The following is a 72,089-nucleotide window of genomic DNA, read 5'->3' as shown; positions in this document are numbered from 1 at the left end:
TATGTCCATGGCTCACGCTCATGTATTGCATGAAAGTTGAAAAAGTTTGAGAACATCAAAAGTATGAAACAATTGCTTGGCTTGGCATCGAGGTTGTGCATGATTTGAATATTTTGTGTGATGAAGATGGAGCATAGCCAAACAATATGATTTTGTATGGATAAGCTTTCTTTGGCCATGTTATTTTGAGAAGACATAATTGCCTTGTTACTATGCTTGAAGTATTATTATTTTTATGTCAATATTAATATTTTGTTTTGAATCTTATGGATCTGAACATTCATGCCACAATAAAGAAGTATTACATGGATAAATATGTTAGGTAGCATTCCACATCAAAAATTCTGTTTTTATAATTTACCTACTCGAGGACGAGCAGGAATTAAGCTTAGGGATGCTTGATACGTCTCCAACATATCTATAATTTTTGATTGTTCCATGCTATTATATTATCTATTTTGGATGTTTTATATGCATTTATATGCTATTTTATATTATTTTTGGACTAACCTATTAACCTAGAGCCCAGTGTTAGTTCATGTTTTTCCTTGTTTTTGAGTTTCGCCGAAAAGGAACACCAAACGGAGTCCAAACAGAATAAAACCTTCACGATGATTTTTCTTGGACCAAAAGACAACCAGGAGACTTGGAGGTGAAGTCGGAGGAGCCACAAGGCGGCCATGTAACATCCCAATTTTTATTAAATTTGGATGTTAATAGAATCATTCAATGCATTTCATATTTCTTTGCATTTTGGAGTTTTTAAAATATTCAAATAATATTTTCCACTCGAGAAAAACAAATGAGAGGGGATAATATGACTTCCTAAAAATATAAAAGAGTGGGAAATTTTATTTTGAATATTATTTGAAGTTTTGGACTTTATTGTTATTTATTTTATTTGCAAAAAGTGCATTAATTGCATTAGGAAATTATTTTCAAAATATTCTGTGCTTTAGTTAATGTTCATTAGGCTCTAAATATTGTATAGTTATTTTAGAAATTATTGTGGTGTTTTTACTAATTCATTTGAATTATTTACGGCCAATTTAGTCTCCTGTTAAAAAAAACACACACACGCACGTAGCATGGACCAAAACTGGGTTCGGCCCAGGAGCGCCTGACCTGCCCAGCTGGCCATTTCGGCCCAAGGCCCCCCGCGCGCCCGAAGCCCCCCGCACCGGTCGACCGCTCCGCGCCCGCCCTCGCTCGCCTCCTCTCGCTGCCGCTGCCAGGCAGGCCCCACCCGTCAGGCCATCCCCAACCTCCCGCATCGCACGGGATAAACACCCGTGCCTCGCCGCCCACAACCGCCGGCCTCCTCGCGCCTGGATAATGATTATCCATCGACCCCGAGTCCTCTGACTGCGCCTATAAATGCCCCCGAACCCCCTCTTCCGTCCTCACCATCCCGCTTCTCCCCACGCCGCCTATAGCCGTCGCCGTTGTCGTTCGCATCTCGCCGGCCGAACAGACCTCGCCGTAGCTTTCCGTCGCCAGTAAGCCACCACGGCATCCATCTTCTTTGTCAAATGACTTCCCGCGGCCAGGCGCATCCGTTTGACATGGTTTTTGCCCCTAGGTCCCGTCGGTGCCGCCGCACCATCGACGCCGGAGCCGCCGGAGCACCGAAGGCCGCCGTCTTTGCCCCGCCCCGTCCGGACACCGCCGATGCAAGCCAACACCACCTTCGCGACGCCCTCGACGCGCCGCACCTCCCCGTCTTCTTCCCCGACGCCGAGGACCGCCATAGCCGCTGCCCCGCCACCTACCGACGCCATGCCGCCGTCTTCATCCTCGTCGGCCACCACCACCACCCGCTGTAAGCCGCCGCCCCACTCCCTCCCGTTAGATCGATCATCGACGGCCCAGATTAGATTAGGTTGTTTTTTTAGTTGAACCGGTACGCGGTTAACCGCGATTTTTATTTTAAAAAACTACCGGTCGGTTTTCGTTAGTTAACCACAGTTTTTTTCTAAACCGAGCGTCGGTTTTTCTTTAATTAGCCGTCCCCGCCGTTTTGGTTAAATTGTGGCCATGCGCTGTTTAATCTACGTGGCGAACACCTTTCGGCTAGTAGGAATCTGCCACGCACTAGGGACCTGTTTGTGATAACTTTTCTACACTGTTTGGTCCCTGTATTTAGTAGATTAGTCCCTGAACTTAGATTAGCCATAACTTTTAAACCGTAGAACCCAACTCGATGAAACCAGCGGCAAATTCTTGGTATTGTTTAGATCTATCCAGTGGTATACTTTTTGCAAACTTTTGTCAGATTCAAATTTGAATTTATTCAGATTCGAATTCAAACCTCAAATGGCCGTATCTCCCAAACCGTAGCTCCAATTAATTAGATTCCTTTTGCATGCTGTCACCGTAGCAAAACCCTATCACCTGGACCTTTGTCACAATAATTTTCACGCAGTAGAATCTGCCCTTTAATATATTTTACTAGTATGCATAGTATGCAGCATATTTCACATCACTCTTTGAACCATAGGCCTATGTGGTTTTGCACTTAGAATATTTCTGTAGTAGCTTAGTGTGTTGTATGTTCATTTGGTTTTTCCAAGAATTTTTTCTATGCATGTTCTTTTGGTTCTCTGGAATGTTTGCTTATGTTTGTTTACCTTCTTTGCGATAGATTACCCGGAGTGCGAAGCAGAATATTATCAGTCTTTAGAATTCAACTAGCAGTACCAAGGCAAGTTGCATCTTGATCATGTTTCATTGCATATGTTTTTATTATGCACTTAGTTCTTTGTGGTAGGACTGCATGGTAGGAAACTGATGCCACATGACTATGCTTTTCACCCAGTAGTTCATTGAGGTAGGTCTGAACCATATAACATTGTCACCATCGTTTTACATTATGTTGCTACGCTAAGTAGACGTGGATTGGGGAGTGATCATTGTAAAGTTTGAGTGACAATGTAGTAAATAGGACCTAAGTTAATTAATGAACTACCTAGGCGGAAACTTGTGGGAATGGTGGCGAAGTACAGTGGGGCACACATGGGAAATCCATGGTGGTGCACCACTAGTGGACCGTCCGCTCAGGCTCAAAGAGATCAATTGTATTCCCATGTCTAGAAGCTTACGTGTGCAGCCACAAGTCAATATGGGCTCTGGCTTAGTTGAGTAGTTAGTGTGACCACTTCCGGGATGGGCTAGCAGATGTAGAATGATGTAGGTGTACCGGCCTATCCGTGGGTTAAGGGGGAACATTTTCGAAAGGCTATGTATCGATCTTCCGATCATGGAGGTGGTCGAGTCTTGTGGGGAAAAGTGCGCAACCTCTGCAGAGTGTTAAAACCTAATCGATTAGCTGTGTCCCCGGTTAGGGACAACTTGAGCATCTAGTAGTGGAAATGCCGGGAGATCTCCTCACCTTTAATTAAATAGTTGGGTTTTAAATGAAACTTGGGAACATATGGAGTTGGGTTTGCCAACTCATCCCATGCAAATGTGTAGTAGTAGAATAACATCTTTTCTAATAGGGAAAAACTAGCTTTATGCAAAAACTAAACTTAGAGCTTACCACCAGCCAAATTGCATGTATAAGTAGGTTCATTACACTTATGATGTGACTTGCCAGTACATTCAATGTACTGACCCATATGGCTGCAACTTATCATGTTGCAGATAAATCCAACGAGGATTAAGGTGCGATAGGTTGACGTTCTACACTCAACCTTGCTCGTGGAGTTGGACTCATTTACTACCTTGCTTCCGCAGTATTTTGCTTATTGGCTCTATGCCCTATTTTGTAATAAATGTATTGCTCCTGGACTGTCGATGTAATAAAGAGATGTGTGTTATTTCTGTTATTTCATCAAGTACTGTGTGTGCTAGCAAGTCGATCCAGGGACTAGCACGGTAAGCACAGAGAATTCAACTCTTACCGAGTCGGGTCGCTACAAGATGGTATCAGAGCACACGTTGACTGTAGGACGCGACCCCTAGAAGATGGAAAAGCCATAGGATAAAAAAACTATATTTTTCATTTTCCCTATATATTCTTTGGTCTCGTACCTTCTCTGCTTCAATACTAATTTCTTCGCTTTTTAAAATGTAGATGTCGTCCGCATTTGTTGAGTTCGAGCAGCCCGATGAGACCATGCCCTTTGGACGGCAACTGGTGAAGATCACGAAGCACCTGAAGATTGGGCTTCCCACATTCACTGGGACCTTCACAGCCACCCTGCCCGAGGAGATACATTGGAGGATCGATGCTCATATCCCTGGACGCATCCTCGGAAACCGCACCAAGCCCATTGTCTTCCATGTGGATACCGCAACATGGGGCTTGGGCAGGGGTATCGCTGCTCACATTGCTCTCGGACGCATTCGAGAAGTGTATGACGAAGACCTCAAGAGGACCTCCTTCGTGATGTACGGACGCCGCGACGCAAATGGAGATGTGGTGCGTACCCTGGAGGACGAGACGATATCATCCCATATCCAGGACATGGAGGAGCACATTCGTATGATGGAGCTGGAGTTGTCCAACAACATGGTCGTCATCAAGAACCTCATGACCCGCAAGGCCGAGCTAGAGGAGGAGCTCCAGGATGCTCGCATCGAGCACGAGGGAGAGCTGGACGCACTGCAGGAGAACATCGACGACCTGAAGCTTGAGCTTGAGGAGGCCGAGGAGAAGCTGGATGAGGGAGAAAACATCCAGGAGGATCACTCGTATGGTGCCTATGTCAGCCAGGAGAGGGACCAAAATGACGAGCTCGGAGATGACGACACGGAGAGCGATGCAAGGACACCCGATGTCGACATGGTTGACTGGTCCTCATCTGATGAGAGTTAGATTTTATACCACCATGAGAGTTTAGAAATTCGATTTTGTTATCCGATTAGTTTTTTTTCATTTGTAAGACCTTGTCAAATCTCGTGACATGGCTTACCTTAGGTTTGATTATTCATGTGAACCTCTTTGTTTGAAATTGAATTGGAGTGGTTTGAAGTTTTATTGCTATCATGTGCATATGGGTAGTGTGATTTTACTCATTAGGCCTTGTTCTATTCTAACTCCTCATCCACTCTGAAACCCATCAGATGCCCCCAAGACGTGACCCCGGATTCAACTTTCTGTCGGAGCTTACGCAATTGATCCAGCAATAGAATGCTCTTATGCAGATGCTCATTCAGAACCAGAACCAGAACCAGAACAACAACAACAACAACCCACCGCCGCCACCCCCGGTTGACAGTCTTACCCGTTTTCTGAGGCTGAACCCACCTGTGTTCTCCAGCAGCATGGAGCCGATCGTCACAGATGACTGGCTCCGCAAGATAGGAAGGGATCTGGCCACGGCAGGATGCAATGATGCGGAGAAGGTGAAGTTTGCTGCCCACGAGCTGGATGGACCGATAGCTTCTTGGTGGGAGAACTACACTACCACATACCCCATGGAGAATATGACTTGGGCTCAGTTCCAGCGGGCGTTCCGCACTGCTCATGTCTCAGCTGGAGCCATGAGTCTGAAGAAGAAGGAGTTCCGCAGCTTGCGCCAGGGAGGACGCACGGTATCTCAGTATGTTGATGAGTTCAGTAAGTTGGCCTGTTACGCCCCAGAAGACGTGGCCACTGATGCAGCCAAGCAGGAGAAGTTTCTGGAGGGACTGAACGATGAGGTGGGAGTTCAGTTGACTGTGGCAACATTTGCGGACTATCAGGTGCTAGTTGATAAGGCTACCATTCTTGAAGGCAAGCACCAGCAGATGGAAAATCGTAAGAGGAAGTACGGTCATGGGAAGTATAACTCTGGAGTTCAACAGAAACCCCGCTACATCCCGTACTCAGGAAGTTCTGGATCAGGCACTAGCAAGTTTGGAGGGAATCACCATAACCATGGAGGCCACATTCATCATGGAGGGAATGGAAACAACCACCATGGTCACAAGTAGGTCAATGGCAATGGAAGAAATGGCAATCAGCAGCATTTCAATTCTTCCACACCGATGAAGAAGGACCCGAGTCACATCACCTGCTTCAAGTGCAAGAAGACAGGTCACTACTCCAATGAGTGTCCTGAGGCGCATAATGGAAATGGAAATGGCAATGAGAATTCTGGAGGCAAGAAGCCCAATCCTTTCACTAAGGGGCATGTGAATCATGTCAATGTGGAAGAGGTTTATGAGCAGCCTGACGCGGTGATTGGCATGTTCTTGGTTAATTCATTTCCAGAACTCATTCTTTTTGACACTGGTGCATCACATTCATTCATATCAAGGGGGTTTGTGGATAAACATAAGTTTCCTACCATAGCTCTTAAGTCACCCATTCTAGTGAGTTCCCCAGGAGCCGAGTCTATGGCTAGTCAGGGATGTTTCCAATTGCCTTTGAACATAGGGGGACATGTTTTTCCCATAGATGTGATTATACTAGAGTCACAAGGGTTGGATGTAATCGTAGGGATGGATTGGATGTCCAAGTATGAGTGAAACATTGATTGTGCTAGTAGATAAATTTTTCTCACCACCCCAGAGAAGAAGAGGATCAAGTATGTATCTAGGCTTAAGCCTAAGAGGACTCGGGTGAACTCTCTTACGGGAGTTGTCCAGGAAGAAGTACCAGTGGTGAAGGATTATCCCGATGTATTTCCAAATGAGTTACCGAGTATGCCGCCAGATCGGGAGATTGAGTTGCTGCCAGGCACAAGACCTATCTCCAAGAGGCCGTATCGAATGCCTGCTAATGATTTGGAGGAAGTCAAGAAACAGATTATGGATTTGCTAGAGAAAGGGTATATTCGCCCGAGTTCATCACCTTGGGGAGCCCCAGTACTCTTAGTGGAGAAGAAGGATGGAACCTTGAGAATGTGTGTGGATTACCACTCTTTGAATGAGGTGACCATCAAGAACAAGTATCCCCTACCGATGATCAATGACTTGTTTGACCAGCTAGAAGGAGCTAGTGTTTTCTCCAAGATCGATCTTCGATCGGGTTATCACTAATTGAAATTCGTGAGAAGGATATACCCACGACAGCTTTTACCACAAGGTATGGGCTTTATGAGTATACAGTCATGTCCTTTGGTTTGACTAATGCCCCTGCCTATTTTATGAACATGATGAACAAAGTATTCATGGAGTTCTTGGATAAGTTTGTTGTGGTGTTCATTGATGACATATTGGTTTACTCCAAGAATGAGGAGGAACACACTGAACATCTGCGCTTAGTTTTGGAGAAGCTCAGAGAACATCAACTTTATGCCAAGTTCAGCAAGTGTGAGTTTTGGCTCAAGGAAGTCGGATTTCTTGGACATGTAGTGTTAGGTGAAGGGATTGCAGTGGACCCTACCAAGGTAGAGTTAGTCACAGAATGGAATGCACCCACCACAGTTGGCAAGATTTGTAGTTTCCTTGGACTTGCAGGATATTACCGAAGATTTATTGAAAATTTCTCCAAGATTGCAAGGCCCATGACAATGTTGTTGAAAAAGGACACCAAGTTTGTTTGGACTAAAGAGTGTGAAGCCAGCTTTCAAGAGTTGAAGAAGCGTTTGGTTACAGCCCCGGTGTTAATCCTGCCTGACGTACACAAAGACTTTCAGGTGTATTGTGATGCTTCACGTCAGGGACTTGGAGGTGTTCTTATGCAAGAAGGAAAGGTTGTAGCTTATGGTTCACGACAGCTTCGACCTCATGAGTTGAACTATGCCACACATGATTTGGAGTTGGCAGCCGTAGTGCATGCACTCAAGACATGGAGACACTATCTTATTGGGAATCATTGTGATGTCTACACGGATCACAAGAGTTTGAAGTATATCTTCACACAGAAGGAGTTGAATCTCAGGCAAAGGAGATGGTTGGAACTTATAAAGGATTATGACATGAGTCTGCATTATCATCCAGGATATGCCAATGTTGTGGCAGATGCTTTGAGCCGTAAGAGTTATGTTAATACCCTTACAACAGGAGGTTTACCTCAGGAGTTATGTGATCATCTTAGAGACCTTCAATTGGAAATAATTCCAAGAGGTTATGTTGCCGCACTCGAGGTGCAGTTCACCTTGTTGGGAAGAATCAGAGAAGCCCAGAAGTTGGACCAATGTATTAATGAGATCAAAGAAATGATGAGCAAAGGGAAAGCAGAAGGATTCCATGAGGATGAACATGGAACCATATGGTTTGAGCAACGGATTTGTGTACCCAATGACCCAGAGATCAGGAAGTTGATTCTTCGGGAGGCTCACGACTCACCATATTCGATACACCCAGGCAATACCAATATGTATTTGGACTTGAAGGAAAGTTTTTGGTGGGCCGGTATGAAGAGAGAAATTGTCGAGTATGTGGCAATATGTGATGTATGTCAGAGAGTAAAGGCAGAGCATCAGAAACCAGCAGTATTACTTCAGCCGTTGCCAATACCTGATTGGAAATGGGATAAACTTGGTATGGACTTTATCACGGGGTTACCCAAGACCCGTTCAGGTTATGATTCCATTTGGGTGATAGTTGATCGTTTGACCAAGGTTGCTCACTTCATTCCAGTGAAGACCACCTATACAAGTGCTAAGCTGGCAAAGATATATATGACCAGGATCGTATGTATGCATGGAGTTCCAAGGAGCATCATATCAGATAGAGGGACGCAGTTTACCTCAAAGTTTTGGAAACAGTTACACGAAACTTTGGGTACCAGGCTGGAGTTCAGTACAGCCTTCCATCCACAGACTGATGGGCAGACAGAGAGAGTCAATCAAATTCTAGAGGACATGTTGAGAGCTTGTGCGCTAGAGTATGGGTCTAGTTGGGATGATAACTTACCCTACGCAAATTTCTCATACAACAACAGCTACCAAACCAGTTTGCAGATGGCCCCTTTAGAGGCATTGTATGGAAGGAAATGCAGGACACCTTTGATGTGGAATGGAGTTGGAGATCGCAAATTGTATGGACCTGATTTGATCAAGGATTCTGAGGAGAAGGTCAAGTTGATCCGTGACAGACTTAGGATAGCCCAGTCAAGGCAGAAAAGTTATGCCGATGCTAAACGCAAGGAAGTGATCTATGAAGTGGGAGATAGACCATATCTTCGAGTGTCTCCACTTTGAGGTATTAAGAGATTTGGAGTAAAAGGAAAGTTAGCGCCACGATTTGTGGGACCATACAAAGTTCTGGAACATAGAGGAGAGGTTGCATACCAGTTGGAATTACCAGGGGCTTTGTCGGGAGTTCATGATGTGTTTCATGTTTCCCAGCTGAAGAAGTGTCATGCAGAGATGGCGGACATTCCTTTGAGAGATACAGTGCCACTATAGGCAATTCAGTTGGAGAATGATCTGACTTATGAGGAGAAGCCTATTAGGATTCTTGAGACTGCAGAGAGGATCACTCGCACCAAGATCATCAAATTCTGCAAGGTTCAGTGGATTCACCACACCGAGGAGGAAGCCACTTGGGAAAGAGAGGAAGATCTTAGACATGACCATCCGCACCTTTTTGCTGGCCAACCCAAATATTGAGGACAAGATTCATCCTAAGGGAGGTAGGTTTGTAACATCCCAACTTTTATTAAATTTGGATGTTAATAGAATCATTCAATGCATATCATATTTCTTTGCATTTTGGAGTTTTTAAAATATTCAAATAATATTTTTCCACTGGGCATATTAAGTTGATTCCTTTTGCATGCTATCACCGTAGCAAAACCCTATCACCTGGACCTTTGTCACAATAATTTTCACACACTAGAATCTGCCCTTTAATATTTTTTTACTAGTATGCATAGTATGCACTATATTTCACATCACTCTTTGAGCCATAGGCCTATGTTGTTTTGCACTTAGAATATTTCTGTAGTAGCTTAGTGTGTTGTATGTTCATTTGGTTTTTCTGAGACTTTTTGCTATGCATGTTCTTTTGGTTCTCTGGAATGTTTGCTTATGTTTGTTTACCTTCTTTGCGATAGATTGCCCGGAGTGCGAAGCAGAATATTATCAGTCTTTAGAATTCAACTAGCAGTACCAAGGCAAGTTGCATCTTGATCATGTTTCATTGCCTATGTTTTTATTATGCACTTAGTTCTTTGCGGTAGGAGTACATGGTAGGAAACTGATGCCGCATGACTATGCTTTTCACCCAGTAGTTCATTGAGGTAGGTCTGAACCATGTAACATTGTCGCCATAATTTTACACTATGTTGCTACGCTAAGTAGATGTGGATTGGGGAGTGATCAATGTAAAGTTTGAGTGACAATGTAGTAAATAGGACCTAAGTTAATTAATGAACTACCTGGGCAGAAACTTGTGGGAATGGTGGCGAAGTACAGTGGGGCACGCATGGGAAATCCATGGTGGTGGACCACTAGTGGACGGTCCGCTCAGGATCAAAGAGATCAATCGTATTCCCATGTCTAGAAGCTTACGTGTGCAGCCACAAGCCAATATGGGCTCTGGCTTAGTTGAGTAGTTAGTGTGACCCCTTCCGGGATGGGCTAGCAGATGTAGAATGATGTACGTGTACCGGCCTATCCGTGGGTTATGGGGGAACATTTTTGAAAGGCTATGTCTCGATCTTCCGATCATGGAGGTGGTTGAGTCTTGTGGGGAAAAGTGCACAACCTCTGCAGAGTGTTAAAACCTAATCGATTAGCCTAGTCCCCGGTTAGGGACAACTTGAGCATCTAGTAGTGGAAATGTCGGGAGATCTCCTCACCTTTAATTAAACAGTTGGGTTTTAAATGAAACTTGGGAACGGATGGAGTTGGGTTTGCCAACTCATCCTATGCAAATGTGTAGTAGTAGAATAACATCTTTTCTAATAGGGAAAAACTAGCTTTATGCAAAAACTAAACTTAGAGCTTACCACCAGCCAAATTGCATGTATAAGTAGGTTCATTACACTTATGATGTGACTTGCCAGTACATTCAATGCACTGACCCATATGGCTGCAACTTATCATGTTGCAGATGTATCCGACAAGGATTAAGGTGCAATAGGTCGACGTTCTACACTCAACCTTGCTCGTGGAGTTGGACTCATTTACTACCTTGCTTCTGCAATATTTTGCTTATTGGCTCTATGCCCTATTTTGTAATAAATGTATTACTCCTGGACTGTCGATGTAATAAAGAGATGTGTGTTATTTTTGTTATTTCATCGAGTATTGTGTGTGCTAGCAAGTCGATCCAGGGACTAGCACGGTAAGCACAGAGACTTCAACTCTTACCGAGTCGGGTTGCTACAGGCCACAAGGACGGAGGGCACACCTAGGGGGGTAGGGCGCGCCCCCACCCTTGTGGGCCCCTCGTGCGCCTCCTGACCTAATTCTTTCGCCTATACATACCCATATATCCCCAAACCAACCGGGGCATCCACGAAAACACTTTTCCACCGCCGCAACCTTATGTACCGGTGAGATCCCATCTAGGGGCCTTTTCTGGCGTCTTGCCGGAGGGGGATTCGATCACGGAGGGCTTCTACATCAACTCTATTGCCCTTCCGATGAAGCATGAGTAGTTTATCTCAGAGCTAGTATCTAGATGGCTTATTCTCTCTCTTTGATTCTCAATACCATGTTCTTCTCGGTGTTCTTGGAGATATATTCGATGTAATACTCTTTTGCGGTGTGTTTGCTGAGATCTGATGAATTGCAGATTTATGATCAGCTTATCTATGAATATTATTTGAATCTTCTCTGAATTATTTTATGCATGATTTGATATCTTTCTAATTCTCTCTGAATTATCGGTTTGGTTTGGCCAACTAGATTGTTTTTTCTTGCAATGGGAGAAGTGTTGAGCTTTGGGTTCAATCTTGCAGTGTCCTTTCCCAGTGACAGTAGGGGTAGCAAGGCACGTATTGTATTGTTGCCATCGAGGATAAAAAGATGGGATTTTCATCATACTGCTTGAGTTAATTCCTCTACATCATGTCATCTTACTTAATGCATTACTCCATTCTCTATGAACTTGATACTCTAGATGCATGCTGGATAGCGGTCGATGTGTGGAGTAATAGTAGTAGATGCAAAATCGTTTCGGTCTACTTGACACAGATGCGATGCCTATATTAATGATCATTGCCTTAGATATCATCATAACTTTTCGCTTTTCTATCAATTGCTTAGCAGTAATTTGTTCACCCACCGTATTATTTGCTATCTTGAGAGAAGCCTCTAGTGAAACTTATGGCCCCGGGTCTATTTTCCATCATATAAGTTTCTGATCTACAATATTAGTTTCCCATTTACTAGTTTGCAATCTTTTACTTTCCGATCTATGAACCAAAAATACCAAAATATGTTTACTTTACCATTTATCTATCTCTATCAGATCTCGCTTTTGCAGGTAACCGTGAAGGGATTGACAACCCCTTTATCGCATTGGGTGCAAGTTGTTTGTTTGTTTGTGCAGGTGTTCGGTGACTTGTGTGTTTTCTCCTACTGAATTGATGCCTTGATTCTCAAACTAAGGGAAATACTTATCTCTACTTTGCTGCATCACCCTTTCCTCTTCAAGGAAAAAACCAACGCAAGCTCAAGAAGTAGCACCTATTGCCTCAGGAGGATTTGGAAATGCTTGCCGTGCCTGTCGCGCAGCTCAACCCCCTTGTCCTTCAGCTTCTGATCCACCTTGTTGGCGGATTGGCGCTCCTCCTTGAGCTCCTGCCACTTCCGGCTAGGCCGCTCCCGCATCTCTTGAAGGCCTGTCGCCAGAGACTCCATCTAGGACAGGTCCATGGCGACATCGATAGAGTCTTCCACCTCTTCGACTCCTTGGTACAGTGACACCAGGATGTGCTGGAGCTCTTCATCAAGCTCTGTGGTCGTCTCCATTGACGGATCGGGGCTCCAAGCTCGGGTTGTGCAAGCACCAGCGCTAGATGACTCGAAGGCGGTGGCGGGGCCTCTCCTGAGGTGATGAAAGGGGGGAGGGGGCCATGGTTTGGAGAGTAATCTTCTCCTCGACCACGACCCCAGATACAGGCTCGCTGCCGGGGATTCCCTCGGGCTCCTTTAAGGGACCCATGGTGCCCCGGCAGCATGCCCCTGCTCCTTCACGGCAGCGATCTTGGCGGCTTCGTCTGCAGTAGCTTTCCCTTTGTTGGCCACCTCTTCTAGCAGTTCTGGCTCTTCAGCCTGAAGGACTGCGGACGAGAGGACAAGCAAATGACAAAAAGACAGAAGTTTTAGATTTTCGGGATATAAGGAAAGGTGATACATAAGAAAAATAAGGAGAAGAGTGGAAATTAAGTACCTGGAGAAGTCTGCCTGACAGGAGCTTCAGTTTCCTCGGCAGCATCAGTTACCGGGCCATGAACTCCACCCCCTGCCGCGGCAGCCATGGTGACACTCTATGCAGGCTCATCCATGGAGGACCTCACCAGGGATTCTTCAGCTGGGACAACAGGAGGAACATACCCTTCCAGGAGGGCTCATCTTGTGCCATCTCGCCGCCTCCTTGAGCTGGGTGGATGGGAAGCCCATCTCCGTCACCTGTGGCAGGAAGAACCAGCCCTCCACTTTCAGGCCGGGGGCTGGGCTGGGGGCTCGGAGTGGGGTCTTCCATACTGCTCCCCACCAATCGCAAGTTCTCCATAGTCTTCGGTGACCCAGCGCACCGGAGCCTCTTCGACCGGTGGATGAGGGTCTCTGTATCCTCCTTCTCCCTACCAGCGACAGCAAAACAAAAGGTCAGTCAGCAAAGATAATCAAGTAGACTGAAGTTTTTATGAGAAAGGAAATCTTCCTTACTCCTCATCAATGAGCATGGAGCTCAATTCAAACTCCATGGGCGGTAGGGATGCCCTGCCTCTCTTCTGGGATGGTGGGGCAGAGCTCTCCGGCAGCCCTAAGCCCTGCCGAGGCGCTGGGGGCTTGAGGCAGAGTGAGGGATGGAATCGACTTCCACGTCTGTCGATTGCTTGGTGGGGGAAGCTTTGATCCCGGCAAGGCGAGGAGACTGGCGGCACACCACGTCTGGCTTGGTGTTTTTTGTGGCAATCTTCTTCACCCTCTTAACGGCAGGCGCTGGGTTCGGGCCACCATTCCCCGATTAGCAGCTCGCCTGCGGGGACGTTGATCCAAAATCGGCTCGGGTGCTTGAGGTCCAGCCGCAAGCAAGTCCACCTCGGGATCCGCTACCTCACCAACCTCCTCCTCCTCTTGGAGCTCTGCTGCCACGATGGCTAGAGCCTCGAGCCCGAGAGTCTCATCCCTGGCAAGATCTTCCATGGCCTATGCCTAGCTGCCACCATGGGAGGAACCCTCATCCTCAGCTTTCCCTTTGCCCTTCTCGGCCTTTGCGGCCCTTGCCATCGCATTAATGCGGGCAGCTTTGGCCTCCTCGATCCTCCTCTTGATAAACGCTGCCTCCACGAAGGAGGTGCATTTGTACACATTGGTCTCCACCCTGGCGACTCTCTCCGTCAGGGTGCTGGACCATTCAACCTCTTCATCAAGATTAGGCAACCGCCAATCACTTGCTACCCCATGAGCATTGCAATCCGGCACCCACTTCAAGATCCGGTCCCTGGCAGAATTGACATTCAGGCGGATAACATTTGCCGATAGCTTGAATAGCTCGAAGCGGCCAAACAGCTGATCACACAACCAGGCGTGGCCATAAACAGACAGGTTATTGGTTAAAACTGGGAGCAATCTCATCCTGTCCCCAGTGTCACCATACAGCCAGGCGGGTCTGTCCCTCTTCTGTAGTGGTGATACGTCTCCAACGTATCTATAATTTTTGAGTGTTCCATGCTATTATATTATCTGTTTTGGATGTTTTATATGCATTAATATGCTATTTTATATTATTTTTGGACTAACCTATTAACCTAGAGCCTTGTGCCAGTTTCTATTTTTTCCTTGTTTTAGAGTTTCGCGGAAAAGGAATACCAAACGGAGTCCAAACGGATAAAACTTTTGCGATGATATTTCTTGGACCAAAAGACATCCAGATGACTTGGAGTGCAAGTCAGAGAATCCACGAGGCGGCCACAAAGACGGAGGGCGCGCCCCCACCCTTGTGGGCCCCTCGTGACTCCACCGGCCTATTTCTTCCGCCTATATATAATCCCATATATCCCAAAAACAACCAGGGGAGCCACAAAAACACTTTTCCATAGCCACAACCTTCTGTACCCATGAGATACCATCTAGGCGCCTTTTTCGGCATCCTGTCGGAGGGGGATTCAATCACAAAGGGCTTCAAGATCAACACCATTGCCCTTTCGATGAAGCGTGAGTAGTTTCCCACGGACCTACGGGTTCATAGCTAGTATCTTGATGGCTTCTTCTCTCTCTTTGATTCTCAATACCATGTTCTCCTCGATGTTCTTGGAGATCTATTCGATGTAATACTTTTTTGCGGTGTGTTTGCCGAGAACCGATGAATTGTGGATTTATGATCAGCTTATCTATGAATATTATTTGAATCTCATCTGAATTCTTATATGCATGATTTGATATCTTTGGAAGTCTCTTCGAACTATTGATTTGGTTTGGCCAACTAGATTGGTTTTTCTTGCAATGGGAGAAGTGCTTAGCTTTGGGGTTCAATCCTGCGGTGTCCTTTCCCAATGACAGTAGAGGCAGCAAGGCACGTATTGTATTATTGCCATCGAGTATAAAAAGATGGGGTTTACATCACATTGCTTGAGTTTATTCCTCTACATCATGTCGTCTTACTTAATGCATTACTCTGTTCGACATGAACTTAATACTCTAGATGCATGCAGGAGTCGGTCGATGTGTGGAGTAATAGTAGTCGATGCAGGCAGGAGTCGGCCTACTTTACACGGACGTGATGCCTATATTCATGATCATTGCCTTAGATATCATCATAACTTTGCGCTTTTCTATCAATTGCTCGGCAGTAATTTGTTCACCCACCGTAGTATTTCCTATCTTGAGAGAAGCCTCTAGTGAAACTATGGCCCCCGGGTCTATTTTCCATCATATAATCTTCTACTTTCCATCATATTAGTTTCCAATTTACTTCCTTTGCAAGCTTTTACTTTCCGATCTATAAAGCAAAAATATTTACTTTACCGATTATGTATCTCTATCAGATCTCACTTTTGAAAGTAACCGTGAAGGGATTGACAACTCCTTTATCGCATTGGGTGCAAGTTGTTGATTGTTTGTGCATGTATTCAGTGACTTGTTTGTTGTCTTCTACTGAATTGATACCCTGGTTCTCAAAAATGAGGGAAATACTTACTCTACTTTGCTGCATCACCCTTTCCTCTTCAAGGACAAAAACCAACGCAAGCTCAAGAAGTAGCAGGAAGAATTTCTGGCGCCGTTGTCGGGGAGATCTATGCAAAGTCAAGACATACCAAGTACGCATCATAAACTCTCATCTCTTTCATTACATTATTCGCCATTCGCCTCTCGTTTTCCTCTCCCCCACTTCTAAAATAATTTTCGGAAAGATTTGCCTTTTCGTCGCCCCTCTTCGTTCGTCTTCTTTGCTTGCTTATTGTGTGCTTGTGTGTTGGATTGCTTGCTTTGTCACGATGGCTTACGAGAATTGCCCAACTCATGGGTTAAATCTTTGGATGATCATACAAATTTTTTATGGGGGATTGAATTTTGTTGCTTGTAATCTTTTAGATTCCGCCGCAGGTGGTACTTTTATGGAAATTACTTTGGGTGAAGCACCAAATTGCTTGATAATATTATGGCAAATTATTCGCAATGGCATACCGAAATAGCTCCTACTAGTAAAAAAGTTAATTTGGTTGAAGAAATTTCTTCTTTGAGTGAAAAAGTTGATGCTCTTATGAAATTGGTTGCTAGTAAGTGTGCTCCTATTGATTTTAATGATATACCTTTGTCTACTTTGATTGAGAAAAATAGTGATGCCATAGATGTGAATTTTATCTCTCGAAATAATTTCAACAACAATGCTTATAGAGGTAATTTTAATCCTAGGACTTTTCCTAGTAATTCCTCTAATAATTATGGTAATTCCTATGGAAATCCTTCTTATAATAATAATAGGAACACCTCTGATCTTGAGAATAATATTAAAGAATTTATCAACACGCAAAAAGTTTTCAACACTACCATAGAAGAAAAGTTGAATAAGACTGATGTTTTGTCTAGAAGTGTTGATAGAATTTCTCATGATGTGGAATGTCTCAAGATGAAAATTTGTGTGCCTAAGGTAGAGGAATCAATTAAATATCGTTATGTTTCTATGGATTAAAGTAAGAAAAGAACCGCTATGCTTAGAGCTAAAAGAGAATTTTTAGAAAAAGCGTTTTCTAGTGATTACTTTCGTAAAAGTGATGAAGATCTTAAAATGATTGGTGTTTCTTCTATTGATTCCTTGTTTAGTAAATTTAAGATTGATGAAAAGGGGACTGTAGAAGAGTCGACTTTAGTTAGAAGGCGTCCTGATATTTCGGAGGGTGAAAATCTTGTTGAGAAAATTGATAAAAGTGGGTTTGAAGAGGTCAAAAGTTTAACTAGTGATGTGCCCACTCTTTTGGATTATAAAGACTTTAATTATGATAGTTGCTCTTTGATTGATTGTATTTCTTTGTTGCAATCCATGATAAATTCACCCCATGCTTATGAACAAAATAAGGCTTTTACTAAACATATTGTTGATGCTATGATGAAAGCTTTTGAAGAAAAAAATGGAATTAGAAGTTTCAGTTCCTAGAAAATTGCATGATGAATGGGAACCTACTATCAAAGTCAAGATTAAAAATTATGAGTACTTTGCTTTGTGTGACTTGGGTGCTAGTGTTTCTACAATTCCGAAATCTTTATGTGATGTGCTTGGTCTTACCGATATTGAATCATGTTCTTTGAATTTGCACTTGGCGGATTCTACTATTAAAAAGCCTATGGGTGATAATTGTGTTTTTTGTGTTTTATGATTGTGTTTTTTGTGTTTTAATTCTTGGGTGATAGTTGTTTGATCTTGCTGAAAAAACAGAAACTTTTGCACTCATGAAAATAATTCTAATTCTTAACCAGAGAGAGATAAAATACCCATTCCTTTTGCAGTAGATCAATATACAAATTTCTTAGGCCATCCTATTTTTCAGAATTTTTGGAGTTACAAAAGTATTCAAAATAGTCACATTTCTACAGTCTGTTGTTTCGACAGATTCTATTTTCTTTGTGTTGTGTGCTTGTTTTGATGGCTCTATGGTTTTCTTTGATGAGTTTTTGCCATAGAAAAGTTGGAATATAGTAGATATAATGCAAAAAAATATGAATTGGTTTTATACAGTACTTATAGTAGTGATTTGCTTTCTTTTACTAACGGATCTCACGAAGGTTTTGTTGAGTTTTGTGTGATTGAAGTTTTCAATTTTTGGGTTATCTTACAATGAATGAAGGAATAAGGAGTAAGAAGAGCCTAAGCTTGGGGATGCCCCGGCATCCCAAGCTATACAAAAGAGAGCAAGCAACTAAGCTTGGTGATGCCCCGAGTGCCATCCCCTCTTTCTTCTAACGACCATTGGTATTTTACTCGAAGCTACTATTTTTATTTGTCACATACTATGTGTTTGGAGCGTCTTGTATGATATGAGTATTTGCTTGTTTTATTTTGTGTTTTAAGTCTTCATTCCTTGCTGGACACACCTATTTGAGAGAGCCAAAATCATGTCATCACTTGTTAGAATTGCTCTCTATGCTTCACTTAAATTTTTTATGAGCTATGGACTTGCTCTAGTGCTTCACTTATATCTTTTTAGCACGTTGTGCTTTAGTATTTTTGAAGAAATGTTCTCTTTATTCACTTATATTTAATTGAGAGTTAGTAAATTTTTTACGAAATTCTCTCTTGCTTCACTTAAATTAATTTGAGAGAAAGGAAAAATTATGCTCATGATCTTCACTTATATTTGTTTGAGCTTTTCAAAAGCTACACATGAAAATTAGTTCCAAAGTGATAGATATCCAAGAAGGATATAGTAAAAACTTTCATGAAGATCATTGGACAAAATAAACTTGATTCTTAGTAATAGTTTTGAGATATGATGATGTGATATTTGAGTTATGTTGATGAGTAATTATGCTTTAGTAAGAATATTGGTTTTAAGGTTCCTGATTCCCTATGCAAGCACGAAAGTCAATAATTATGCAATGAAATTATATCCTACTTGTGGTGCATTATTCGGTGTTAATTATGCTTCATGCTTGCTTATGAGATTATTCGTTTCTTGGTTGGTCGCTTCTCAATCTTTTGCTAGCATTCATTTTGCACTAACTATGATCACTACTTGTGCATCCAAAAACCTTTAAACCAGTTTGGCCACATGAGTCCACTATATCTACCTATATGCGGTATTATTTTGTCGTTCTAAGCAAATTTGTATGTGCCATCTCTAATTTTCAAAATAAACTTCTCTTTTGTGTGTTTGTTTCGCTCGCGGAGCAGTGAGGGGTGGCTAATATTTTCCATGCTAGATGTGTTATTCTCATGATGAGTGTTTATTCACTTGTCATTGCACGAGAGTAAGGCAAACGTATTAGGGATGCCTAGTCCTGAAATGAAAAATGAATTTACTTTATGTTGTCAAATAATAAATTCCTTGGAAAGTGTTGGTATGGAAGGCACCCGTAGATACGGGTTAGCCATGGAAAGTGAAAGTATGGTGGAAAAAGGAATAAACTTTATTTTCTGTTTGGGAACTGCCTATGATATATCTAGCATGGAAAGTGTTGGGAACTCTATGTCGTTTTCATTGGTGGGAAGGACACACCTCCCAAAATGTTTTTATTTCTAAGTTTTTCGCTTTGAGCTCTGGCACCTCTACAAATCCCTACTTCCCTCTACGAAGGGCCTTTCTTTTACTTTATGCAATTTTTATTTTGAATTTGAGTCTCCATCTTCTCTTATAAAAGCACCAACTAGGAGGCACTGTGATCGTACTTGAGCATTGGGTGTAGTTAATATGCGAGTCTGTTTCATGAATGGATCAATGATTGAGCATGATGGGCTAGGGATAGCTTATTTTAGTGTTGATATTTTGAAAGACATGGTTGCTTGTTGATATGCTTGAGTATTTAAGTTATCATGTCAAAACTAGACTATTGCTTTGAACAATATAAAAGTCCAAATGTCCATGCTATAAAGAAAAGAATATTATATGACATGATAGGCAGCATTCCACATCAAAAATTCGTTTTTTATCACTTACCTACTCGAGGACGAGTAGGAGTTAAGGTTGGGGATGCTGATACGTCTCCAACGTATCTATAATTTTGTATTGTTCCATGCTGTTATATTATCAATCTTGGATGTTTTATAATCATTTTATATCATTTTTGGAACTAACCTATTGACATAGTGCCAAGTGCCAGTTGCTGTTTTTTGCATGTTTTCTACATCGCAGAAAATCAATACCAAACGGAGTCCAAATGCAACGAAACATTACGGAGATTTTTTTGGACCACAAGACACCTAATGGGCCAAGGCTGCACCTGGGGGGGGGGGCTCCGAGGAGATCACAACCCGCCAGGGCGCGCCAGGAGGCCCAGGCGCGCCCTGGTGGTTTGTGCCCACCTCGGGTGCCCCCCGGACCGCCTCTTTGCTCTATAAATACCCAAATATTCCATGAACCCTAGGGAAGTCGACGAAAATCAATTCCAGCCGCCGCACAGTCCAGAACCACCAGATCCAATCTAGACACCATCACAGATGGGGTTCACCACCTCCATTGGTGCCTCTCCGATGATGCGTGAGTAGTTCTTTGTAGACCTTTGGGTCCGTAGTTAGTATCTAGATGGCTTCCTCTCTCTCGTTTGATTCTCAATACAGTGGTCTCTTGGAGATCCATATGATGTAACTCTTTCGCGGTGTGTTTGTTGGGATCGGATGAACGTTGAGTTTATGATCAGATATATCTTTTTGTATCCATGAAATTATTTGAGTTTCTTTGATCTCTTTTATGAATGATTGCTTATAGCCTCGTATTTCTTCTCCGATATTTGGGTTTTGTTTGGCCAACTTGATCTATTTATCTTGCAATGGGAAGAGGTGCTTTGTAGTGGGTTCGATCTTACGGTGCTTGATCCTAGTGACAGAAGGGGAACTGACATGTATGTATAGTTGCTACTAAGGATAAAACGATGGGTCTATCTCTACATAGATAGATCTTGTCTACATCATGTCATCATTCTTATTGCATTTCTTCGTTTCCCCATGAACTTAATACACTAGATGCATGCTAGATAGCGGTCGATGTGTGGAGTAATACTAGTAGATGTAGGTAGGAGTCGATCTACTAATCTTGGATGTGATCCCTATATAATGATCATTGCCTGGATATCATCATGAGTATTTGAAGTTTTATCAATTTCCCAGCAGTAATTTGTTTACCCACCGTTTGCTATTTTTCTCGAGAGAAGCCACTAGTGAAACCTACGGCCCCCGGGTCTCGTTCTCATATTATTTGCCTTCGCGGTCTATTTTATTTGCCTTTTATTTTCAGATCTACTAAACCAAAAATACAAAAATACCTTGCTGCAATTTATTTTATTTGGCGTTCGATCTATCAATATTTACAACTTTCTCCCATCCACATGCCAATTTCTGGCGCCGTTACCCAAAAGGGATTGACAACCCCTTTAACACGTCGGGTTGCGGGTATTTCTTATTTATGTGCAGGGGCTGTTTAAGTTGTGCTGCTTGGTTCTCCTACTAGTTTGATAACCTTGGTTTCATATCTGAGGGAAATACCTACCGATGTTGTGTTGCATCATGCCTTCCTGTTTGGGGAAATACCGACGTAGCTTCAAGTGACATCAGAGATTATGTACTCCCGAATACCGGAGGAACACCTTGTATGCTATCAAACGTCACAACGTAACTGGGTGATTATAAACATGCTCTACAGGTTTCTTCGGAGGTGTTTGTTGGGCTGGCATAGATCAAGATTAGGATTTGTCACTCCGAGTATCGGAGAGGTATCTCTAGGCCCTCTCGGTAATGCACATCCCTATAAGCCTTGAAAGCAATGTGACTAATGAGTTAGTTACGGGATGATGAATTGCGGAACGAGTAAAGAGACTTGCCGGTAACGAGATTGAACTAGGTATGAAGATACCGACGATCGAATCTTGGGCAAGTAACATACAGATGACAAAGAGAATAACGTATGTTGTTATTGCGGTTTGATCGATAAAGATCTTCATAGAATATGTAGGAACCAATATGAGCATCCAGGTTCCGCTATTGGTTATTGACCGAAGATGTGTCTCTGTCATGTCTACATAGTTCTCGAACCCATAGGGTCCGCACGCTTAATTCAATGACGATTTGTATTATGAGTTATGTGTTTGGTAATCGAAGATTGTTTGGAGTCCCGGATGAGATCACACAAATGACGAGGATTCTCGAAATGGTCGAGATGTAAAGATATGAGCCATGTGGGCCATAGGAGGGAGGCTAACCAGCCCACAAGGGGTTGGTGCACCCCCCACAAGGGAGGAGGCCGAATTGGATTAGGGAAGGGGGCGCCACCCCCCTTTCCTTCTCCTACTCCCTCTCCTTCCCCTTTCCACCTCCATGAGAAGGAAAAGAGGGGGGGGGGGCGAATCCTACTAGGACAAGGAGTCCTAGTAGGACTCCCTCGTTATGGAGCGCCCCCTAGGGCCGGCCTCGTCCCTCTCCCTCCTTTATATACAGGGGCAGGGGCACCCCAAAGCACAACAGTTATTCTTAACCGTGTGCGGTGCCCCCTTCCACAGTTTACTCCTCCGGTCATAGCTTCGTAGTGCTTAGGCAAAGCCCTGTGTGGATCACATCACCATCACCGTCACCACGCCATCGTGCTGACAAAACTCTCCCTCGACCCTCTGCTGGATCAAGAGTTCGAGGGACATCATCGAGCTGAACATATGCTGAACTCGGAGGTACCGTACGTTCGGTACTAGATTGGTTGGATCGTGAAGACGTTCGACTACATTAACCGCGTTAACCTAACGCTTCCCCTTTCGGTCTACGAGGGTATGTGGACACACTCTCCCCCTCTCATTGTATGCATCTCCTAGATAAATCTTGCATGACCGTAGGAATTTTTTTTAGATTGCATCCTACGTTCCCCAACATTCGCCCCCCTTCCTTCTCTTCTTCCCCCTTCCTTTCTTCTCCGGGGAAAAAAGGAAAGGGGGGCACCACTTGGGTAAACCCCAAGTAGGATTCGACTCCTACTTGGGGCTCCCCCTGGCTGCCTCTCCTCCCCTCCCACCTATATGTATATATATGTGTGTGGGGAAGGGGCGCCTAGAACAGACAACATCAATTGTTAGCCGTGTGCGGCGCCCCCTCCATAGTTTACACCCCCGCTCATATTCTCGCGGTGCTTAGGCGAAGCCCTGCACGGATCACTTCACCATCACCGTCACAACACCGTCGTGCTGACAGAACTCTTCTACTTCCTTGACGTCCTTGCTGGATCAAGAAGGCGATGGACGTCACCGAGCTGAACGTGTGCAGAAATCGGAGGTGCCGTACGTTTGGTGCTTGATTGGTCAGAGCTAGAAGAAATTCGACTACATCAACCGCGTTGTCAAATGCTTCCACTTTCGGTCTACGAGGGTACGTAGACAAACTCTCTGCCTCGTTGCTACGCATCTCCATGGATAGATCATTAAGTGTGCGTAGATTTTTTTTTGTTTTTCCATGCAACGTTTCCCGACAGTGGCATCCGAGCCAGGTCTGTGCGTAGATGATATGCACGAGTAGAACACAAAGAGTTGTGGGCGGTGATAGTCATACTGCTTACCACCAACGTCTTATTTTGATTCGGCGGTATTGTGGGATGAAGCGGCCCGGACCAACCTTACATGTCCACGCACATGAGACCGGTTCCCCTGACTGACATGCAACTAGTTTTGCATAAAGGTGGCTGGCGGGTGTCTGTTTCTCCTACTTTAGTTGAATCGAATTTGACTATGGCCGGTCCTTGAAGAAGGTTAAAACAACAAACTTGACGAAACACCGTTGTGGTTTTATGCACAGTTCTTGCTAGAAGCCCATAGCAGCCACGTAAAACTTACAACAACAAAGTAGAGGACATCTAACTTGTTTTTGCAGGGTATGTTGTGATGTGATATGGTCAAGACATGATGTGATAAACGTTATTGTATGAGATGATCATGTTTTGTAAGTTATCGGCAACTGGCAAAAGCCTTATGGTTGTCTCTTTATTGTATGAAATGCAAAATGCCATGTAATTGCTTTACTTTATCACTATGCGTTAGCGATAGTTGTAGAAGAAATAGTTGGCGAGACAACCACGACGCAATGGCGGAGATCAATGTGTCGAGCCGGTGGTGATGGAGATCATGAAGATGCTTTGGATATGGAGATCAAAAGCACAAGATGATGATGGCCATATCATGTCACATATTTTGATTGCATGTGCTGTTTATCTTTTATGCATCTTATTTTGCTTAGTACGGCGGTAGCATTACAAGATGACCCCTTCACTAAATTTCAATGTAAAAGTATTCTCCCTAAGTATGCACCGTTGCTACAGTTCGTCGTGTTGAGACACCACGTGATGATCGGGTGTGATAGACTCTACATTCACATACAACGGGTGCAAGAAAGTTTTGCACATGCGGAATACTTGGGTTAAACTTGACGAGCCTAGCATGTACAGACATGGCCTCGGAACACTGGAGACCGAAAGGACGAATGTGAATCATATAGTAGATATGATCAACATAGAGATGTTCACCATTGATAACTACCCCATCTCACGTGATGATCGGACATGGGTTAGTTGATTTGGATCACGTATCACTTAGATGACTTGAATGTTGTCTATTTAAGTGGGAGTTCTTTAGTAATATGATTAATTGAACTTAATTCATCATGAACTTAGTCTTGATAGTTTTGCATATCTATGTTGTGTTGGGAAACCTAGCATGCAATTGAAAAAATTCCTACGCTCACGCAATATATATCTAGGAGATGCATAGCAACAAGATGGGAAGAGTGTGTCCACGTACCCTCGTAGACCGAAAGCGGAAGCATTTGACAATGCGGTTGATGTAGTCGAACTTCTTCTCGTTCCGACCGATCAAGCACCGAACGTACGACACCTCCGAGTTTAGCACATGTTCAACTCGATGATGTCCCTCGAACTCTTGATCCAGCAAAGTGTCGAGGGAGAGTTCCGTCGGCACGACAGCGTGGTGACAGTGATGGTGAAGTGATTCGTGCAGGGCTTCGCCTAAGCACTACATGAATATGACCGAAGGCGTAAACTATGGAGGGGGCACCGCACACGGCTAACAACTGTTGATGTGTGTTCTAGTGGTTCCCCGCACACGCACACACACACACACACACACACATATATATATATATATATACATAAACACTATTCTGATCACGGGATCAGAATAATATTCTGATCACAATCTGACCTGCCCCGCTAGTAGTACGTTGAACTTCCCTATGAACTAGGTTGAACTTCCGCCAACATTGCTGAAATGGGGCTTGCGATATACCGTTGGAAAGCTATGGACACCAGTATCATAACCCAAGTAAAATTTTTGACAAAATGTAAGCGGTTTAAGAGCAGTTTTGAAAACCGTTTTCTCTTCGCACAAAAAACGTGAATCGTATTTTCGATCGCATTTCTAAACTGTTAATCGGAATGAGGCATATAATATGGCGTTGGAAAGCTGCTGCAAAACCACTCCTTCCACATGTTGAAAGTTTTCTCTAATTCCCTATGGTTAAAGAGTAATTTGAAAAAATGTAAAATTTCGTAAACCGAACAGCTGAGTTCGTTTTTTCGATGTCATTTCTAAACGGCTAATCCAATGGAGGCATATGATATGGCGTAGGAAAGCTTATGAAAATGCGCTACTTTTTCATCTTGAAAGTTTTTTTCTAATTTTGAATGGTTTAAGAGTAATTTAGTAAATGGTTCAAGTCCTACCGAGCGTATTTTCGAGCTAATTTTTTAATCGTGCGTCCGAATGCAGCAAATTATATGGCGTTGGAAAGCTATGCTAAACTTTTTGGTATGTATTATTTATCCCAATTCTTTAAGGTTTTAAGTCAGTTTCGAAAATGGCCAAAAAGTATTTTCGTCGTAATTTCTACAAACTTTATCGGAATTGGGCAAATAATATACCGTTGAAAAGCTATGGAAAATGCGAAACTTTTTCGTGTTGATGGTTTTCTCTGATTCTTAGCCATTTTCAAGTAATTACGAAAACGGCGGGATCATTCGTTCTGCCTCTATCGCGAAGCAGATTCTTCGAAAATGCACCGCGTGAAGAACCTGAACTTCTTGGCGCGTGTACCTGAACTTCACTCTGTTTTTCACGTGATTTTTTTGCTCGTAGGTCTCCATCCACTGCTCGTAACTCTCATCCACTCGCCGGAATTGAGCAAATGATATAGCGGTGGAAAGCTGTTGTAAGCACATAACTTTCCCATGTTGATCATTTTTTCATACTCATGATGGTTTAGAAGTTTTTCATCTGAAATTCATTCAGCATAGTAGTTGAACTTCATGTTGTTTTCACGTTGAACTTCTGTGACGTATTTTCGTTTGTAATTTTCTCATCCATTCGTTAGAGTTACACAAATGGTACTCCTTTTGTACAAGCCCCTCTCACAATAATTTTTTTAATTTTCTTTGACTGAGGAGTTGCACTTATAACAACAAAACCTTTAGTCTTTGCTTTTTTATTCTTTTTAAATACAAAATGCATGCCGTGTAGTACGTGAAGTTCTGGCAGTTATCAATCGAACTTCTCTCGGTTACGTGAACATATTTGAGTTTTTTATAAATATTTATTTGAATTTCTTAATCCTTTTTTATAAAATTTTGAAGCGCTCTATTTTTAAAAGTTGAACTGCTTGTTTTTTATCTTTGAACTTCTTGTTTCCAATCTTTAATAACGAGGAAAATCTAAGTTTTCTATAATCATCGAACTTCTTCATCTTTTTAATATGGACTTCCTGATTTTATTTCTTTAATCTTTTTATGAAATTTTGAAGCCCTCTATTTTTAAAAGTTGAACTTCTTGTTGTTTTATTTTTGAACTTCTTTTTTTTCATTCTTTAATAACGAGAAAAATCTAAGTTTTCTATAATCATCGCACTTCACGTTGTTTTCACTTGAACTTCTACCATGTGTTTTTGTTCGTAATTTCTCACCCGTTCATCAGAGTTGCACAACTGATATATAGTGCCGATTGCCTCTCTCACAGGAAGTTTTTGAACTTCCCCGTGCGGAGCACCTGAACTTCTAGCAGTGAAATTTTTATACTTTAAATTTTTATTCTTTTTTCTCATATGAAAACACACACCATGCAGCACGTGAACTTCTGGCCGTTTTCAATTTGAACTTCTCTGTAAAAAAGTTGTCCTTAACTCCCAAAGCATTCGCCGAATTTGAGCAAATGATAGCATTGGAAAGGATTTTTTTTTAAATCATGACTAGTTAAGAGCATTTTTTTAACATGCTAAGACTTGTTTTGAACATGCTAAGACTTGTTTTGAGCATATTTTAGTAACGAAAAAAATCTAAGATGTTTTAAATGTCGAACTACTTTATTTAATTGAATTTGAACTTCTCAACATTTTTATTTTGAACTTCTGTGTATTTATTTTTATAAATGTGGAATTTCATGGTTTTATTTTGATTCTTTAGTAACGAGAAAAATCTTAGTATTTTATTCACACCGAACTTCATCGTTTTTAAAATTTGGACTTCTTGTTTTTTGTAATGGGAATAAACCTAGTTTTTAGTAAAATCGAAATGCTTTATTATTTTAATTCAAATTTCGAGAGTTTTTTATTTTAGAAACGGTGAAAATCCTTTTATATTTTACTTTTTCAAATTTAACTTCATACTTCTTCGCGAAATGAGAAGAATCTGATTTTTTTTGTATACATCGGACCCTCCATTTCTTTAAAGTGAACGTCTTGGCTTTATTATTTGGTAACATGGATTTTTTTGTAAATAAACATAGAACCACATCATTTTATAAATTTGAACTTCTAGGTTTTTCATAAAAATGGAGAAAATCTTTTAAAGAAAATCTTTTTTTGAATTGCTTTGTTATTTTAATTTGACCTTCTCAGAGTTATTTAAAACCATGAAAAAAATGTTTTCTAGTACATATATTGAATGACTTTGTTATTTTAGTTTCAACTTTTTGGTTATCATTTTTCAATAGCGGGAAAATCCATGGGATTATTTTTAGTACAACGATAACATTTTCTTTGAACTCTCTTTTTTATGAAATTTGAACTTCTCAAGTTAACACTATTATAGTTGAAGCTTTGTTTTTCTTCATGGTATATAACCATCGAACTTCTGTGTTATCTTAATTTGAACTTCTTGGGTTTTTTTTTATGAACGAAGAAATCCAGGTTTTCTTATAAACACTGAACCACTCCGGTATTTTAAATGAGCTTCTAGGTTTTTTAGAAATATACATATACACAACTTCTCCCAACAATTCGAAACGACACCATGACGAAGAGAGGTAATAGGGTTGAACTTCCTGGCCATCAATTCATGAACCTTTTCACCTAAATAACTATTTTCCCATAAAAATGCACATTTTTTTGGGCCATATACATCCATTCGAAACAACACCATGACGAAGAGAAGAAATGTGCAATAGTGTAGCAATTTTAGAATGAGAAGGTTGTACACTGGTTCAGCTTCATAACAAACTTGTGTCTTTGTCAACTGAACTTTAGACATATACATATACAACTTGTGTCTTTGTAAGATTTTTTGAGAGATAAATACTGAAACATACATATACAACTGAACTTCAGACACTAGGCACCTACACTGCCATCGTAGTGGAGAGAGAAGGGAGGCCTGGTGCTTGGTCGTGCGCCGACAGAGCAGAGTGCAGGTGCGCTGGAGGAGGGCGGGCCGTATCAGAGAGCAAGTCGCACCAGAGGGGAGGGTAGGCCGCACCAGAGGGGAGGGCAGGCCGCGCCAGAGCGCAGGGAAGGTCGCACCTGGGCAGAGGGGAGGCGAGGCCACGAATGGGGCCTGTCCTCTGCTACGATGGGCGGAGCTGGTTTTGATCACTGGAGGGTGGACGAGAAGGCGCCTGTGTCCGGGGCAGAACAACGAGGAGACGTGCATCGCAGGGGGTTGTCGCGTGAGGAGGAGTTGGGCGACGTTAGGGGCACCCTAGGTGACAACGGAGGCGCGACGGTGTACCAGAGGTAGGTGACGGGCTCGCGCGCCGGTGCTTCATGGAAGGAGGCGGCGTCGGGGTCGCACGCCGGTACTTGGTGGGGCAGGAGGCGGTGGGATCAATCCCGGGCGGATCCGGGGGAAGGAGGTGGTCTGGTGGCCGGATCCAGGGGAGGTGGTGTCGCAGCGGTCCGGATCCCGGGGATGGAGCGGTCGAGCGGCTGGATTTAGGACCGGTGGCTGGTTCTTGGGGAAGGGGAGGGGGCGGCACGGGAGGTGCGGGACTAGGTGGGTTTTTTTCTTCGTGGCTTTGTGAGTTGGGGAACGCCTCTTCGGGCCTATATATAGAGAGCTATGATCCAAATAGTTATTTTGATCCCGGGATTAGAATAGTGCCATATATATATATAGGTTGGAGGGGAGGAGAGGCAGTCAAGGGGGCGCCCCAAGTAGGAGGAATACTACTTGGGTGCCTCCCAATTCGGCATCCCCTCTTACCATATCTTCCAGAGGGGGAAGGAAGGAGGAGGGAGGAGGGAAGGAAGGGGGAGGTCGAATCCCTCCCCTTCCTTTCCCTCTTCTCCTCTTTCCTTCCCCTCCTAATTCGGACTACATGGGGCGCACCAGCCCCCTAGGGTCTGTCTGTCCCCTTCTTGGCCCATTAGGCCCATGTAGTTGCCAGGGGGATGCCTGGAACCCCTTCTGGTGACCCGATATGTACCCGGTACCCCCGGAACACTTCCGATGTCCAAATACCATTATCCTATGTATCAATCTTTACCTCTCTACCATTTCGAGACTCCTCGTCATGTCCGTGATCTCATCCGGGACTCCGAACAATAATCGATCACCAAATCAGATAACTCATATAATACAAAATCATCATCGAACGTTAAGCGTGCGGACCCTATGGGTTCGAGAACTATGTAGACATGACCGAGACACCTCTCCTAGCAATAACCAACAACGAAAGCTAGATGCTCATATTGTTTCCCACATATTCTACAAAGATCTTTATCGGTCGTACCGTAATGACAACATACGTTATTCCCTTTGTCATCGGTATGTTACTTGCTCGAGATTCGATCGTTGGTATCTTCATACCTAGTTCAATATTGTTAGTGGCAAGTATCTTTACTCGTTCTGTAATACATAATCCCGCAACTAACTCGTTAGTCACACTGCTTGCAAGGCTTATTATGATGTGCATTACCGAGAGGGCATAGAGATACCTCTCCGATACTCGGAGTGACAAATCCTAATCCTGATCTATGCCAACCCAACAAACACTTCCGGAGATACCTGTAGATCATCTTTATAATCACCCAGTTATGTTGTGACGTTTGATAGCACACAAGGTATTCCTCCGGTATCGGGGAGTTGCATAATCTTATAGTCAAAGAATATGTATATGACATGAAGAAAGCTATAGCAATAAAACTGAATGATCAATATGCTAAGCTAACGGATGGGTCTTGTCTATCACATCATTCTCCTAATGATGTGATCCCATTCATCAAATTACAACACATGTCTATGGTTAGGAAACTTTACCATCTTTGATTAACGAGCTAGTCTAGTAGAGGCTTACTAGGGACATGGTGTTTTGTCTATGTACCCACACATGTATCAAGTTTCCGGTTAATACAATTCTAGCATGAATAATAAATATTTATCATGATATAAGGAAATATAAAATAACAACTTTATTACTACCTCTAGGGCATATTTCCTTCAGTCTCTCACTTGCACTAGAGTCCATAATCTAGTTCACATCGCCATGTGATTTAACACCAATAGTTCACATCTTTATGTGATTAACACCCATAGTTCACATTGTCATGTGACCAACACCCAAAAGGGTTTACTAGAGTCCATAATCTAGTTCACATCGCTATGTGATTAACACCCAAAGAGTACTATGGTGTGATCATGTTTTGCTTGTGAGAGAAGTTTAGTCAACGGGTCTTTCACATTCAGAGACGTATGTATATTCCAAATTTCTATGTCTACAATACTCTGCATGGAGCTACTCGAGCTAATTGCTCCCACTTTCAATATGTATCCAGATTGAGACTCTAAGTCATCTGGATCAGTGTTAAAGCTTGCATCTACGTAACCTTTTATGAAGAACACTTTATCACCTCCATAACCGAGAAACATTTCCTTAGTCCTCTTACCTAAGGATAAATTTTGACCGTTGTCTAGTGATCTACTCTTGGATTACTATTATATCCCCTTGCCAAACTCATGGCAAGGTACACAATAGGTATGGTACACTGTTGGGGATCGTAGTAATAATTCAAAATTTTCCTACGTGTCACCAAGATCAATCTAGGAGATGCTAGCAAAGAGAGGGAGAGAGAGAGAGAGCATCTTCATACCCTTGAAAATCGCTAAGCGGAAGCATTACAAGAACGCAGTTGATGGAGTCGTACTCGCGGAGATTCAAATCGCGGAAGATCCGATCTAGCACCGAACGGACGGCGCCTCCGCGTTCAACACACGTAAAGCATGGGGAAGTCTACTCCTTCTTGATCCAGCAAGGGGAGAGGAGAAGTTGAGGGAGAACTCCAGCAGCACGACGATGTGGTGATGGAGGAGCTCGTGGTTCTCCGGCAGGGCTTCGCCAAGCACTACGGAAGAGGAGGAGGAGTTGGAGAGGGGGAGGGCTACGCCAGGGGAAGGGTATGGATGCCCTCCCACCCCCTCACTATATATAGGGGGAGGGGAGAGGGGGAGGTGAGGGAGTCCTGGACTAAGGGGTCCTCGGGCGTCCGGCCTGTTAGCCATGGGCCGGACTGATGGGTTGTGAAGATACGAAGACCGAAGACTACACTCGTGTCCGGATGGGACTCTCCTTGGCGTGGAAGGCAAGCTTGGCGACTAAATATGTAGATTCATTTCTTTCTAACCGACCTTGTGTAACCCTAGATCCTCCCGGTGTCTATATAAACCGAAGGACTTAGTTCGGAGGAGGACACATGATCATAACCATACAAGCTAGGCCTCTAGGGTTTAGCCATTACGATCTCGTGGTAGATCAACTCTTGTAATACTCATATTCATCAAGATCAATTGAGCAAGACGTAGGGTATTACCTCAATAGAGAGGGCCCGAACCTGGGTAAAACATTGTGTCCCGAGTCTCCTGTTACCATCGACCTTAGACGCACAGTTCGGGACCCGCTACCCGAGATCCGCCGGTTTTGACACCGACATTGGTGCTTTCATTGAGAGTTCCACTGTGCCATCATCCAGAGGTTCGATGGCTCCTTCAACCATCTACAACGATGCTGCCCAAGGGGGAGTTTTCCTCCCCGAACAGATCTTCGTGTTCGGCGGCTTCGCTCTGCGGGCCCATTCGCTTGGCCATCTGGAGCAGATCGAAAGCTACACCCCTAGCCATCAGGTCAGATTTGGGAGCTTGAACTACGTTGCGAACATCCATGGAGACTTGATCTTCGCCGGATTCGAGACCGCGGCTGCCACTCCGGATCACCCCAAGGGACATGACCTAAATCTGTCATCGGACTGCATCCAAGAGACAACTCCCATAACTGCTCTGGCCTTAGATCTAGAGCAGACCGCGCCATCCGAGGACGGGAGGATCGACCCCACCACGGAGGCCACAGATTCCACGGTGCTAGAGCCGCACATAGACTTGATCTCACATGATACCCTTGCCACCGGAACTCCGGACTCGTTTCCGGCAGTAAGTTCCGAACCATGTGAGCCCGCGAATGCCAAACTTGATCGTTTATCTATCTTTGAATTCAGCGCCGTAGACATCTTCCAGCACTCGCCTTTGGGCAACATGCTAAACTCATTAAAGAACCTGTCCTTGGCGGAGGACTCACAGCCGAACTATATCCGGTTCGAACCAGGGGCTGACGATGGAGAATTTTGCTCCCCACCCACCACCCACTTCATAGCCACGGTCGAGGATTTAACCGACACACTTGATTATGACTCCGAGGACATCGACGGTATGGACGACGATGCCGGAGAAGAAGAGGCCCAGAACCCGTCGTTCACCGGATGCTGGATGGCCACTTCCTCGTACGACGTATACATGGTGGATGCACCAAAGGAGAACAACAGCGATGACAAGGAAGATCCAGCTGAGGATAAACCTTCCAAACTACAATCCAAGCGCCGGCATTAGTGGCGCTGCTCTAAGTCACGCTGTAGTAAAGACAGTAATACCGGCACCGAAGAAAACAACACCCCGGACGATGCCGAAGACAATGAAGCCCCTGTTGGGGCAATATCCGAACATGATGAACTGGAGGATGGGCACGATAGTCCGCATGAAAAGTCCATACACGAAGACTCGGAGGAAAGTAATTATCTTCCGCTCTCCGAGGATGGGGAGAGCCTCGGTGACGAGGATTTCATCATGCCTGAGGAACCTCTTGAGCAGGAGCGCTTTAAACGTCGGCTATTAGCCACGGCAAGGAGCCTGAAAAAGAAACAGCAGCAGCTTCAAGCTGACCAAGACCTGCTCAAAGATAGATGGATAGACATCCTAGTGGCTGAAGAATACGGGCCCAAGCACACAACTAAGGGTTACCCTAAGCACAGATTGCTACCTCAGTTCGATGAGGAGGCACCGGACGCCGATGACCTAAGTCACATTATCCAACATCCCGGAGAGTCAGCCAGAAAGCTCTAGACTAGGTTCTTAGTTAAAAAGAACCAAATCATAGACTGTCCGGACGCGGAAGCCCTAGCGGCCTTTAAACACAGTGTCCGGGACGAGTGGCTCGCCCACCACCTCGGTCAGGAAAAACCAAAATCCATGTGAGCCCTTACCGCTCTGATGACCCGCTTTTGCACGGGAGAAGATAGTTGGATCGCCCGTAGAAGTGACAGTGCCAGCGACCCGGGCACTTCCGAAGTTCAAGACGGCAATGTGAAACCATCACGCAATAAGCACAAACATGGCAATAGTAATGGGGGAGCGCATGACACAACGGTCAATGCCAGATTCAGTGGCCCAAAACCCGGTCAACGGAAGAAGCCATTCAAGGAAAACAGAGACGGACTATCCAATTTGGATAAGATATTGGATAGGCCCTGCCAGATTCATGGCCACCCAAATAAACCGGCTAACCACACCAACAGAAGTTGTTGGGCCTTCAAACTGGCTGGCAAGTTAAACGCCGAATACAAGGGGAAGAAGCCGCCCGGTGATGGCGACGACGACGAAACTTGCCAACCAAACACCGGGGATCAGAAGCAGTTTCCCCCCGAAGTAAAGACAGTGAACATGGTACACATGGCACCGTCTCCAACAGGGGAACGCATGGAGCATTCTCTTCGTGCAGAGGATCACACTACGGCTATCTCAGCCTAACTACACAGCGGGGGCATTACATCACATACCTCGTCGGCCATTAAGCCACCGGTCTCCATTCAACATGACCGTTCAAAACCCATGCAGGACTAGTAGTCCAGCTTCCACTATTCGCCTCACATACCTAGAAAACCTGTACCGCGCATACATAACTACGCATGTAAAATACCCTGGGCACCGACGAAAGCATAACACGGACATACCTGAAAGTACCCCCATAACTTTCCTTTTTTAATTATTTTTTCTTCTTCTTTTCTTTCTTGTTTCCCTCCACGGGTGGCTCAATGGCTGGCCTCAGACTCTATCAGAGTTCGGGTTCGTACACGCACTAAAGGGCTATTTCTGTCAAGGAGTCCCTTCACCGAGGACAGGCGGTGCAGACATGCAACAGGAGGTCCGAAATAACTTTTTGTAGACCACACTCTCTATTTCGAGCCTGTAAAGTGCCTTTTTCCTCCGCCTTCAACCCCTGGCATATCAAATAGCCGGGGTTGCGGCTTTGTTATCTATATACACGATTGGCACATCACTCAGATCCCAGTAAAAATAATCCATTCTTTTCTAAAAGGACCGAGTTTTTCCCCTACGGTTGTCTCAAACGTACACCTCGGCATAACTTGCCAGGGGCTCAGTATGGGAACAAAGGAGTTGCCGACAAGTCCGAACAGCTCTATAGCGCACTTCGGCGTCACAAGTTTGGCCTTATATGCATCACCTCCGAATCGTGTCTTGGGTCAATAGTTGGGTTGCCCGGCTCCTGTGCTTGCTATCCTACGTTTCGCTCTATCGACTAGGGTAGTAAAGGGAGAACTACTGCGATTGTGCTTCCGGTTCACCTGGTTAAGCACCTCAGTAGAGAAAGTCGAAAACTGACTGTCATGGTGTGGCAAGAGCTGGTCAACCACTCGATGACTTATCAGAATCTTTCGTGATTCCCTTCGTGTTACACGAAGAACCTCTTTCCGGTCAAATATGTAAACGCATCGCATGAATAAGCCGCATACATACCAGGGGCTATGTCGTAAACCCACCATAAAACTCCTCTGGCTAAGTGAAAGTGTTAACGCCCTATAGTCTGGTTGCCTAGTTCGCCGCATTGTCACCTCCTTCACGGACCAAGACGTTGGGTCAAGAGTGATCAAATGCTTTTCCGAACACCCCCGTACTTCCTACGAGGGGGCTGAAGCCGATGACTAGAAAACTTTCAGTTCATATACAAATGGCCACACAAGAGGAACAAAAGCCTTTAGGCAAAATCAAAATATAGACTAATTATAACAATTGTCTTTCAACTCGTAAAAGGTTCACTCGAATATTATGCCTTTCGAACATTGACCCTCTATCAAGCGGGCAGCCTCTAAGACGTCCTCAAAGTAATACTCTGGTGCGTGATGGTCCTTGCCCTTGGGTGGACCCTGCGCTGCAACATTGACGACCTTCATCTTCCCCCAGTATGCCTTGACTCGGGCAAAGGCCATCCGTGCACCTTTAATGCACGCCGACCGCTTAACGGCATCGATATGTGGCACCGCATCAGCAAGCCGCCGCACCAAGCGAAATAGCTATCCGGAATCGACTCAGTCGGCCACACCTGAAGTATGACATTATTCATGGCAGCGGCAGACATCCTGCGAAGCTCGGCCCATTGGGACATCTGTTCATTCAGCAGCAGAGGGCGTTTTAATGCACCGAACTGTGACCAGAAAAGCTTCTTCATTGCATATCCCTCTTGCGCTTGCTAAAACTGCGCCGCATCGGATGAACTCTTAGGCTAGTCCAAAAACACGTCTGAAGAACTCCACACTTGGTTAAGCTGAGCATAATTCGGATCGTCGAACTTCATCTGTAATAAAAATGGCTTACCTGCCGCAATCTTACCAGCTTGCCGGATCTCCTCACGGGTCCTCTGGATTCGGACCATGCTTCTTTCGCCTCTCGCAAGGCCTTGTCAAGCTCAGCTGCTTTGGCTTTATTCTCCTCCTCTAAGAATTCACAGCGGCTCGTAGCATTTTTTAGTTCGAGCGCCATTGAGGATTTTTCTCCTCATCTTGGTGCCGAGCAGCTTGTTCGGCCTTTAACTCGGCCGATGCCTTTTCGGTAGTCGCATTACTAAATCGGGCCTGCTCCTTGGCCCGGGCCTGCTCCGCCCGAAGATTTTCAATGGCGGCGGGACCATTTGCAGCCATGCACATTCCAGTATTCAATTTTCAGCGTCACGCTTATTTTACAAATACGGAAAATTAAGGATTGCTCCGAATACATACCTTGCAACTCATCAAGACTCCTGTTGATAAGCGCGATATCAGCATCTGCTCATCAATCTCGTGTTGCAAATTCGCAATCTCTACAGTCTGGACAGTTTTCGGGGAGGTCACAGCCTATGTTCCAATTAATCATATTACTTCCTGGGCATATCTTTTGATCCTCTGATCGCCTCCCTCGGGAAGCCAATCAGAGTCTCAGGGGCTACTATCTATACACAGGTGTATTATTGAATAAAACACAATCGAACTGATTACGGTACAAACCTCGAAGCCTCTTAGAAGGCCCACGAAGGCCTCATTCAATCCGCTTTTCGCGTCTAGGACCTTTTCGACCATCGTGCCCATCAAGGTACGATGTTCATCTGAGACAGACGCCTGTCGCAGCATGTTCGTATACATATCCGGCGCCTCTGGGTCTCCAGAGGCTGCCGTAGGAGTGTCGCCTCCCTTTGAAGGAATCCATTTATTCGTATCAGGCTATAGACCAGAATGTTCGGGGCCTTTATTGTTGGTCCCCGGACCCTGGGCCACCGAAGTATCACCTCCGGGTTGTGTCTTCATCATCCCTCGCATCGCTTGATCGGGAGAGACCCTCCGCGACGACACCTCAAAGTCGTCTGCCCTGTTGGGCGAGGAGATTGGCGGAGGCATCTTGCTTTCCATCATCTACGGGAGAAGATCCCCCGAGGAAGAGGATCGTTAAAGAAGACTACATGCCAAACTGCAAAAAACATATATTCTAGACATTACAAGAAAGGGGCGGTATGTGTTTAAAACACCCTTGTTCACTTACAATGTGGCCTAAGGCTTGTCCTCGTCATGGGACTGCGCGATGACACTGTCCTCCAAGCCCGAACCACCCGACGAAGGCATCTTGCCTCGCTTAGGAGCCTTTTCCTCCCAATCTTCAGAGGCGGCCCTTTTCTTCCCATGGGGGGAAGATATGTTGACTTCCCCTTCATTTTTATCTTCGGACGATGGAATCTTGATTCCTCCGGACACAATGTCTGGCGCACCTTCGGGATGGGGCCATTTTTCGTCCTCTCTGCCTTGCCCTCCTCCACAGGCATCTGGTACGGTGCCAAAGCTAGCATCCTTGTTAATACAGGATCCGCTGGACCCTCGGGAAGAGGGCCCGGACACCTAATCAGCTTTGTTTTCTTCATACAGCCCTGGAAGGAGATAGTTCGCTTAGTAATGTATTATAGAATACTTAAAAAAGAGGGGTGTTCAGAATTCAAGTGCTTACCGGGGTATCCGGACGGTTACAATCGAGGCATGTGTCCTCAGTAGTGTCCGGCCAACATTTTCATTTTCCGAAAAACAACTGCCACTTCCCTTTGTGCATAATGCCGAAGAAGTGTTGGAGGGTTCGTGGTCCTGCTGGATTGAACTCCCACATACGGAGAGGCCAATGCTGGCATGGAAGGATTTGGTGAATCAACATTACTTGAATCACACTGACCAGATCGATGTCCCTCTCGAGGAGGGTTCGGATGCGGCTTTGTAGAGTTCGCACTTCATCAACTGATCCCCAATCCAGCCCGTTGTTGGCCCATGATGCAAGCTATAATGGTGGGCCAGGGCGAAACGTGGGTGCAGCTACCCACTTGGTGCTGCGGGGCTTCGTAACATCAAACCACTCTCGCTGCCATTGATTGGAAGTTTCGGCAAAAGAGCCTTTTTGCCAAGGAGTGTTAGTGAGCAGGCTGACTACAGCACCGCCGCACTCCGCCTATTCCCCGTCGACTACCTTTGGTTTCACACTGAAGGTCTCTAGCCATAAGCCAAAGTGTGGGGGGATTCGGAGGAAGGCCTCGCATGTAATGATGAACGTCGAGACATGGAGGAAAGACTCCGGGGCTAGATCGTGAAAATCTAGTCCAAAATAGAACATTAGTCCCCGGACGAAGGGGTGAAGAGCGATCCCTAACCCTCGAAGGAAGTGTGAGATGAACACGACCCTCTCGCCAGATCTGGGGGTCGAGTAACCTGCCCTTGAGCAGGAAGCCTATGGTGGATTTCTGCGGTTAGGTATCTAGCCGCTCGAAGCTTCGCAATATCCTCCTCTGTGACGGTGGAAGCCACCCATCGGCCTTGAGGGCTGGGTCCGGACATAATGAGAAAGCTTGAAGTCGAAACCTTGGGTGCTAGAACTCGAGGTTGGAGAGGCTGAGGAGAAGTTTGGCGACAAAACGGCCCTTGGTTCCTTTATAAAGGCGGTGGGGATTAAACGCCACCTCCTAAGCCTGAAAGCCCGCCTATTCCTAAGGAATCTTTTCAACAGAATGGTTGGGTTACCCGTGCTCGTATTAATGAGAATCCCGCAATAAGGGGATGCGGTCTCTGCTTCGACAGAACATGCCCATGTCTCGAAATGTGGAATGGCGGGATAGGAAGCAGTTTGAAAAACCGGGTGAGCATGATGTCACGTTGTAAAAAGTTGACAGCAGATTGGACTCCTGGAATATTATATTCTCTCTCAGTGGTTGTGTGTGGTGTGTGTGTTACAGGTCCGGACACGTCGATACATTCGAAGACTATTTTGTAGTTCGAAAGAAGGAACCCGCCTTGCAATTCCCAAGATAGGCCTACGCGCCGGATACCTTGTCATTGAAGCCAGGTTCAGGGGCTACTAAAGGAGTCCTGTACTTAGGGGTCCTCGGGCGTCCGACCTGTTATCCATGGCCCGGACTGACAGGCTGTGAAGATATGAAGACCAAAGACTACACTCGTGTACGGATGGGAATCTCCTTGGCGTGGAAGGCAAGCTTGGCGACTAAATATGTAGATTCCTTTCTTTGTAACCGACCTTGTGTAACCCTAGATCCTCCCGGTGTCTATATAAACCAGAGGACTTAGTCCGGAGGAGGACACATGATCATAACCATACAAGCTAGGGCTCTAGGGTTTAGCCATTACGATCTCATGGTATATCAACTCTTGTAATACTCATATTCATCGAGATGAATCGAGCAGGACGTAGGGTATTACCTCCATAGAGAGGGCCTGAACCTGGGTAAAACATTGTGTCCCCAGTCTCCTGTTACCATCGACCTTAGACACACAGTTCGGAACACCTACCGAAGATCCGCTGGTATTGACATCGACAGGAGGCGCCCTAGGGTTTCCCCTAGGGGGCGGCAGCTAGGGCAGATTGGATCTCCCTAGGGAAACCCTAGGGAGACTTGCCCCCAAGCCAAGATGAAAGTGCGTTATATCGACTAGAGGGGGGGTGAATAGGCGATTTTTATGAAAGTCTTCAAAACGTGGAAGTTATGAAGACAAACGATAGAAATAAACCTATTACCATGCAGCGGAAGGTAGACTACACTAGGCAAGCCATAGTCAAGTATTCAATGAAGTGAAAGCACAATGACTTAATAGCAGCAATGTAGTAAGGATCAGGTAGGAAGATATTATGAAGCCATACAGAACATGCAGTCACTCAGTGAAGACAAAAGATTGTGCAAACATAAAATGACTTCACAAGGAGCAACAGTAAGTAAAGGGAAGGGAAGATGAAACCAGTGACTCGTTGAAGACAATGATTTGTTGGACCAATTCCAGTTGTTGTGACAACTGTACGTCTGATTGGGGCGGCTAGGTATTTAAACCTTAGGACACACAGTCCCGGACACCCAGTCCTGAACACGCAGCTCAGGACACCCAGTCCTCACCGTATTCCCCTTGAGCTAAGGTCACACAGACCTCGCCCAATCACTCTGGTAAGTCTTCAAGGTAGACTCCCAAACCTTCACAGACTTCATTCACTGGCAATCCACAATGTCTCTTGGATGCTCAGAACGCGACGCCTAACCGGCTGGAGGATGCACAGTCCTCAAGTGTAATAAGTCTTCAGATCACACAGACAAGAAGACTTAAGTGATGCCCAATTATCTCTGGCTCTGGGTGGTTAGGGCTTTATCCTCGCAAGGAATTCTCTCTCAAAGGCTTCGAGGTGGGTTGCTCTCAAACGACAAAAGCCGTACTCTCAATCTGAGCAGCCAACCGTTTATGGTTGTGGGGGGTGGGCTATTTATAGCCACTTGGCAACCCGACCTGATTTGTCCGAAATGACCCTGGGTCACTAAGGAACTGACACGTGTTCCAACGGTCAGATTTCAAACTCACACGACAACTTTACTTGGGCTACAAGCAAAGCTGACTTGTCCGACTCTGGACAAGATTCGCTCTCATAGTCTTCACTCGAAGACATAGATTTTTGGTTAGGCATCACTTCAGTCAGTCTGACTGGTTCTCTTGGACCCCACTTAACAGTACGGTGGTTCCTATGACTCAACACAAAAGAAAAAGAGCTACGAAAGATCTAAGTCTTCGAGCTCCATAGGCTTCATGTGGTGTCTTCTCTTGTCATAGTCTTCAATGTGAATATCTTCATATACCACCTTTGACTTCAATGTCTTCATACATTTTTAGGGGTCATCTCTGGTAGGAAAACCGAATCAATGAGGGACTTCTACCTGTGTTATCCTGCAATTCTCACAAACACATTAGTCCCTGAACTAGGTTTGTCGTCAATACTCCAAAACCAACTAGGGGTGGCACTAGATGCACTTACAATCTCCCCCTTTTTGGTGATTGATGACAAACTAGTTGAAGTTTTCAACGGGGAATATAATCTGTGAAATTGTAAAGGATAAGGAATTGTCTTCATAAGTTGCAAGGGCTCCCCCTGAAGATGTGCATATAGGTAATTTGCTTTTGGAATGCAAATGCACATTGCAGGTTGTACTTGTGGAGATCCACTTCAACTTATGATGACAATCCACTATGCATGTGAAAGTATATGAAGATAATGCCATGCATAATGGAAAATGGACGTCTGCAGAATGATCTAAGTGCGGAATTTATCGTCGCACATGCGGAATTTATCATCGCAAAACAAAGTGGCAGATAAGTAGCAGACGACCATCGAGTTTAAGTGTTACAACTCAAAGAACCAAATGTAGCAAAACGAGAGTCGTAAGCATGAAGCAAAATATAAAGCACCCGCCCACATGAACCCGCTTGAAGACTATCAACCTCATATGCTTCTCCCCCTTTTGTTAGTAAGGACCAAAAAGGTTTGAAGACATAGAGCATCTACTCGTTCCCATGCGGAGTAGGTGAAGTAGCAGGGTCGTTGGTGGTGTTTGGCGGTGCTGAAGAGCTTGGAGCAGAGTTGACGCGTGCTGAAGGAGGTGGTGGTGAAGTAGCATCATCTTCATCCTCGATAACTCTGGCAGTCACTGTTGCAGTAGATGAAGAGAACTTAGAGTCTTCAAGGGGTGGAGTTCCTAGTAGCACAGCTCTTCGAGGAGGTGTGGAGTCAAACTTGAATCGCTCAGTGAAGCCATCCTCTTGGAGATCATCTTCAGAACACATCATCGTTAGCCCTTTCCATGTACGGCGACATGTTTCATGGGCAACGAAAGCATTCTTGGTGGCAAGATTGCGAATGCGATTAACTTCCACCAAGAGGCTTTTCATCTGACGCTTCAGCCAGTCATGATGCCTATCATGTTTCTGATGAAGAGCCACAAGAAGCTCTCGGTCGTTGAGAACACGAGTGCGCTTCTTGGGTCTTGGAGCAGTTGTACTATCAGTGGCTTCAGTAGACGCAGGGTGTGGTGCACGTGTAGTGCCAGCCAAAGGATACACCCGAGTGACTGCTTCAACTCCTTCAATGTTCTATGAGAAACTCTGATGCTCTGCATTCTGAAGACTTAGAGGTTCCTTTGCAGGCTCAGGATAGATGGCTTCAGTAGATATATCCACATCAGGCAAAAAAATCCTATGATTGCGAGCAAATGGCTGATATGAGATATCGGAGTGAAGTTTAATTAGCCGCATTACCCATGGGGCGTAGAACTTCAAGCCAAACAGATCAGAGCCCGATGCAGCAAGTTGGCGGATGAATAAGTCCTGTGCATTGAAGCATTTTCCATGAAGAATATAGAAGACCAAAGTCTTCATTGCACCCTCAAGCTTGGCATTTGGAGAGTGCCCTTTGATGGGCCAGAGAGTTCGCCTGATGATGTGATAGATGGTTCGTGGCAGATACTCAAGGTCTTCAACGGAGAACTCTGTTGGATAAGTAGCATCTTGGGGCAATGGCTTCATCATGCTGAGCATCTGACTCATATCAGGTTTCGGCCTCTTAAAGATGCTCTCAATAGCTTCACTATGCAGCTGACAGCCATGCTCGTAGAGATCGCCAGGAGTGGGCAAACCAGTGAGCTCAATGATGTCAAATGCATTGGCTTCGTGATGAACATTTCCGGTCATCCACTCCAGGACCCAAGTCTTCGGATCTCTGCTGTACCCGCGGATGTGAAGTGTGGCATAGAATTGGAGCAGCAACTCTTCATTCCAATGCTCTTGGTCAGTAACGAACGGCAGCAGTCCAACTTCCTTGAAGCAATCCAACGCTTCTTCCAGACAGGGCAGACCAGCTATGGCTTCAATGTCAAGGCGCTTGTGTGGGAAGATGCGACCTTGGTTGTAAAGAATGCATGAGTAATAGCTTCACTGAGGATAGCTCCAGAACCGATCAGATGATATCCTTTCCCTTGAGTAGGGGTTCCTGGAGCCATCGAAGAATGTGTTGTCTGCCCTGAAGCCATTGATATTGAAGGAGCCAGGTGCTGATGCAGGACCTGGGAACCTTGGCAGTCTTGGGATTGGCTTCTGTACCTGAGGCATGTGCTCAACATGATAGTCGAACTGGGGACCGGCAACAGACTCAGGAACAGAAGTGACGGGATCAGTGGCTTTGCTGTCTTCTTCTTCCGTTGGGGAGGGCTCCACATTAGCTTCATTGGTGGTAGTGGCAGCCGCAAGATTTTCATCCTCCACTTGACGAGCTGGAGGGTCGGTCACAGGCACGTTCTCCTTGAGAACTGCTTCTTGTTGGGACAGGGGAGTGGGAACTTGTGGGACTTCATCTTCCGCGGCTGATGCAGTCGGATTGTCTTCAGCAGAGACTTGAGGCCTTGGACCTTTGCGAAGCCTGCGCAACATGGGCGACGCCTGTGGAGTTGGAGTGGGTTGGGCCTCATAGTCTTCTTCCTCTTGTGGGCGATCCGCCCATGAAGCATCCTGTGCAATTGGCGTCAGTGGACGACCAATGCTGATGAGTTTGCTGTTCTGAGGAAGGACTGCACCATCTTCTACATTGTCATGTTGACCAATGTCTTCAGCAGTGATGGGATCAGCTGCTGGAAAGTCTTCAGGTTCATGAGCCTCTGTGGAAGCAAGCTCATGGATGGTCAGTTGGCGCTCAGCTTCCGGATAGACCATAGAAATGGGTTCAACTATCAAGGGCTCTGTGGAAGCAGTCCGATCTTTCTTGGTCTTCCTCTTCTTCTTGGAGGGGGCAGTTGCAGAGGCTTCAGAATGTTTCCTCTTCCTGGCTTCAGCCTCAGCAGTCCTTGTCTTCTTGAGCTCTGAAGCTGTTGACCGGCTTTTTGGCTTCGAGCCAGTCATTTTAGTTGGGAAGACAATAGGAACTGCTTCCTGCCTTGGTGCGTCAGGTTCAGCCGTAGCAGGCTTCTTCTTCTTCTTTGCGGCCATCCTGGGGTCGATGCCAGGACGCCCAAGGGCCTTGCGCTTCTCAGCCTCATTATAGGCTTGCACACATCTGTCAGCCAGAGTCTTCATGCGCTCACGCGAACCCTGAGCTTTTGCACGTTTCTTTACAAAGGCTTCCTTGAGCTCGTGCATCATACTCTTGAAGTTCTTCACTTCCTGCACGCTGAGCTTGGCCATATGCTTCTTGAACTGAGCCTTTTCATAGTCAATCTTTTGCTTCAGTTCAACAATGCGCTGGGCAATAGCGAGTTCTGAAACAATGGCGCCTTGGAAGGCGACACTGAGGCCTATTGGTAGCTGTAGATCTTCAAAGCTGATGTTTGGCGTGTCAAACCACTCGTCAATGAAGTTGTGGATGATGGTCACATCAAAGAGAGGCAGATCATTGAAGATTTCTGCTTCTTCTTTGCTCTTGATGAGTTGCTCAAGAGCGTCATCTGCTAGATCTTCATCACTTGACAGATCAATGTCGTCATTGCGCAGAATGGCAGTAGTAGTTAGCTCTTGTCCGGTGTGAGGCAGAGGCATCTTGACTTTATGGGGCTTGGAGATGCGAGATAAGTCTTCCGACTGCACACTGTCTTCAGGAGGTGCAGTTGCCAGTGGCTGCGCCCTTGAGATTTTTGGTGAGGGGGCAGGCTTTGAAGCTTTAGGCTTCTTCATCTTCTTTGTCTTCGGCACTGCAGGAGCTTCTTCTGATTCAGCATCAGCTGCAGGCTCATTCACTATAGTCCCTTGAACTAAGATGCGGGTGATGAGGCCTTCAAGGTTGGAGAAAGGACCGATGACATTGGGTTCTGCATCTCGTGTGCCATCTGCCCTTGGTGTTGAGGGACCAGGGTTGAAGTCTAGCCCCAAAGTCTTCTTGTTCTGCTTCGCTAAGTTCTAGGCAAACTGGAAGTTGCGCTTGAACAGATTGTCGTCACGACACCATAGTATTGACGATGGGTGTGCATCAGCTGGCCGTGGCCCACGGACCATGCAGGGATAGAAGCCTTGAGCAATGGCTTCATCTCTAGACCTGGGTAGAAGATTCTTGTATTGGATGTCTCCCCACGGTCTCTTGATGGCATTTTTCTCAGCATGTTCCTGGGTTACAAATCGGTATTTGAACCATTGTTCTGCCCAATATCTTCGAATCCATTGGATTCGGGTCTTGCGCTGATTGTAATCCTCTTCAGGATCTGTCTTGTACAGTTCTGAGAGTTCATCTGGCAGATCTCTGGATGTTTCTCCACGACGCTTTCTGCCACCCTTCCTTGCTGCTTTTTCTGAAGCCATAAACTCTAACTTGAAAGGCTTCAACACGTTCAAAGGCTTCAAAGGTTTTTGCTTGCTGGACCAACAGGAACTGGCTTCGGGAGAATTAATGTGATGTTGTAAGAATTCTGCAAATGAATGCAGACTATGAGAACCAAAGGATTCTCCCACGGACATGTACCTGTGACAGCATTAAGGTGCGAGGGAAGGGGAAGAGGTCATATGCATTCTCAGAAGATTTTGAAGATAAATCAGTTTAGAAGACATTGACCTCATTTTGCGAAGACATTCACTCATAGATAAGGAGTTGGTTCCAGATTTGTACGAATCCACAGGTCAGTACAAGTGAGGAATCTTACTACTTTGTGAAGCATAAGTGAATATACTAGGCATGTTATGAGATGCAGTATGAGAGAGATCTAACTTGTGTGAATAGAAACTGCTTGTGGTAGAAAGTGACAAATCCATAGGATCAACGGTGTTGTAAAAAGGAAGTTTTATTTACCACACTAAGAACTGCTAGACGAAGTGGAAGATGAGGCCGAGCAGTTCGATCTTCCGTGCCCTAACATGGCGACGGGGGACACCTACGGCGACGGTGGAGAGGACGATGTCCGCGGTCGGCGTGAAGACGGCGTCAGAGAGGTTGCGGCAGTGAAGCGCTTCGTCGCCGGCGTCGTCGAGGGCTAGCGGTGGCGCTAGGGTTCGTGCGAGAGTGGAAGAAGACATAATGACCGCGGTGAAGTGTGTATTTATAGGTACATGGGTGGCACTACGCTATTACACAGGTGCCCCTGGCGATTCGCATCTGAGGAACACGTGGCCATTATGCGGAATTTTGGGGTTTGTTCCACGTCCCACTCACGCCTTGATTGTCGGGTGGTCGTTCCTACTTCATGTGGAGGAATGAGCAATGAAAACGGACTTAATGGTTGTCTCTGTATCTTCTGCTGACAAGGACGCAGAGAAGACATTTGACAGTTTCAATAGAATGCATATGATTTGGAGAGATAGAATTTGAGATAGAAAGCATAGAGAGGTTAGGGTCCGATCACATTCACTTAGTTCAAAAGATTCAACAATGAAGACATAGCTATAAGTGAATGATGTAGAGGATAGAACACTAATATATATATATATATATATATATATATATATATATATATAATCAACATAGTGAAGATAATCATGAAGATATGTTGAGATCGAAGCCAAACCAAATGTGAAGACATTGCAAGGTAACGCCATGAGTGAAACACTTCAAAATAGAACATTTGGTGGTGGCGTTACCCACCGTATAGGAAGTATTAGACCCAGACACAGCGCACAATTATCGTGGCGCTCCGAAGTCAAATTCCACATTAATGTATTCACACTTAGAATGTATGTCTTCATTGATTGAAGATATACTTTACTTCGTGTGTTGCACATCTAAGTCATCAATATGCATAAGGGTTAGGATGTGTGCCTGATCACAGGACATTTGAGGATTCCAGGATATTTAGCTCACACCGTAACTTGCAAAATCTCTTCTCATCCAAGGGCTTGGTGAAGATATCTGCCAATTGCTCTTCAGTGTTGACGTGTATGATATCAATATCTTCCTTCACAACATGATCTCTGAGAAAGTGATGACGAATTTCAATGTGCTTTGTCTTCGAGTGCTGAACAGGGTTGTTGGCGATCTTGATGGCGCTTTCGTTGTCGCAGTAAAGTGGCACTTGCTTCAGATGAATGCCATAGTCCTTGAGTGTTTGCTTCATCCACAGAAGCTGAGCGCAGCAAGATCCAGCAGCAATGTATTCAGATTCAGCAGTGGAGAGAGATACACAGTTCTGCTTCTTTGAAGACCAACATACAAGTGATCGTCCCAGAAAGTGACATGTGCCTGATGTAGACTTGCGATCAACTTTGTCACCAGCATAATCAGGATCCGAGAATCCAACCAGATCAAACTCTGAGCCCTTTGGATACCATAAGCCTAGAGTTGGGGTGTGAGCCAAATATCGAAGAATTCTCTTCACAGCTAAGTGATGTGACTCCTTTGGTGCCGCTTGAAATCGAGCACACATGCAAACACTAAGCATAATATCTGGCCTAGATGCACATAGATAAAGTAAAGAACCAATCATGGAGCGGTATACCTTTTGATCGAACTCTTTACCATTGTCGTCGGGACCCAGATGATGTTTGGCTGGCATTGGTGTTGTGAAGCCTTTGCAGTCTTCCATACCGAACTTCTTCAGGCAATCTTTGAGATACTTTTCTTGAGATATGAAGATGCCGTTGCGTTGTTGTCGTATTTGAAGACCGAGTTTAGCACACGTTCAGCTCGATGATGTCCCTCGAACTCTTGATCCAGCAAAGTGTCGAGGGAGAGTTCCGTCGGCACGACGGCGTGGTGACAGTGATGGTGAAGTGATTCGTGCAGGGCTTCGCCTAAGCACTACATGAATATGACCGAAGGCGTAAACTATGGAGGGGGCACCGCACACGGCTAACAACTGTTGATGTGTGTTCTAGTGGTGCCTCGCACACACACACACACACACACACACACACACACACACACACACACACACACATATATATATATATATATACATAAACACTATTCTGATCACGGGATCAGAATAATATTCTGATCACAATCTGACCTGCCCCGCTAGTAGTACGTTGAACTTCCCTGTGAACTAGGTTGAACTTCCGCCAACATTGCTGAAATGGGGCTTGCGATATACCGTTGGAAAGCTATGGACACCAGTATCATAACCGAAGTAAAAATTTTGACAAAATGTAAGCGGTTTAAGAGCAGTTTTGAAAACCGTTTTCTCTTCGCACAAGAAACGTGAATCGTATTTTCGATCGCATTTCTAAACTGTTAATCAGAATGAGGCATATAATATGGCGTTGGAAAGCTGCTGCAAAACCACTCCTTCCACATGTTGAAAGTTTTCTCTAATTCCCTATGGTTAAAGAGTAATTTGAAAAAATGTAAAATTTCGTAAACCGAACAGCTGAGTTCGTTTTTTCGATGTCATTTCTAAACGGCTAATCCAATGGAGGCATATGATATGGCGTAGGAAAGCTTATGAAAATGCGCTACTTTTTCATCTTGAAAGTTTTTTTCTAATTTTGAATGGTTTAAGAGTAATTTAGAAAATGGTCCAAGTCCTACCGAGCGTATTTTCGAGCTAATTTTTTAATCGTGCGTCCGAATGCAGCAAATTATATGGCGTTGGAAAGCTATGCTAAACTTTTTGGTATGTATTATTTATCCCAATTCTTTAAGGTTTTAAGTCAGTTTCGAAAATGGCCAAAAAGTATTTTCGTCGTAATTTCTACAAACTTTATCGGAATTGGGCAAATAATATACCGTTGAAAAGCTATGGAAAATGCGAAACTTTTTCATGTTGATGGTTTTCTCTGATTCTTAGCCATTTTCAAGTAATTACGAAAATGGCGGGATCATTCGTTCTGCCTCTATCGCGAAGCAGATTCTTCGAAAATGCACCGCGTGAAGAACCTGAACTTCTCGGCGCGTGTACCTGAACTTCACTCTGTTTTTCACGTGATTTTTTTGCTCGTAGGTCTCCATCCACTGCTCGTAACTCTCAATCCACTCGCCGGAATTGAGCAAATGATATAGCGATGGAAAGCTGTTGTAAGCACATAACTTTCCCATGTTGATCATTTTTTCATACTCACGATGGTTTAGAAGTTTTTCATCTGAAATTCATTCAGCGTAGTAGTTGAACTTCATGTTGTTTTCACGTTGAACTTCTGTGACGTATTTTCATTTGTAATTTTCTCATCCATTCGTTAGTGTTACACAAATGGTACTCCTTTTGTACAAGCCCCTCTCACAATAATTTTTTTAATTTTCTTTGACTGAGGAGTTGCACTTATAACAACAAAACCTTTAGTCTTTGCTTTTTTATTCTTTTTAAATACAAAATGCACGCCATATAGTACGTGAACTTCTGGCAGTTATCAATCGAACTTCTCTCGGTTACGTGAACATATTTGAGTTTTTTATAAATATTTATTTGAATTTCTTAATCCTTTTTTATAAAATTTTGAAGCGCTCTATTTTTAAAAGTTGAACTGCTTGTTTTTTATTTTTGAACTTCTTGTTTCCAATCTTTAATAACGAGGAAAATCTAAGTTTTCTATAATCATCGAACTTCTTCATCTTTTTAATATGGACTTCCTGATTTTATTTCTTTAATCTTTTTATGAAATTTTGAAGCCCTCTATTTTTAAAAGTTGAACTTCTTGTTGTTTTATTTTTGAACTTCTTTTTTTTCATTCTTTAATAACGAGAAAAATCTAAGTTTTCTATAATCATCGCACTTCACGTTGTTTTCACTTGAACTTCTACCATGTGTTTTTGTTCGTAATTTCTCACCCGTTCATCAGAGTTGCACAACTGATATATAGTGCCGATTGCCTCTCTCACAGGAAGTTTTTGAACTTCCCCGTGCGGAGCACCTGAACTTCTAGCAGTGAAATTTTTATACTTTAAATTTTTATTCTTTTTTCTCATATGAAAACACACACCATGCAGCACGTGAACTTCTGGCCGTTTTCAATTTGAACTTCTCTGTAAAAAATTTGTCCTTAACTCCCAAAGCATTCGCCGAATTTGAGCAAATGATAGCATGGAAAGGATTTTTTTTTAAAAATCATGACTAGTTAAGAGCATTTTTTAACATGCTAAGACTTGTTTTGAACATGCTAAGACTTGTTTTGAGCATATTTTAGTAACGAAAAAAATCTAAGATGTTTTAAGTGTCGAACTACTTTATTTAATTGAATTTGAACTTCTCAACATTTTTATTTTGAACTTCTGTGTATTTATTTTTATAAATGTGGAATTTCATGGTTTTATTTTGATTCTTTAGTAACGAGAAAAATCTTAGTATTTTATTCACACCGAACTTCATCGTTTTTAAAATTTGGACTTCTTGTTTTTTGTAATGGGAATAAACCTAGTTTTTAGTAAAATCGAAATGCTTTATTATTTTAATTCAAATTTCGAGAGTTTTTTATTTTAGAAACGGTGAAAATCCTTTTATATTTTACTTTTTCAAATTTAACTTCATACTTCTTCGCGAAATGAGAAGAATCTGATTTTTTTGTATACATCGGACCCTCCATTTCTTTAAAGTGAACGTCTTGGCTTTATTATTTGGTAACATGGATTTTTTTGTAAATAAACATAGAACCACATCATTTTATAAATTTGAACTTCTAGGTTTTTCATAAAAATGGAGAAAATCTTTTAAAGAAAATCTTTTTTTGAATTGCTTTGTTATTTTAATTTGACCTTCTCAGAGTTATTTAAAACCATGAAAAAAATGTTTTCTAGTACATATATTGAATGACTTTGTTATTTTAGTTTCAACTTTTTGGTTATCATTTTTCAATAGCGGGAAAATCCATGGGATTATTTTTAGTACAACGATAACATTTTCTTTGAACTCTCTTTTTTATGAAATTTGAACTTCTCAAGTTAACACTATTATAGTTGAAGCTTTGTTTTTCTTCATGGTATATAACCATCGAACTTCTGTGTTATCTTAATTTGAACTTCTTGGGTTTTTTTTATGAACGAAGAAATCCAGGTTTTCTTATAAACACTGAACCACTCCGGTATTTTAAATGAGCTTCTAGGTTTTTTAGAAATATACATATACACAACTTCTCCCAACAATTCGAAACAACACCATGACGAAGAGAGGTAATAGGGTTGAACTTCCTGGCCATCAATTCATGAACCTTTTCACCTAAATAACTATTTTCCCATAAAAATGCACATTTTTTTGGGCCATATACATCCATTCGAAACAACACCATGACGAAGAGAAGAAATGTGCAATAGTGTAGCAATTTTAGAATGAGAAGGTTGTACACTGGTTCAGCTTCATAACAAACTTGTGTCTTTGTCAACTGAACTTTAGACATATACATATACAACTTGTGTCTTTGTAAGATTTTTTGAGAGATAAATACTGAAACATACATATACAACTGAACTTCAGACACTAGGCACCTACACTGCCATCGTAGTGGAGAGAGAAGGGAGGCCTGGTGCTCGGTCGTGCGCTGACAGAGCAGAGTGCAGGTGCGCTGGAGGAGGGCGGGCCGTATCAGAGAGCAAGTCGCACCAGAGGGGAGGGTAGGCCGCACCAGAGGGGAGGGCAGGCCGCGCCAGAGCGCAGGGAAGGTCGCACCTGGGCAGAGGGGAGGCGAGGCCACGAATGGGGCCTGTCCTCTGCTACGACGGGCGGAGCTGGTTTTGATCACTGGAGGGTGGACGAGAAGGCGCCTGTGTCCGGGGCAGAACAACGAGGAGACGTGCATCGCAGGGGGTTGTCGCGTGAGGAGGAGTTGGGCGACGTTAGGGGCACCCTAGGTGACAACGGAGGCGCGACGGTGTACCAGAGGTAGGTGACGGGCTCGCGCGCCGGCGCTTCATGGAAGGAGGCGGCGTCGGGGTCGCACGCCGGTACTTGGTGGCGGCAGGCGGCGGTGGGATCAATCCCGGGCGGATCCGGGGGAAGGAGGTGGTCTGGTGGCCGGATCCAGGGGAGGTGGTGTCGCGGCGGTCCGGATCCCAGGGATGGAGCGGTCGAGCGGCCGGATTTAGGACCGGTGGCTGGTTCTTGGGGAAGGGGAGGGGGCGGCACGGGAGGTGCGGGACTAGGTGGGTTTTTTTTTTCTTCGTGGCTTTGTGAGTTCGGGAACGCCTCTTCGGGCCTATATATAGAGAGCTATGATCCAAATAGTTATTTTGATCCCGGGATTAGAATACTGCCATATATATACATATATAGGTTGGAGGGGAGGAGAGGCAGTCAAGGGGGCGCCCCAAGTAGGAGGAATACTACTTGGGTGCCTCCCAATTCGGCATCCCCCCTTACCATTTCTTCCAGAGGGGGAAGGAAGGAGGAGGGAGGAGGGAAGGAAGGGGGAGGCCGAATCCCTCCCCTTCCTTTCCCTCTTCTCCTCTTTCCTTCCCCTCCTAATTCGGACTACATGGGGCGCACCAGCCCCCTAGGGTCTGTCTGTCCCCTTCTTGGCCCATTAGGCCCATGTAGTTGCCAGGGGGATGCCTGGAACCCCTTCTGGTGACCCGATATGTACCCGGTACCCCCGGAACACTTCCGGTGTCCAAATACCATTATCCTATGTATCAATCTTTACCTCTCTACCATTTCGAGACTCCTCATCATGTCCGTGATCTCATCCGGGACTCCGAACAATAATCGATCACCAAATCAGATAACTCATATAATACAAAATCATCATCGAACGTTAAGCGTGCGGACCCTATGGGTTCGAGAACTATGTAGACATGACCGAGACACCTCTCCTAGCAATAACCAACAACGAAAGCTAGATGCTCATATTGTTTCCCACATATTCTACAAAGATCTTTATCGGTCGTACCGTAATGACAACATACGTTATTCCCTTTGTCATCGGTATGTTACTTGCTCGAGATTCGATCGTTGGTATCTTCATACCTAGTTCAATATTGTTAGTGGAAAGTATCTTTACTCATTCTGTAATACATAATCCCGCAACTAACTCGTTAGTCACACTGCTTGCAAGGCTTATTATGATGTGCATTACCGAGAGGGCATAGAGATACCTCTCCGATACTCGGAGTGACAAATCCTAATCCTGATCTATGCCAACCCAACAAACACTTCCGGAGATACCTGTAGATCATCTTTATAATCACCCAGTTATGTTGTGACGTTTGATAGCACACAAGGTATTCCTCCGGTATCGGGGAGTTGCATAATCTTATAGTCAAAGAATATGTATATGACATGAAGAAAGCTATAGCAATAAAACTGAATGATCAATATGCTAAGCTAACGGATGGGTCTTGTCTATCACATCATTCTCCTAATGATGTGATCCCATTCATCAAATTACAACACATGTCTATGGTTAGGAAACTTTACCATCTTTGATTAACGAGCTAGTCTAGTAGAGGCTTACTAGGGACATGGTGTTTTGTCTATGTACCCACACATGTATCAAGTTTCCGGTTAATACAATTCTAGCATGAATAATAAATATTTATCATGATATAAGGAAATATAAAATAACAACTTTATTACTACCTCTAGGGCATATTTCCTTCAGTCTCTCACTTGCACTAGAGTCCATAATCTAGTTCACATCGCCATGTGATTTAACACCAATAGTTCACATCTTTATGTGATTAACACCCATAGTTCACATTGTCATGTGACCAACACCCAAAAGGGTTTACTAGAGTCCATAATCTAGTTCACATCGCTATGTGATTAACACCCAAAGAGTACTATGGTGTGATCATGTTTTGCTTGTGAGAGAAGTTTAGTCAACGGGTCTTTCACATTCAGAGACGTATGTATATTCCAAATTTCTATGTCTACAATACTCTGCATGGAGCTACTCGAGCTAATTGCTCCCACTTTCAATATGTATCCAGATTGAGACTCTAAGTCATCTGGATCAGTGTTAAAGCTTGCATCTACGTAACCTTTTATGAAGAACACTTTATCACCTCCATAACCGAGAAACATTTCCTTAGTCCTCTTACCTAAGGATAAATTTTGACCGTTGTCTAGTGATCTACTCTTGGATTACTATTATATCCCCTTGCCAAACTCATGGCAAGGTACACAATAGGTATGGTACACTGTTGGGGATCGTAGTAATAATTCAAAATTTTCCTACGTGTCACCAAGATCAATCTAGGAGATGCTAGCAAAGAGAGGGAGAGAGAGAGAGAGCATCTTCATACCCTTGAAAATCGCTAAGCGGAAGCATTACAAGAACGCAGTTGATGGAGTCGTACTCGCGGAGATTCAAATCGCGGAAGATCCGATCTAGCACCGAACGGACGGCGCCTCCGCGTTCAACACACGTAAAGCCTGGGGAAGTCTACTCCTTCTTGATCCAGCAAGGGGAGAGGAGAAGTTGAGGGAGAACTCCAGCAGCACGACGATGTGGTGATGGAGGAGCTCGTGGTTCTCCGGCAGGGCTTCGCCAAGCACTACGGAAGAGGAGGAGGAGTTGGAGAGGGGGAGGGCTACGCCAGGGGAAGGGTATGGATGCCCTCCCACCCCCTCACTATATATAGGGGGAGGGGAGAGGGGGAGGTGAGGGAGTCCTGGACTAAGGGGTCCTCGGGCGTCCGGCCTGTTAGCCATGGGCCGGACTGATGGGTTGTGAAGATACGAAGACCGAAGACTACACTCGTGTCCGGATGGGACTCTCCTTGGCGTGGAAGGCAAGCTTGGCGACTAAATATGTAGATTCATTTCTTTCTAACCGACCTTGTGTAACCCTAGATCCTCCCGGTGTCTATATAAACCGAAGGACTTAGTTCGGAGGAGGACACATGATCATAACCATACAAGCTAGGCCTCTAGGGTTTAGCCATTACGATCTCGTGGTAGATCAACTCTTGTAATACTCATATTCATCAAGATCAATTGAGCAAGACGTAGGGTATTACCTCAATAGAGAGGGCCCGAACCTGGGTAAAACATTGTGTCCCGAGTCTCCTGTTACCATCGACCTTAGACGCACAGTTCGGGACCCGCTACCCGAGATCCGCCGGTTTTGACACCGACATTGGTGCTTTCATTGAGAGTTCCACTGTGCCATCATCCAGAGGTTCGATGGCTCCTTCAACCATCTACAACGATGCTGCCCAAGGGGGAGTTTTCCTCCCCGAACAGATCTTCGTGTTCGGCGGCTTCGCTCTGCGGGCCCATTCGCTTGGCCATCTGGAGCAGATCGAAAGCTACACCCCTAGCCATCAGGTCAGATTTGGGAGCTTGAACTACGTTGCGAACATCCATGGAGACTTGATCTTCGCTGGATTCGAGACCGCGGCTGCCACTCCAGATCACCCCAAGGGACATGACCTAAATCTGTCATCGGACTGCATCCAAGAGACAACTCCCATAACTGCTCTGGCCTTAGATCTAGAGCAGACTGCGCCATCCGAGGACGGGAGGATCGACCCCACCACGGAGGCCACAGATTCCACGGTGCTAGAGCCACACATAGACTTGATCTCACATGATACCCTTGCCACCGGAACTCCGGACTCGTTTCCGGCAGTAAGTTCCGAACCATGTGAGCCCGCGAATGCCAAACTTGATCGTTTATCTATCTTCGAATTCAACGCCGTAGACATCTTCCAGCACTCGCCTTTGGGCAACATGCTAAACTCATTAAAGAACCTGTCCTTGGCGGAGGACTCACAGCCGAACTATATCCGGTTCGAAACAGGGGCTGACGATGGAGAATTTTGCTCCCCACCCGCCACCTACTTCATAGCCACGGTCGACGATTTAACCGACACACTTGATTATGACTCCGAGGACATCGACGGTATGGACGATGATGCCGGAGAAGAAGAGGCCCAGAACCCGTCGTTCACCGGATGCTGGATGGCCACTTCCTCGTACGACGTATACATGGTGGATGCACCAAAGGAGAACAGCAGCGATGACAAGGAAGATCCAGCTGAGGATAAACCTTCCAAACTACAATCCAAGCGCCGGCATTAGTGGCGCTGCTCTAAGTCACGCCGTAGTAAAGACAGTAATACCGGCACCGAAGAAAACAACACCCCGGACGATGCCGAAGACAATGAAGCCCCTGTTGGGGCAATATCCGAACATGATGAACTGGAGGATGGGCACGATAGTCCGCATGAAAAGTCCATACACGAAGACTCGGAGGAAAGTAATTATCTTCTGCTCTCCGAGGATGAGGAGAGCCTCGGCGACGAGGATTTCATCATGCCTGAGGAACCTCTTGAGCAGGAGCGCTTTAAACGCCGGCTATTAGCCACGTCAAGGAGCCTGAAAAAGAAACAGCAGCAGCTTCAAGCTGACCAAGACCTGCTCAAAGATAGATGGATAGACATCCTAGTGGCCGAAGAATACGGGCCCAAGCACACAACTAAGGGTTACCCTAAGCACAGATTGCTACCTCATTTTGATGAGGAGGCACCGGCACCTGTACCACGCGGTCGGGACAACGCGACTAACCGACCATTATGTAGTCGAGATAAAGAGGAAGCTCAAGCCAAACAGTAGCCCGCCTCACCCCAAAGAAAAAACAGAGACAAAATAGCTCGGGGTCATACATACGACCCTCGATAGAACTTGGATGGTAGAACATGACACAACAGGTCGATCTACGGATCACGAGGACATGCCTCTACACGCGATGTCGGCTACCTATTCGGACGGGACAAGTCTAGTTATGCTCAGGCCAAAAAATGCATACAGACTCCATCTGAGCTACGTCGCGACATGGACCAATATAGAGGCGCCTCACACCCACTCTGCTTCACTGACGAAGTAATTAAGCATGAATTCCTAGAGGGGTTTAGACCCGTGAATATTGAATCATATGATGGAACAACCGATCCCGCGGTATGGATCAAGGATTTTCTTCTCCATATTCACATGGCTCGCAGAGACGACCTTCATGCCATCAAATACCTCCCACTAAAACTCAGAGGACCTGCAAGGTACTGGTTAAACAGTCTGCCTGAAAACTCTATCGACAGCTGGGAGGATCTGGAAGACGCTTTTCGTGACAACTTCCAAGGTACATATGTCCAGCCACCAGACGCCGATGACCTAAGTCACATTATCCAACATCCCGGAGAGTCAGCCAGAAAGCTCTGGACTAGGTTCTTAGTTAAAAAGAACCAAATCATAGACTGTCCGGACGCGGAAGCCCTAGCGGCCTTTAAACACAGTGTCCGGGACGAGTGGCTCGCCCACCACCTCGGTCAGGAAAAACCAAAATCCATGTGAGCCCTTACCGCTCTGATGACCTGCTTTTGCACGGGAGAAGATAGTTGGATCGCCCGTAGAAGTGACAGTGCCAGCGACCCGGGCACTTCCGAAGTTCAAGACGGCAATGTGAAACCATCACGCAATAAGCACAAACATGGCAATAGTAATGGGGGAGCGCACGACACAACGGTCAACGCCAGATTCAGCGGCCCAAAACCCGGTCAACGGAAGAAGCCATTCAAGGCAAACAGAGACGGACTATCCAATTTGGATAAGATATTGGATAGGCCCTGCCAGATTCATGGCCACCCAAATAAACCGGCTAACCACACCAACAGAAGTTGTTGGGCCTTCAAACAGGCTGGCAAGTTAAACGCCGAATACAAGGGGAAGAAGCCGCCCGGTGATGGCGACGACGACGAAACTTGCCAACCAAACACCGGGGATCAGAAGCAGTTTCCCCCCGAAGTAAAGACAGTGAACATGGTACACATGGCACCGTCTCCAACAGGGGAACGCATGGAGCATTCTCTTCGTGCAGAGGATCACACTACGTCTATCTCAGCCTAACTACACAGCGGGGGCATTACATCACATACCTCGTCGGCCATTAAGCCACCGGTCTCCATTCAACATGACCGTTCGAAACCCATGCAGGACTAGCAGTCCAGCTTCCACTATTCGCCTCACATACCTGGAAAACCTGTACCGCGCATACATAACTACGCATGTAAAATACCCTGGGCACCGACGAAAGCACAACACGGACATACCTGAAAGTACCCCCATAACTTTCCTTTTTTTAATTATTGTTTCTTCTTCTTTTCTTTCTTGTTTCCCTCCACGGGTGGCTCAATGGCTGGCCTCAGACTCTATCAGAGTTCGGGTTCGTACACGCACTAAAGGGCTATTTCTGTCAAGGAGTCCCTTCACCGAGGACAGGCGGTGCAGACATGCAACAGGAGGTCCGAAATAACTTTTTGTAGACCACACTCTCTATTTCGAGCCTGTAAAGTGCCTTTTTCCTCCGCCTTCAACCCCTGGCATATCAAATAGCCGGGGTTGCGGCTTTGTTATCTATATACACGATTGGCACATCACTCAGATCCCAGTAAAAATAATCCATTCTTTTCTAAAAGGACCGAGTTTTTCCCCTACGGTTGTCTCAAACGTACACCTCGGCATAACTTGCCAGGGGCTCGGTATGGGAACAAAGGAGTTGCCGACAAGTCCGAACAGCTCTATAGCGCACTTGGGCGTCACAAGTTTGGCCTTATATGCATCAGCTCTGAATCGTGTCTTGGGTCAATAGTTGGGTTGCCCGACTCCTGTGCTTGCTATCCTACGTTTCGCTCTATCGACTAGGGTAGTAAAGGGAGAACTACTGCGATTGTGCTTCCGGTTCACCTGGTTAAGCACCTCAGTAGAGAAAGTCGAAAACTGACTGTCATGGTGTGGCAAGAGCTGGTCAACCACTCGATGACTTATCAGAATCTTTCGTGATTCCCTTCGTGTTACACGAAGAACCTCTTTCCGGTCAAATATGTAAACGCATCGCATGAATAAGCCGCATACATACCAGGGGCTATGTCGTAAACCCACCATAAAACTCCTCTGGCTAAGTGAAAGTGTTAACGCCCTATAGTCTGGTTGCCTAGTTCGCCGCATTGTCACCTCCTTCACGGACCAAGACGTTGGGTCAAGAGTGATCAAATGCTTTTCCGAACACCCCCGTACTTCCTACGAGGGGGCTGAAGCCGATGACTAGAAAACTTTCAGTTCATATACAAATGGCCACACAGGAGGAACAAAAGCCTTTAGGCAAAATCAAAATATAGACTAATTATAACAATTGTCTTTCAACTCGTAAAAGGTTCACTCGAATATTATGCCTTTCGAACATTGACCCTCTATCAAGCGGGCAGCCTCTAAGACGTCCTCAAAGTAATACTCTGGTGCGTGATGGTCCTTGCCCTTGGGTGGACCCTGCGCTGCAACATCGACGACCTTCATCTTCCCCCAGTATGCCTTGACTCGAGCAAAGGCCATCCGTGCACCTTTAATGCACGCCGACCGCTTCACGGCATCGATACGTGGCACCGCATCAGCAAGCCGCCGCACCAAGCGAAATAGCTATCCGGAATCGACTCAGTCGGCCACACCTGAAGTATGACATTATTCATGGCAGCGGCAGACATCCTGCGAAGCTCGGCCCATTGGGACATCTGTTCATTCAGCAGCAGAGGGCGTTTTGATGCACCGAACTGTGACCAGAAAAGCTTCTTCATTGCATATCCCTCTTGCGCTTGCTAAAACTGCGCCGCATCGGATGAACTCTTAGGCTAGTCCAAAAACACGTCTGGAGAACTCCACACTTGGTTAAGCTGAGCATAATTCGGATCGCCGAACTTCATCTGTAATAAAAATGGCTTACCTGCCGCAATCTCCCCAGCTTGCCGGATCTCCTCACGGGTCCTTTGGATTCGGACCATGCTTCTTTCGCCTCTCGTAAGGCCTTGTCAAGCTCAGCTGCTTTGACTTTATTCTCCTCCTCTAAGAATTCACAGCGGCTCGTAGCATTTTTTAGTTCGAGCGCCATTGAGGATTTTTCTCCTCATCTTGGTGCCGAGCAGCTTGTTCGGCCTTTAACTCGGCCGATGCCTTTTCGGTAGTCGCATTACTAAACCGGGCCTGCTCCTTGGCCTGGGCCTGCTCCGCCCGAAGATTTTCAATGGCGGCGGGACCATCTGCAGCCATGCACATTCCAGTATTCAATTTTCAGTGTCACGCTTATTTTACAAATACAGAAAATTAAGGATTGCTCCGAATACATACCTTGCAACTCATCAAGACTCCTGTTGATAAGCGCGATATCAGCATCTGCTCATCAATCTCGTGTTGCAAATTTGCAATCTCTACAGTCTGGACAGTTTTCGGGGAGGTCACAGCCTATGTTCCAATTAATCATATTACTTCCTGGGCATTTCTTTTGATCCTCTGATCGCCTCCCTCGGGAAGCCAATCAGAGTCTCAGGGGCTACTATCTATACACAGGTGTATTCTTGAATAAAACACAATCAAACTGATTACGGTACAAACCTCGAAGCCTCTTAGAAGGCCCACGAAGGCCTCATTCAATCCGCTTTTCGCGTCTAGGACCTTTTCGACCATCGTGCCCATCAAGGTACGATGTTCATCTGAGACAGACGCCTGTCGCAGCATGTTCGTATACATATCCGGTGCCTCTGGGTCTCCAGAGGCTGCCGTAGGAGTGTCGCCTCCCTTTGAAGGAATCCATTTATTCGTATCAGGCTGTAGACCGGAATGTTCGGGGCCTTTATTGTTGGTCCCCGGACCCTGGGCCACCGAAGTATCACCTCCGGGTTGTGTCTTCATCATCCCTCGCATCGCTTGATCGGGAGAGACCCTCCGCGACGACACCTCGAAGTCGTCCGCCCTGTTGGGCGAGGAGATTGGCGGAGGCATCTCGCTTTCCATCATCTGCGGGAGAAGATCCCCCGAGGAAGAGGATCGTTAAAGAAGACTACATGCCAAACTGCAAAAAACATATATTCTAGACATTACAAGAAAGGGGCGGTATGTGTTTAAAACACCCTTGTTCACTTACAATGTGGCTTGAGTCTTGTCCTCGTCATGGGACTGCGCGATGACACTGTCCTCCAAGCCCGAACCACCCGACGAAGGCATCTTGCCTCGCTTAGGAGCCTTTTCCTCCCAATCTTCAGAGGCGGCCCTTTTCTTCCCATGGGGGGAAGATATGTTGACTTCCCCTTCATTTTTATCTTCGGACGATGGAATCTTGATTCCTCTGGACACAATGTCTGGCGCACCTTCGGGATGGGGCCATTTTTCGTCCTCTCTGCCTTGCCCTCCTCCACAGGCATCTGGTATGGTGCCAAAGCTAGCATCCTTGTTAATACAGGATCCGCTGGACCCTCGGGAAGAGGGCCCGGACACCTAATCAGCTTTGTTTTCTTCATACAGCCCTGGAAGGAGATAGTTCACTTAGTAATGTATTACGGAATACTTAAAAAAGAGGGGTGTTCAGAATTCAAGTGCTTACCGGGGTATTCGGACGGTTACAATCGAGGCATGTGTCCTCAGTAGTGTCCGGCCAACATTTTCATTTTCCTAAAAACAACTGCCACTTCCCTTTGTGCGTAATGCCGAAGAAGTGTTGGAGGGTTCGTGGTCCTGCTGGATTGAACTCCCACATACGGAGAGGCCAATGCTGGCATGGAAGGATTTGGTGAATCAACATTACTTGAATCACACTGACCAGATCGATGTCCCTCTCGAGGAGGGTTCGGATGCGGCTTTGTAGAGTTCGCACTTCATCAACCGATCCCCAATCCAGCCCGTTGTTGGCCCATGATGCAAGCTATAACAGTGGGCCAGGGCGAAACGTGGGTGCAGCTACCCACTTGGTGCTGCGGGGCTTCGTAACATCAAACCACTCTCGCTGCCATTGATTGGAAGTTTCGGCAAAAGAGCCTTTTTGCCAAGGAGTGTTGGTGAGCAGGCTGACTACAGCACGCCGCACTCCGCCTATTCCCCGTCGACTATCTTTGGTTTCACACTGAAGGTCTTGAGCCATAAGCCGAAGTGTGGGGGGATTCGGAGGAAGGCCTCGCACGTAATGATGAACGCCGAGACATGGAGGAAAGACTCCGGGGCTAGATCGTGAAAATCTAGTCCATAATAGAACATTAGTCCCCGGACGAAGGGGTGAAGAGCGAGCCCTAACCCTCGAAGGAAGTGTGAGATGAACACCACCCTCTCGCCAGATCTGGGGGTCGAGTAACCTGCCCTTGAGCAGGAAGCCTATGGTGGATTTCTGCGGTTAGGTATCTGGCCGCTCGAAGCTTCGCAATATCCTCCTCTGTGATGGTGGAAGCCACCCATCGGCCTTGAGGGCTGGGTCCGGACATAATGAGAAAGCTTGAAGTCGAAACCTTGGGTGCTAGAACTCGAGGTTGGAGAGGCTGAGGAGAAGTTTGGCGACAAAACGGCCCTTGGTTCCTTTATAAAGGCGGTGGGGATTAAACGCCACCTCCTAAGCCTGAAAGCCTGCCTATTCCTAAGGAATCTTTTCAACAGAACGGTTGGGTTACCCGTGCTCGTATTAATGAGAATCCCGCAATAAGGGGGTGCGGTCTCTGCTTCGACAGAACATGCCCATGCCTCGAAATGTGGAATGGCGGGATAGGAAGCAGTTTGAAAAACCGGGTGAGCATGATGTCACGTTGTAAAAAGTTGACAGCAGATTGGACTCCTGGAATATTATATTCTCTCTCAGTGGTTGTGTGTGGTGTGTGTGTTACAAGTCCGGACACGTCGATACATTCGAAGACTATTTTGTAGTTCGGAAGAAGGAACCCGCCTTGCAATTCCGAAGATAGGCCTACGCGCCGGATACCTTGTCATTGAAGCCAGGTTCAGGGGCTACTAAAGGAGTCCTGTACTTAGGGGTCCTCGGGCGTCCGGCGTGTTATCCATGGCCCGGACTGACAGGCTGTGAAGATATGAAGACCAAAGAATACACTCGTGTACGGATGGGAATCTCCTTGGCGTGGAAGGCAAGCTTGGCGACTAAATATGTAGATTCCTTTCTTTGTAACCGACCTTGTGTAACCCTAGATCCTCCCGGTGTCTATATAAACCGGAGGACTTAGTCCGGAGGAGGACACATGATCATAACCATACAAGCTAGGGCTCTAGGGTTTAGCCATTACGATCTCATGGTATATCAACTCTTGTAATACTCATATTCATCAAGATCAATCGAGCAGGACGTAGGGTATTACCTCCATAGAGAGGGCCTGAACCTGGGTAAAACATTGTGTCCCCAGTCTCCTGTTACCATCGACCTTAGACACACAGTTCGGAACACCTACCGAAGATCCGCTGGTATTGACATCGACAGGAGGCGCCCTAGGGTTTCCCCTAGGGGGCGGCAGCTAGGGCAGATTGGATCTCCCTAGGGAAACCCTAGGGAGACTTGCCCCCAAGCCAAGCTGAAAGTGCGTTATATCGACTAGAGGGGGGGGTGAATAGGCGATTTTTATGAAAGTCTTCAAAACGTGGAAGTTATTAAGACAAATGATAGAAATAAACCTATTACCATGCAGCGGAATGTAGACTACACTAGGCAAGCCATAGTCAAGTATTCAATGAAGTGAAAGCACAATGACTTAATAGCAGCAATGTAGTAAGGATCAGGTAGGAAGATATTATGAAGCCATACAAAACATGCAGTCACTCAGTGAAGACAAAAGATAGTGCAAACATACAATGACTTCACAAGGAGCAACAGTAAGTAAAGGGAAGGGAAGATGAAACCAGTGACTCGTTGAAGACAATGATTTGTTGGACCAGTTCCAGTTGTTGTGACAACTGTACGTCTGATTGGGGCGGCTCGGTATTTAAACCTTAGGACACACAGTCCCGGACACCCAGTCCTGAACACGCAGCTCAGGACACCCAGTCCTCACCGTATTCCCCTTGAGCTAAGGTCACACAGACCTCGCCCAATCACTCTGGTAAGTCTTCAAGGTAGACTCCCAAACCTTCACAGACTTCATTCACCGGCAATCCACAATGTCTCTTGGATGCTCAGAACGCGACGCCTAACCGGCTGGAGGATGCACAGTCCTCAAGTGTAATAAGTCTTCAGATCACACAGACAAGAAGACTTAAGTGATGCCCAATTCTCTCTGGCTCTCGGTGGTTAGGGCTTTATCCTCGCAAGGAATTCTCTCTCAAAGGCTTCGAGGTGGGTTGCTCTCAAACGACAAAAGCCGTACTCTCAATCTGAGCAGCCAACCGTTTATGGTTGTGGGGGGTGGGCTATTTATAGCCACTTGGCAACCCGACCTGATTTGTCCGAAATGACCCTGGGTCACTAAGGAACTGACACGTGTTCCAACGGTCAGATTTCAAACTCACACGGCAACTTTACTTGGGCTACAAGCAAAGCTGACTTGTCCGACTCTGGACAAGATTCGCTCTCATAGTCTTCACTCAAGACATAGATTTTTGGTTAGGCATCACTTCAGTCAGTCTGACTGGTTCTCTTGGACCCCACTTAACAGTACGGTGGTTCCTATGACTCAACACAAAAGAAAAAGAGCTACGAAAGATCTAAGTCTTCGAGCTCCATAGGCTTCATGTGGTGTCTTCTCTTGTCATAGTCTTCAATGTGAATATCTTCATATACCACCTTTGACTTCAATGTCTTCATACATTTTTAGGGGTCATCTCTGGTAGGAAAACCGAATCAATGAGGGACTTCTACCTGTGTTATCCTGCGATTCTCACAAACATATTAGTCCCTGAACTAGGTTTGTCGTCAATACTCCAAAACCAACTAGGGGTGGCACTAGATGCACTTACAATCTCCCCCTTTTTGGTGATTGATGACAAACTAGTTGAAGTTTTCAACGGGGAATATAATCTGTGAAATTGTAAAGGATAAGGAATTGTCTTCATAAGTTGCAAGGGCTCCCCCTGAAGATGTGCATATAGGTAATTTGCTTTTGGAATGCAAATGCACATTTCAGGTTGTACTTGTGGAGATCCACTTCAACTTATGATGACAATCCACTATGCATGTGAAAGTATATGAAGATAATGACATGCATAATGGAAAATGGACGTCTGCAGAATGATCTAAGTGCGGAATTTATCGTCGCACATGCGGAATTTATCATCGCAAAACAAAGTGGCAGATAAGTAGCAGACGACCATCGAGTTTAAGTGTTACAACTCAAAGAACCAAATGTAGCAAAACGAGAGTCGTAAGCATGAAGCAAAATATAAAGCACCCGCCCACATGAACCCGCTTGAAGACTATCAACCTCATATGCTTCTCCCCCTTTTGTCAGTAAGGACCAAAAGGGTTTGAAGACATAGAGCATCTACTCATTCCCATGTGGAGTAGGTGAAGTAGCAGGGTCGTTGGTGGTGTTTGGCGGTGCTGAAGAGCTTGGAGCATAGTTGATGTGTGCTGAAGGAGGTGGTGGTGAAGTAGCATCATCTTCATCCTCGATAACTCTGGCAGTCACTGTTGCAGCAGATGAAGAGAACTCAGAGTCTTCAAGGGGTGGAGTTCCTAGTAGCACAGCTCTTCGAGGAGGTGTGGAGTCAAACTTGAATTGCTCAGTGAAGCCATCCTCTTGGAGATCATCTTCAGAACACATCATCGTTAGCCCTTTCCATGTACGGCGACAGGTTTCATGGGCAACGAAAGCATTCTTGGTGGCAAGATTGCGAATGCGATTAACTTCCACCAAGAGGCTTTTCATCTGACGCTTCAGCCAGTCATGATGCCTATCCTGTTTCTGATTAAGAGCCACAAGAAGCTCTCGGTCGTTGAGAACACGAGTGCACTTCTTGGGTCTTGGAGCAGTTGTACTATCAGTAGCTTCAGTAGACGCAGGGTGTGGTGCACGTGTAGTGCCAGCCAAAGGATACACCCGAGTGACTGCTTCAACTCCTTCAATGTTCTATGAGAAACTCTGATGCTCTGCATTCTGAAGACTTAGAGGTTCCTTTGCAGGCTTAGGATAGATGGCTTCAGTAGATATATCCACATCAGGCAGAAAAATCCTATGATTGCGAGCAAATGGCTGATATGAGATATCGGAGTGAAGTTTAATTAGCCGCATTACCCATGGGGCGTAGAACTTCAAGCCAAACAGATCAGAGCCCGATGCAGCAAGTTGGCGGATGAATAAGTCCTGTGCATTGAAGCATTTTCCATGAAGAATATAGAAGACCAAAGTCTTCATTGCACCCTCAAGCTTGGCATTTGGAGAGTGCCCTTTGATGGGCCAGAGAGTTCGCCTGATGATGTGATAGATGGTTCGTGGCAGATACTCAAGGTCTTCAACGAAGAACTCTGTTGGATAAGTAGCATCTTGGGGCAATGGCTTCATCATGCTGAGCATCTGACTCATATCAGGTTTCGGCCTCTTAAAGATGCTCTCAATAGCTTCACTATGCAGCTGACAGCCATGCTCGTAGAGATCGCCAGGAGTGGGCAAACCAGTGAGCTCAATGATGTCAAATGCATTGGCTTCGTGATGAACATTTCCGGTCATCCACTCCAGGACCCAAGTCTTCGGATCTCCGCTGTACCCGCGGATGTGAAGTGTGGCATAGAATTGGAGTAGCAACTCTTCATTCCAATGCTGTTGGTCAGTAACGAATGGCAGCAGTCCAACTTCCTTGAAGCAATCCAAAGCTTCTTCCAGACAGGGCAGACCAGCTATGGCTTCAATGTCAAGGCGCTTGTGTGGGAAGATGCGACCTTGGTTGTAAAGAATGCATGAGTAATAGCTTCACTGAGGATAGCTCCAGAACCGATCAGATGATATCCTTTCCCTTGAGTAGGGGTTCCTGGAGCTATCGAAGAATGTGTTGTCTGCCCTGAAGCCATTGATATTGAAGGAGTCAGGTGCTGATGCAGGACCTGGGAACCTTGGCAGTCTTGGGATTGGCTTCTGTACCTGAGGCATGTGCTCAACATGATAGTCGAACTGGGGACCGGCAACAGACTCAGGAACAGAAGTGACGGGATCAGTGGCTTTGCTGTCTTCTTCTTCCGTTGGGGAGGGCTCCACATTAGCTTCATTGGTGGTAGTGGCAGCCGCAAGATTTTCATCCTCCACTTGACGAGCTGGAGGGTCGGTCACAGGCACGTTCTCCTTGAGAACTGCTTCTTGTTGGGACAGGGGAGTGGGAACTTGTGGGACTTCATCTTCCGCGGCTGATGCAGCCGGATTGTCTTCAGCAGAGACTTGAGGCCTTGGACCTTTGCGAAGCCTGTGCAACATGGGCGACGCCTGTGGAGTTGGAGTGGGTTGGGCCTCATAGTCTTCTTCCTCTTGTGGGCGATCCACCCATGAAGCATCCTGTGCAATTGGCGTCAGTGGACGACCAATGCTGATGAGTTTGCTGTTCTGAGGAAGGACTGCACCATCTTCTACATTGTCATGTTGACCAATGTCTTCAGCAGCGATGGGATCAACTGCTGGAAAGTCTTCAGGTTCATGAGCCTCTGTGGAAGCAAGCTCATGGATGGTCAGTTGGCGCTCAGCTTCAGGATAGACCATAGAAATGGGTTCAACTATCAAGGGCTCTGTGGAAGCAGTCCGATCTTTCTTGGTCTTCCTCTTCTTCTTGGAGGGGGCAGTTGCAGAGGCTTTAGAATGTTTCCTCTTCCTGGCTTCAGCCTCAGCAATCCTTGTCTTCTTGAGCTCTGAAGCTGTTGACCGGCTTTTTGGCTTCGAGCCAGTCATTTTAGTTGGGAAGACAATAGGAACTGCTTCCTGCCTTGGTGCGTCAGGTTCAGCCGTAGCAGGCTTCTTCTTCTTCTTTGCGGCCATCCTGGGGTCGATGCCAGGACGCCCAAGGGCCTTGCGCTTCTCAGCCTCATTATAGGCTTGCACACATCTGTCAGCCAGAGTCTTCATGCGCTCACGCGAACCCTGAGCTTTTGCACATTTCTTTACAAAGGCTTCCTTGAGCTTGTGCATCATACTCTTGAAGTTCTTCACTTCCTGCACGCTGAGCTTGGCCATATGCTTCTTGAACTGAGCCTTTTCATAGTCAATCTTTTGCTTCAGTTCAACAATGCGCTGGGCAATAGCGAGTTCTGAAGTAATGGCGCCTTGGAAGGCGACACTGAGGCCTATTGGTAGCTGTAGATCTTCAAAGCTGATGTTTGGCGTGTCAAACCACTCGTCAATGAAGTTGTGGATGATGGTCACATCAAAGAGAGGCAGATCATTGAAGATTTCTGCTTCTTCTTTGCTCTTGATGAGTTGCTCAAGAGTGTCATCTGCTAGATCTTCATCACTTGACAGATCAATGTCGTCATTGCGCAGAATGGCAGCAGTAGTTAGCTCTTGTCCGGTGTGAGGCAGAGGCATCTTGACTTTATGGGGCTTGGAGATGCGAGATAAGTCTTCCGACTGCACACTGTCTTCAGGAGGTGCAGTTGCCAGTGGCTGCGCCCTTGAGATTTTTGGTGAGGGGGCAGGCTTTGAAGCTTTAGGCTTCTTCATCTTCTTTGTCTTCGGCACTGCAGGAGCTTCTTCTGATTCAGCATCAGCTGCAGGCTCATTCACTGTAGTCCCTTGAACTAAGATGCGGGTGATGAGGCCTTCAAGGTTGGAGAAAGGACCGATGACATTGGGTTCTGCATCTCGTGTGCCATCTGCCCTTGGTGTTGAGGGACCAGGGTTGAAGTCTAGCCCCAAAGTCTTCTTGTTCTGCTTCGCTAAGTTCTAGGCAAACTGGAAGTTGCGCTTGAACAGATTGTCGTCACGACACCATAGTAGTGACGATGGGTGTGCATCAGCTGGCTGTGGCCCACGGACCATGCAGGGATAGAAGCCTTGAGCAATGGCTTCATCTCTAGACCTGGGTAGAAGATTCTTGTATTGGATGTCTCCCCACGGTCTCTTGATGGCATTTTTCTCAGCATATTCTTGGGTTACAAATCGGTATTTGAACCATTGTTCTGCCCAATATCTTCGAATCCATTGGATTCGGGTCTTGCGCTGATTGTAATCCTCTTCAGGATCTGTCTTGTACAGTTCTGAGAGTTCATCTGGCAAATCTCTGGATGTTTCTCCACGACGCTTTCTGCCACCCTTCCTTGCTGCTTTTTCTGAAGCCATAAACTTTAACTTGAAAGGCTTCAACACGTTCAAAGGCTTCAAAGGTTTTTGCTTGCTGGACCAACAGGAACTGGCTTCGGGAGAATTAATGTGATGTTGTAAGAATTCTGCAAATGAATGTAGTCTATGAGAACCAAAGGATTCTCCCACGGACATGTACCTGTGACAGCATTAAGGTGCGAGGGAAGGGGAAGAGGTCATATGCATTCTCAGAAGATTTTGAAGATAAATCAGTTTAGAAGACATTGACCTCATTTTGCGAAGACATTCACTCATAGAGAAGGAGTTGGTTCCAGATTTGTACGAATCCACAGATCAGTACAAGTGAGGAATCTTACTACTTTGTGAAGCATAAGTGAATATACTAGGCATGTTATGAGCTGCAGTATGAGAGAGATCTAACTTGTGTGAATAGAAACTGCTTGTGGTAGAAAGTGACAAATCCATAGGATCAACGGTGTTGTAAAAAGGAAGTTTTATTTACCACACTAAGAACTGCTAGACGAAGTGGAAGATGAGGCCGAGCAGTTCGATCTTCCGTGCCCTAACATGGCGACAGGGGACACCTACGGCAACGGCGGAGAGGACGATGTCCGCGGTCGGCGTGAAGACGGCGTCAGAGAGGTTGCGGCAGTGAAGCGCTTCGTCGCCGGCGTCGTCGAGGGCTAGCGGTGGCGCTAGGGTTCGTGCGAGAGTGGAAGAAGACATAATGACCGCGGTGAAGTGTGTATTTATAGGTACATGGGTGGCACTACGCTATTACACAGGTGCCCCTGGCGATTCGCATCTGAGGAACACGTGGCCATTATGCGGAATTTTGGGGTTTGTTCCACGTCCCACTCACGCCTTGATTGTCGGGTGGTCGTTCCTACTTCATGTGGAGGAATGAGCAATGAAAACGGACTTAATGGTTGTCTCTGTATCTTCTGCTGACAAGGACGCAAAGAAGACATTTGACAGTTTCAATAGAATGCATATGATTTGGAGAGATAGAATTTGAGATAGAAAGCATAGAGAGGTTAGGGTCCGATCACATTCACTTAGTTCAAAAGATTCAACAATGAAGACATAGATATAAGTGAATGATGTAGAGGATAGAACACTAATATATATATATATATATATATATATATATATATATATAATCAACATAGTGAAGATAATCATGAAGATATGTTGAGATCGAAGCCAAACCAAATGTGAAGACATTGCAAGGTAACGCCATGAGTGAAACACTTCAAAATAGAACATTTGGTGGTGGCGTTACCCACCGTATAGGAAGTATTAGACCCAGACACAGCGCACAATTATTGTGGCGCTCCGAAGTCAAATTCCACATTAATGTATTCACACTTAGAATGTATGTCTTCATTGATTGAAGATATACTTTACTTCGTGTGTTGCACATCTAAGTCATCAATATGCATAAGGGTTAGGATGTGTGCCTGATCACAGGACATTTGAGGATTCCAGGATATTTAGCTCACACCGTAACTTGCAAAATCTCTTCTCATCCAAGGGCTTGGTGAAGATATCTGTCAATTGCTCTTCAGTGTTGACGTGTATGATATCAATATCTTCCTTCACAACATGATCTCTGAGAAAGTGATGACGAATTTCAATGTGCTTTGTCTTCGAGTGCTGAACAGGGTTGTTGGCGATCTTGATGGCGCTTTCGTTGTCGCAGTAAAGTGGCACTTGCTTCAGATGAATGCCATAGTCCTTGAGTGTTTGCTTCATCCACAGAAGCTGAGCGCAGCAAGATCCAGCAGCAATGTATTCAGATTCAGCAGTGGAGAGAGATACACAGTTCTGCTTCTTTGAAGACCAACATACAAGTGATCGTCCCAGAAAGTGACATGTGCCTGATGTAGACTTGCGATCAACTTTGTCACCAGCATAATCAGGATCCGAGAATCCAACCAGATCAAACTCTGAGCCCTTTGGATACCATAAGCCTAGAGTTGGGGTGTGAGCCAAATATCGAAGAATTCTCTTCACAGCTAAGTGATGTGACTCCTTTGGTGCCGCTTGAAATCGAGCACACATGCAAACACTAAGCATAATATCTGGCCTAGATGCACATAGATAAAGTAAAGAACCAATCATGGAGCGGTATACCTTTTGATCAAACTCTTTACCATTGTCGTTGGGACCCATATGATGTTTGGCTGGCATTGGTGTTGTGAAGCCTTTGCAGTCTTCCATACCGAACTTCTTCAGGCAATCTTTGAGATACTTCTCTTGAGATATGAAGATGCCGTTGCGTTGTTGTCGTATTTGAAGACCGAGGAAGAACTTCAGCTCTCCCATCATGGACATCTGATATTGCTCTTGCATCATATATCCAAACTCTTCACTGTACTTCTGATTGGTGCAGCCGAAGATAATGTCATCCACATATATTTGGCACACAAACAGTTCACCATCATATGTCTTCGTGAAGAGAGTGGGGTCTAGGGAACCAGGTATGAAGCCTTTGCTCTTCAGGAAGTATTTGAGTGTGTCATACCAGGCCCGAGGGGCTTGTTTGAGGCCATACAGTGCCTTGTTGAGCTTGTATACCATGTCAGGATGTTTTGGATCTTCAAAGCCAGGCGGTTGTGCAACATACACTTCTTCTTCAATCTTGCCATTGAGAAAAGCACTCTTCACATCCATTTGATATAGAAGTATGTTGTGATGATTTGCATAGGCCATCAGTATGCGTATGGCTTCAAGTCTAGCCACAGGAGCAAATGTTTCATCGAAGTCAATGCCTTCCAGTTGAGTATATCCTTGAGCAACGAGACGAGCTTTGTTTCTGACAACTTGACCATGCTCATCTTGCTTGTTGCGGTATATCCATTTCGTGCCTATTATATTGTGCTTCCGTGGATCAGGACGCTTAACT

This window comes from Triticum aestivum, chromosome 4A (genome assembly GCF_018294505.1).
Source record: "Triticum aestivum cultivar Chinese Spring chromosome 4A, IWGSC CS RefSeq v2.1, whole genome shotgun sequence".
NCBI classification, from domain to species: Eukaryota; Viridiplantae; Streptophyta; class Magnoliopsida; order Poales; family Poaceae; genus Triticum; species Triticum aestivum.
This window is presented reverse-complemented; position numbering follows the sequence as displayed.